The 72,089-nt window shown below is 40.7% G+C and overlaps 2 pseudogenes; both read right to left on the bottom strand.

Moving 5' to 3' along the window:
* Positions 1–37,043: 37,043 nt before the first annotated feature.
* Positions 37,044–38,047, bottom strand: LOC101101914 (small nuclear ribonucleoprotein-associated protein N-like; annotated as a pseudogene).
* A 206-nt stretch (positions 38,048–38,253) lies between these two features.
* Positions 38,254–51,447, bottom strand: LOC101123489 (SNRPN upstream reading frame protein-like; annotated as a pseudogene).
* Between the last annotated feature and the right edge of the window lie 20,642 nt (positions 51,448–72,089).

The raw sequence follows: 72,089 nt of genomic DNA, 5'->3' as shown, positions 1-72,089 counted from the left end.
ATGTGATGACATTGGACCCACCTTGATACCCCCATGGTGATCTCCCTATTTTAAAGTAAGCTGATTAGCAAGTGCACCAGCAAAACAGCAGAACCTACATTCATGTTTGACTGAATAGCCAGAGGACAGGAAATCTTGGGAGACATCTTTAGAATTCTGCCTACCACCACCTTATAAAATAACTCAGAGGGCATGAGCAGGTTCTGGCATGATGAAGGCTGTGCTGTCTGTCTTGTGGATGGTTGGTCAGTGTGGTGAGTCTGATGCCCTTGGGAATCCTGCATTCCAGGAGCATTAATGCCAATCATATCAGTCAGCCCCAGAATTTCCTGGGAAGCACTCCAGGGCCCTGTCTCTCATTCTGTCACACTGGAGCTTCACATGTGACCCACTAAAAAAAAGGCAATAAACTGAGAAAATCACCACCACCACCACCCATAAAAGCAGGAAGGAGTAATTTTCTGAAAACCTAGTGTTGTTAGGCAGCATTCCTGGATCACAAGGGCAACTGTTCTGGGTTTAGGTTTCTGGTTTTCTTCCTGATATACCAGGAATTCACACGCACAGAAATGGAAGGAGCCCAGGTGCTGAGAGAAGAAGAAAACCCGATTTGTACACTCAGGTTTGTTATTATTTAACTGCAATTATGCTTTCAAGAGAGTGTTGCTTTAAGAACCGCCCATTTAATTTCTTAGACTATGAAAACCTTCAGGTAGAGTAATTGCCTGACATAGAACACCTAGGAGGCAAATTGAAATAAAAAGCCCTTTACTGAGTGGCAAAGAGAAAGTATTAAATGCTTGATTAGAAGCTCTGTCACTAATAGTGAATGCAAAGAAAAAAAAAAAAAAAAGCCAGGTGAATGCTCCTCTCTTTACATCTTATCTCCCCAACCTGTCTTTCTCTCCTCTGTCACTGTGGAATGTGTGAATTCCCACTCCTACATTGGACACCACAAACAGGCTTTGAAATTCTGTTTTCCTTACTGAAAACAAGGAAAGACAATTGATTCAATTGGTCTGTTGAGTATTTTTCTCACTGAAATCTTTTCCTTAAAAGATTGCTTTATTATGCTCCAGCTTCATTACTACAAAGACTTTGAGCCTGACATACCTGAGGTCTGCTTCTTTCTACCAATATGACCTTAAGTAAGTCAAGGGAACCTTCTGAGCCTCAGATTTCTCAACTATGATGTGGGAATAAGAACATGCATTTCTTGGATAGTTAAGAGAATTAAAACACGGAAAATTTATCTGGCCCCTAGTCTATGCTCAAACGTTAAATCTCTTTTCCCTGTTCTCTTGTCTCCTTGTTTATGCTCTAATTAATCTCTAGCTTGTGCTCGCAGGAGTATGACAAATAGATCATAAATCCTATAAAAGCAAGACCTATACCAATGGGATTCCATGAAGAGGTTCTTTGATTGGCATTCAGGAGATTTAAGCCCTGGAGTGCAAAATCGACTTTGATTAAGCCAATTGCCCTCTCTGTGTTGCAATTTACACAGGTATAAGAGGTTATTTAACCACATGGATTTCCTAGCTCCAAAATGTCATGTTAACACCTATTTTTTACCTCTTTAAAGACCCTACTGAGCAGGCAGTAGGCATTCAATTAATGCTTGCTGACTACTGCTGAATGAAAGTACACAATATGATACGCTTAGTGGCCATAGATAGTGGGTAGTAATGGGAATGGAGAAGGCGATGGCCCCCACTCCAGTGCTCTCGCCTGGAAAATCCCATGGACGGAGGAGCCTGGTAGGCTGCAGTCCATGCGGTCGCTAAGAGTCAAACACCACTGAGCTACTTCACTTTCACTTTTCACTTTCATGCATTGGAGAAGGAGATGGCAACCCACTCCAGTGTTCTTGCCTGGAGAATCCCAGGGACGGGGGAGCCTGGTGAGCTGCCGTCTATGGGGTCGCACAGAGTCGGACATGACTGAAGCGACTTAGCAGCAGCAGCAGCAGTAATGGGAACAGACCCAAGGCAAATCACTTTTAATTTTACCCAAATATTTTTAAGAGAATTTGAAAACAAACAAACAAAAAAATGTCACTCTAGGAGTCAGAAGGTAGTAAATTGTGGTTAATGCACAATTCTTCTAATTCTTGTGAAATGGGTCTGGATACAGCCCTGTATCTGCAGCTTCTTCTTGCTCCCAATGATGTCCTTGATCACCTCTCACGTCAGAGCTGAACTGCTATTCACCGTGGAGAACTACACACAGGAAGAAACAATGAAGAATTCATAAAGGCTATGAAATATTCTACAAAGTTTGTACAGATTTTGATCTCACTGAACTTCTGGGATGGTAAGGAAGAGACCTGATGCCTTCTCTTGGGAGTTAATTCTTTTTACTTTTTTTTTTTTTAATTGAAGGATAACTGCTTTACAGACTTTTGTTGTGTTCTGTCAAACCTCAACAGGAATCAGCCATAGGTATACACGTATCCCTCCCTTTTGAACGTCCCTCCCATCTCCCGCCCCATCCCACCCCTCTAGATTGATACAGAGCCACTGTTTGATTTCTTGAGCGATACAGCAAATTCCCATAGGCTATCTATTTTACATATGGTAATGTAAGTTTCCATGTTACTCTTTCCATAGATCTCACCCTTTCCTCCCCTCTCCACATGTCCATAAGTCTATTCTCTATGTCTGCAAATAAATTCTTCAGTACCTGTAAATAAATTCTTCACTACCATTTTTCTAGATTCCATATAGATGCGTTAGAACATGATATTTATCTTTCCCCTTCTGACTCACTTCACTCTATATAGTAGGTTCTAGGTTCATCCACCTCATCAGAACTGACTCAGATGTGTTCCTTTTTATGGCTGAGTAATATTCCATTGTGTATATATACCACAACTTCTTTATCCATTCATCTGTTGATGGACATCTAGGTTGCTTCCATGTTCTAGCTATTGTAAATAGTGCTGCAATGAACAATGGGATACATGTGTCTTTTTCTATTTTGTTTCCTCAGGATATATGCCTAAGAGTGGGATTCCTGGGTCATATGGTGGTTTTATTCCTAGTTTTTTAAGGAATCTCCATACCATCTTCCATAGTAGCTGTATCAATTTACATTCCCACCAACAGTGCAAGAGTGTTCCCCTTTCTCCACACCCTCTCCAGCATTTATTGTTTGTAGACTTTTTGATGATGGCCATTCTTACTGGTGTCAGGTGCTATCTCATTGTAGTCTTGATTTGTATTTCTCTAATAACGAGCAACGTTGAGCATCTTTTCATGTGTTTGTTAGCCATCTGTATGTCTTTTTTGGAGAAATGTCTGTATAGGTCTTTACACTTTTTAACTGGGCTGTTTGTTTTTCTGGTATTGAGTTGTATGAGGTGCTTGTATATTTTGGAAATTAACCCTTTGTCAGTTGTTTCATTTGCTATTATTTTCTCCCATTCTTAGGGTTGTCTTTTCAACTTGCTTATACGTTCCTTTGCTGTGCAAAAGCTTTTTAGTTTAATCAGGTCCCACTTGTTTACTTTGGTTTTTATTTCTGTTACTCTAGGAGGTGGGTCATAGAAGATCTTGCTTTGATTTATGTCATCAAGTGTTCTGCCTATGTTTACCTCTAAGAGTTTTATAGTTTTTCATCCTACATCTAGGTCTTTAATCCATTTTGACTTTATCTTTGTGTATGGTGTTAAGAAGTGTTCTAATTTCATTGTTTTACATATCACTGTCCAGTTTCCCAGCACCATTTATTGAAGAGGCTGTCTTTGCCCCATTGTATACTCTTGCCTCCTTTGTCAAAGATAAGGTACCCATAGGTGCTTGAGTTTATTTCTGGGCTTTCTTTCTTGTTCCATTGGTCTATATTTCTGTTTTTGTGCCAGTACCATACTGTCTTGATGACTGTAGCTTTGTAGTATAATCTGAAGTCAGGAAGGTTGATTCCTCTAGCTCCATTCTTTCTCAAGACTACTTTGGCTATTCAGGGTCTTTTGTGTTTCCATATGAATTGTGAAATTTTTTTCTAGTGCTGTGAAAAATGTCTTTGGTAATTTTATAGGGATCACATTGAATCTGTAGATTGCATTTGATAGTATAATCATTTTCACAATATTGATTCTTCCTACCCAGAAACATGGGATAGCTCTCCATCTGTTTATGTCATCTTTGATTTCTTTCATTAGTGTCTTATAATTTTCTATGTACAGTTCTTTTTTCTCCTTAGGTAAGTTTATTCCTAGACATTTAATTCTTTTTGTTGCGATGGTGAATGAGATTGATTCCTTAATTTCGCTTTCTGGTTTTTCATTGTTAGTATCTAGAAATGCAAGTAATCTCTGTGTATTGATTTTGTATCCTGAAACTCTGCTAAATTCACTGATGAGCTCTAGTAATTTTCTGATACTATCTTTAAGGTTTTCTATGTACAGTATATCATCTAAAAACAGTGAGAGCTTTACTTCTTGTTTTCCGATCTGGATTCCTTTCATTTCTTTTTCTTCTCTGATTGCTGTAGCTAGGACTCCCAGAACTATGTTGAATAACAGTAGTGAAAATGGACACACTTGTCTTGTTCCTGATCTTAGGGGGAATGCTTTCAGTTTTTCACCATTGAGAATAATGTTTGCTGTAGGCTTATAAAAGGCAGAGGAACCAGAGATCAAATTGCCAACATCCACCTGATCATCAAAAAAGCAAGAGAGTTACAGGAAAACATCTACTTTTGCTTTATTGACTATGTCAAAGCCTTTGACTGTGTGGCTCACAACAAACTGTGGAAAATTGTTAAAGAGATGGGAATACCACACTACTGGATCTGCCTCCGGAGATATCTGTATCCAGGTCAAGAAGCAACAGTTAGAATTGGACATGGAACAACAGACTGGTTCCAAATCGGGAAAAGAGTACGGCAAGGCTGTATATTGTCACCCTGCTTATTTAACTTATATGCAGAGTACATCATCCAAAATGCCAGGCTGGATGAAGCACAAGCTAGAATCAAGATTGCAGGGAAAAATAACAATAACCTCAGACACACAGATGATACCACTCTTACAGCAGAAAGCAAAGAATAAAGAGCCTCTTAATGAAAGGGAAAGAGGAGAGTGAAAAAGTTGACTTGAAAACTCAGTATTCAGAAAACTAAGATCATGGCATCCAGTCCCATCAATTCATGGCAAATAGATAGGAAAACAACGGAAACAGTGAGAGGCTTTAATTTGGGGGCTCCAAAATCACTGCAGATGCTGACTGCAGCCATGAAATTAAAAGACACTTGCTCTTTGGAAGAAAAGCTATGGCCAACCTAGGCAGCATATTAAATAGCAGAGACATTATTTTACCAACAAAGGTCCGTCTAGTTAAAGCTATCTATGGCTTTTCCAGTAGTCATGTATGGATGTGAGTGTTGGACCATAACGAAAGCTGAGCACTGAAGAATTGATACTTTTGAACTGCGGTGCTGGAGAAGACTTTGAGAGTCCCTTGGACTGCAAGGAGATCTAACGAGTCAATCCTAAAGGAAATCAGTCCTGAATATTCATTGGAAGGACTGATGCTGAAGCTGAAACTCCAATACTTTGGCCAACTAATGCGAAGAACCAACTTATTGGAAAAGACCTTGATGCTGGGAAAGATTGAAAGTGGAAGGAGAAGGGGATGACAGAGGATGAGATAGTTGGATGGCATCACCAACGCAATGGACATGAGTTTGAGTAAGCTCAGGGAGTTGGTGATGGACAGGGAAGCTTGGCATGCTTCAGTCCATGGGGTCACAGAGTCGGACATGACTGAGCAACTGAACTGAACTATCATATATGGCGTTTACTATATCATATACATGCTTCCCTTGTAGTTCAGATGGTAAAGAATCTGCCTGCAATGCAGGAGACCTGGGTTCAATCCCTGGGTTGGGACGATCCCCTGGAGATCATCCTGAAGAATTCCATGGACTGTATAGTCCATTGAGTTGCCAAGAGGCAGACATGACTGAGCAACTCTCACTTTCAATTATCATATATGGCATTAACTATGTTGTGGTAGGTTCCTTCTATGCCCATTTTTTGAAGAGTTTTAATCATAAATGGGTGCTGAATTTTATCAAAGGCTTTTTCTGCATCTATTGAGATTATCATATGGTTTTTATCTTTAAATTTGCTAATACGGTGTATCACATTGATTGATTTGTGTATACTGAAGAATCCTTGCATTTCTAGAATAAACCCAACTGGATCATGGTATATGAGCTTTTTGATGTGTTGCTGAATTCTGTTTGCTAAAATTTTGTTAAGGATTTTTGCATCTATGTTCATCAGTGATATTGGCCTGTGGTTTCCTTTTTTTGTGTTGTCTTTGTCTTGTTTTGGTATCAAGGTGATGGTGGCCTCATAGAATGAGTTTGGAAGTGCTCCTTCCTCTGCAATTTTTTGAAAGAGTTTTAGAAGGATAGGCCTTCACTCTTCTCTAAATGTTTGATAGAATTTGCCTATGAAGCCATCTGATCTGAGCTTTTGTTTTTGTGGAGATTTTTGATCACAGCTTCAGTTTCAGTGCTTGTAATTGGTTTGTTCATAATTTCCACTTCCTAGTTCAGTCTTGGAAGATTGAACTTTTCTAAGAATCTGTCTATTTCTTCCAGGTTATCCATTTTATTGCCATAGAGTTGTTCATAATAGTCTCTTATAATCCTTTGTATTTCTGCATTGTCTGTTATACCCTCTCTTTTTCATTTCTAATTTTGTTGCATTGATTCTTCTCTTTTTTTCTTGATGAGTCTGGCTAAAGCTTTGTCAATTTTGTTTATCTTCTCAAAGAACCAGCTTTTAGTTTTACTAACCTTTACTATTGCGTCTTTCATTTCTTTTTCACTTATTTCTGCTCTGATCTTTATGATTTCTTTCTTTCTTCTAATTTGGGGAGTTTTGTTCTTCTTTTTCCAGCTGTTTTAGTGTGAACTTAGGTTGGCTAGTCAATGCTTTTCTTGTTTCTTGAGGCAGGATTTTATTGCTATAAACTTCCCTCTTAGGACTACTTTTGCTGCATCCCATAGGTTTTGAGTTGTGTTTTCATTGTCATTTGTTTCTAGAAATTTTTTTATTTCCCTTTTGATTTCTTCACTAATCTGTTGGTCATTTAGAAATGTGTTGTTTAATCTCCATGTGTTTGTATTTCTTATAGTTTTTTTCTTGTAATTGATGTCTAGTCTCATAGCATTGTGGTCAGAGAAGATGCTTGATATGATTTCAATTTTCTTAAATTTACTGAGGTTTGATTTGTGACCCAAGATGTGGTCTATCCTGGAGAATGTTCCATGTGCACTTGAGAAGGTGTATTCTTCTGCATTTGGATGGAATGTCCTGAAGGTATCAATGAGATCCATCTTATCTAATGTATCATTTAAGACTTATGTTTCCTTATTAATTTTCTATTTTGATGATCTGTCCATTGGTGTGAGTGCAGCATTAAAGTCTCCAACTATTATTGTATTACTGTCAATTTCTCCTTTTATGTCTGTTAGTGTTTGTCTTACATATTGACGTGCTCCTATGTTGGGTGCATAGATATTTACAATTGTTATGTCTTCCTCTTGGATTGATCTCTTGATCATTATGTAGTATTCTTCCTTATTTCTTGTAATCTTCTTTAAGATCTATTTTGTCTGATATAAGAATTGCTACTCCAGCTTTCTTTTGTTTCCCACTTGCATGGAATATATTTTCCTATCCTCTCACTTTCAGTTTATACGTGTCTTTAGGTGTGAAGTAGCTTTCTTGTAGATAGCATATATATGGGTCTTATTTTTGTATCCATTCAGCCAGACTGTGTCTTTTGGTTGGAGAATTTAATCCATTTACATTTAAAGTAATTATTGATATAAATGTTCCTACTGCCATTTTCTTAATTGTTTGGAGTTGATTTGTAGATCTTTTTTCTTCTCTTGACTATACAAGTCCTTTTAACATTTGTTGTAAAGCTGGTTTGGTGGTACTGAATTCTCTTAACTTTTGCTTGCCTGAAAAACTCTATTTCTCCATCAATTTTGAATGAGATTCTCGCTGGATATAGTAATCTTGGTTGTAGATTCTTCCCTTTCAGTACTTTAAATATATCCTGCCATTCCCTTCTGGCCTGCAGAGTTTCTGCTGAAAGATCAGCTGTTAAGCATATGGGATTTCCCTTGTATGTTACTTGTTGCTTCTCCCTTGCTGCCTTTAATATTCTTTCTTTGTGTTTAGTCTTTATTAGTTTGATTAGTATGTATCTTGGCGTGTTTCTCCTTGGGTTTATCCTGTATGGGACTCTGTGCCTCTTGGACTTGATTGACTATTTCCTTTTCCATGTTGGGGAAATTTTCAACTACAATTTCCAAAAATTTTCTCATACCCTTTCTTTTTCTCTTCTTCTTCTAGGACCCCTATAATTCGAATGTTGGTGCATTTGATATTGTCCCAGAGGTCTCTGAAACTATCCTAGGTTCTTTTCAGTGTTTTAATTTCATTCTGCTCTTCAGACGTTATTTCTACCATTTTATCTTCCAGCTCACTGATTTGTTCTTCTGCTTCAGATATTCTGCTATCGATTCCTTCTAGAGTATTTTTAATTTCAGTAATTGTATTGTTTGTCTCTGTATGTTTATTCTTCTAGGTCTTTATTAACTGATTCTTGCATTTTCTCCATTTTGTTTTCAAGGTTTTTGATCATCTTTACTATTATTATTTTGAATTCTTTTTCAGGTGGTTTGCCTATTTCCTTTTCATTTATTTGGACTTCTGTGATTCTAGTTTGTTCCATCATTTCTGTAGTATTTCTCTGCTTTTTCCTTATTTTTTTCTAAGCTTATGTTTGAGGTCTCCTTTTCCCAGGCTTCAAAGTTGAATTCTTCCTTTTGGTTCCTGCCCTCCTGAGGTTGGTCCAATGGTTTGTGTAAGCTTCAAATAGGGTGAGATTTATGCTGAGTTTTTGTTTGTTTGTTTGCTTGTTCATTTTTCCTCTGATGGGCAAGGCTGAGTGAGGTGATAATCCTGTCTGCTGATGATTGGGTTTGTATTTTTGTTTTGTTTGTTGTTTAGATGAGGCTTCTTGCACAGGGTGCTACTGGTGGTTGGGTGATGCCAGATCTTGTATTCAAGGGTTTCCTCTGGGTGAGTTCTCACTATCTGATACTCCCTAGGATTAGTTCTCTGGTAGTCCAGAGTCTTGGAGTCAGTGCTCCCACTCCAAAGGCCCAGGGTTTGATCTCTGGTCAGGAACGAAGATTTCACAAGTGGTTTGTTATGGTATTAAGTGAGATTCAAATATCCAAAAACAAGAAACCAAAGAGGAACCCCAGACAAACAGCAGTTACAAAATCAGGCAAATAATAATTAAAATAATGGAATATACACATATATGTATATACCCATAAGCAAAGTCAAAACAGTCCAATAAAAATAAAGTACAGTAGATTGACCTGGCAAACAAAGGAAATCAAAAATTATATTTACCAGTTAAGAACAAAACTAACTAAAGCACAAACTGGAAAATAAAACTAAAGGTGCCAAGTGTGGAATAAAGCAATGAAAACAACTAACAAATATGTTGAGAGGAAAGGAAAGAAAGACTAGATATGCAAAGTTAAATAGAGGCAGATGAATAAGATTTATATACATTAAATGTTAACTTCAAGGAGAAAAGAACAGTAGGGAAAACAAACAAAGGAATAAATGTAGAAAAATATTAATAGGCTTAAAAATTAAAGAAAGAGAAAAGAAAAAAAAAGGAAAATTCCACAGAACCGCAAAAGCCCAACGTACAGGCAGAAGTTTATAACAATAAAAAATGTGACTGAGGGGAAAAAAAGCTCAAAAGCTTAATTAGATTTCATAGTGCCAATAAAATTGACAACTACAACAGGTTGGGGGGGGGGGGAATCCAAAAGAATCTACGGAACAAGTCAAAACTTAAGAATAATAAATGTTTTTCTTGAGTACTGCCGTCAGAGTCCTTTCCCTCGCTGGGAGTCACAGTCCACCCCCCTTCCCTAGGTTGCTCTCCGACATTGTGCTGATCTCTAAACCTGCTGTGGGGGCAGCTCAGATTCTAACATGGTTCTACTGTGTGTTCTCGCCTCAGAACTAGTGCATTTTCTTTTGTGGGAGTGCTCAATGTCCTTTTATATATTCCATGGAGACAGTCTGCCTAGTTATTTGTGTGGATTTAATCTGCAGCTTGTACAGCTGGTGGGAAGGTTTTGGGTCTTTTTCCTTAGCCACATTGTCCCTGGGTTTCAATTGTGGTTTTATTTCCACCTGTGCATGTGAGTCATCCACTGGGGTTTGCTCCTGAGGCTGCCCTGGAGGACCTGGGTTTGCCCTGTGAGAGCCAAGTGTGGAGATGGTGCAGCTGCTTGGGTTGCAGCCAATGCTGCTGCTGCTGCTGCTGCTGCTAAGTCGCTTCAGTCGTGTCCGACTCTGTGCGACCCCAGAGACGGCAGCCCATCAGGCTCTCCCGTCCCTGGGATTCTCCAGGCAAGAACACTGGAGTGGGTTGCCATTTCCTTCTCCAATGCATGAAAGTGAAAAGTGAAAGTGAAGTTGCTCAATCATGTCCGACTCTTAGCGACCCCATGGACTGCAGCCCATCAGGCTCTTCCATCCATGGGATTTTCCAGGCAAGAGTACTGGAGTTGGGTGCCATTGCCTTCTCTGGTACTGGCCAATACGTTCCAGTATTCTTGCCTGGAGAACTCCGCTGACAGAGAAGCCTGGTAGGCCACAGTCAACAGGGTTGCAAAGAGTTGGACACAACCAAAGTGACCCTGCGTGCATAAACAGAAGACTTTTTTTTTTTTGCCTGTGGCAGCTCTGTCCCAGTAAGAGTTGAGCGTGAAGGTGGCGCAGCTACTTGGCTTGTGGGGACCCTGGCAGCACTAAGTGTGCAGGGATACGGACTGCCTCTGCTGTAGTTATGGCCCTATCAGAGTCTTTTCTCGAGCCTCTTGTAGCTGGCGATCAGAAGGCCTCTTTGGCCAGTCTTTCTCCATAGCCCCACCCGTTCAGGCACTTACAGGGCTCCCTTGACTGGGGTCCTTCTCTGTTGTTCAGTGTGTCAAGCACATAGAAGGGCCCCCCTGGCTGGGGTCCTACTCTGAAGATTGGCACATCAGTCACTTAAAGGAGCACCCTGGGTGGGGTCCTACTCTGAAGTTCAGTGCATCAGGCGTTTGGTGGGCCAGCCTCTCTATTGTTCAGCTGCCAATGCTGGCAGCGTGCGGGGGTAGAGAGGCTATGGTGATGGCTCCGCCGCCTACACGTGACTCAGCAGTATCACCTTGCCTCCACGGCTGCCTGGCTTTCCTCCACAAGCATCTCCCTCCACAATCTCCTCCCCCACATTTCCTCCATCCATCCTTGGCAGTCAACAGCAGCCCTCACCCTGGGATTGCTCCAAAATCTCTAAACTCCAGCTCCCAGTTGCTGTGCCTTCCAGGGGACCTGTGTCCCTGTGTGGGGTCTGTATGGCTGTAGCAAGGACTGTCTGATTCTCATTCCATTTAGGCTGCCACAGATCAGCTGTTTCACTCTCAGCCTTAAATGTTTCTCCTCTGACTCAGACAATTGCCCCGATGTGGGGATTGGACCCCTGCTTCAGTTTCCCTTCCCACCAAGGGCAGGCCCAGTCCTACTAACACTCCTGTTTTCCCCCCTAGTTTCTTCATCTTACCAAGTTTTGCATGATTCTATATATTCTTTTCCGCGGGTCAAGTACTCCTGTTTGCTCTCAGCTGGTGTTCTGCATGGTCTTCTTTGTCTGAAGGTGTATTCCTGATGTATCTATAGAGTAAGTAACTCCATATCCAACTACTCCTCCACCATCTTGTTCTTGGGAGTTACTTTTGATTCCATTTTAATTTACATAAAATTAAACATATTTTAAGTGTACACTTTGGTGTGTTTTGACAATGTACATACACTTTCATAACTATCATCCCAACCAAGATGTAGAATAGTTTCCACTACCCCAAAGTTCCCAAAGGACCTCTCTAGGCAACCCCTCTTCCTAAGACAACTAAAGCTCCAGTTTCTATCACATTGACTTAGTTTAGTTCTAGAAATTAATTTATAAACTACATAACAAGCAACTTATGTGTCTGGCTTCTGTTGCTCAACATAATGTTTTGGGATATAATATATCCATGCTTTATACATCAGGAGTTCATTCCTTTCCATTGGTGATTAGTATTTTATTATATGAAAATATCACAGTTTATACATCAATTCACCTGTTGGTGGACATTTGTTTCAAGTTTTAGGCTTTTATGAATAAAAAGGATTTTATGCTGAAAGTCCTTACCCGTTTTATAAATACTGTGTACTTCTAATCAGTAAACAACCAGAACCAAAACTGCTGGATCATAGGGTGGATATACATTCCAACACACTTTTCTTTTTACCCTGAGTATGGAAGAAACACAAGCTGGAATCAAGATTGCTGGGAGAAATATCAATAACCTCAGATATGCAGATGACACCACCCTTATGGCAGAAAGTGAAGAGGAGCTAAAAAGCCTCTTGATGTAAGTGAAAGAGGAGGGTGAAAAAGTTGACTTAAATCTCAACATTCAGAAAATGAAGATCATGGCATCCGGTCCCATCACTTCATGGGAAATAGATGGGGAAACAGTATAAACAGTGTCAGACTTTATTTTTTGGGGCTCCAAAATCACCGCAGATGGTGACTGCAACCATGAAATTAAAAGACGCTTACTCCTTGGAAGAAAAGTTATGAACAACCTAGATAGTATATTCAAAAGCAGAGACATTACTTTGCCGACTAAGGTCCGTCTAGTCAAGGCTATGGTTTTTCCTGTGGTCATGTATGGATGTGAGAGTTGGATTGTGAAGGAGGCTGAATGCCGAAGAATTGACGTGTTTGAACTGTGGTGTTGCAGAGGACTCTTGAGGGTCCCTTGGACTGCAAGGAGATCCAACTAGTCCATTCTGAAGGAGATCAACCCTGGGATTTCTTTGGAAGGAATGATGCTAAAGCTGAAGCTCCAGTACTTTGGACACCTTATGAGAAGAGTTGAGTCACTGGAAGGGACTCTGATGCTGGGAGAGATTGGGGGCAGGAGGAGAAGGGGACAACAGAGGATGAGATGGCTGGATGGCATCAAGGACTTGACGGACGTGAGTTTGAGTGAACTCCGGGAGTTGGTGATGGACAGGGAGGCCTGGCGTGCTGTGATTCATGGGGTCACAAAGAGTCGGACACGACTGAGCGACTGAACTGAACTGAACTGATGAAGTTCACAAAACAATTTTTCTTCTTCTGGTCTTCATACCATTATCAGAAAGTTAATATTAATCTCCAAAAATAAGTAATATGTGTTTAGTGCTCACTGTGTGCTAGGACCAGGGATAAGCTTTCTGCATGTTACCTCATTTAAACTTGGACTGCAAGGAAATCAAACCAATTAATCCTAAAGGAAATCAACCCTGGATTTTCATTGGAAGGACTGATGCTGAAGCTCCAATACTCTGACCACTTGATGTGAAGAGCTGACTCATTGCAGAAAACCCTGATGCTGGGAAAGACTGAAGGCAAAAGGAGAGGGGGGTGGCAGAGGATGAGATGGTTAGATAGCATCATTGACTCAATGGACATGAATTTGAGCAAATTCTGGGAGATAATGAAGGACAGGGAAGCCTGGCGTGCTTCAGTCCATGGGGTCGCAAAGAATCAGACACACTTAGTGACTGAACACAATAGGACAGAACCCCATTTAATCTTAGCAAAACCCTTTAATGATCATCATTTACACAGCCTTATAAGGTTAATAGGGGCTTCCCTGGTGGCTCAGCAGTAAAGAATCTGCCTGCAATGAAGGAAACCCAGGTTCAATCACTGGGTCAGGGAGATCTCCTGGAGGAGGGCATGGCAACCCACTCCAGTATTCCTGCGTGGAGAATTCCATGGACAGAGGAGCCTGGTGGGCTACAGTCCAAGGGGTCGCAAAGAGTCAGACATGACTGAAGCGACTGAACACATATACACAGGAGGTTAATAAGGGAAGCTGCTGTTGATCTTATATAAGAGTTGGGAGTCAACAGAAAATAAATCCAGGAGCTGCATGCATTCACTCCCATTTTACTATACTACCCCTTTTCTTTCACCAGGTATTTTCTTCTCAGCAAGAACTGCTGAGGGTTTTTGGAGATCAAGATGGTGGCCACAAGATGCTGGGTTTATGCCCCCTTGTGAACACACCAAAACTACAGCTACCAAGAGAGAGTCTCGCTGGGAACTAGCTGTAAAGAAGAGCGAGCCATACAGATTCTGCTAGGAAACAAGGAGAAGGAATCTGCTTGGGGGAAAGAGAAGTGGAGGGGGATATCACAGGCTAGGAGCTCCTCTCAGGGGAGCAAGGGGTTTGAGGCACTCATTAGGCACCCCAGCCCTGGAGTCAGACATGAGGAAGACAAGACCCCTTAGTTGGTCTGAAAACCACTGGGGTTTACCAAAGGGCTTTAAGAAACCAAGACTGTGCTCCTGATGAGCACACACACTGATTTACAGTCACGGTGTTGTGGTAGCTGATTAAAAGCTGCCTGGGGTCCTGACCAACTTGCTAGGACCACCCCAGGACACATCCCAGCCTGCGCTAGGCTGCTGCTCTAGCCCGTCCTGCTCCAGCACTACGCCCCACCAAGGTGGAGGTTGCCGTTGCCAACAAGAGTGGGCAAACTTGTTGGGAACAAAGCCACCCAAACCCCAGTCCTGCCTCTGACCAGGACAGAGGCGAGCATGGCCAGCTCTCGTGTCCCTGCACACAGCCTGAAGTTAGCTCCAGGGCAGAGACAACCTGGGCTGGAGCCCCTGGCCCTGTACACACTTGGGGACAGGTGTGGCCATCTCAGTGATGTGGCACCAACCCCTCCAGCCTGCCTCAACCTCTAACCAAGGCACACACTCCAGGAAAAGAGTGAAACCAGCACAGTGCAGCCGTAAGCCCTCGGGCTCTGCCGCATAACCAGAAGCAGCCCAACTCCCTCAAGGCTCCAGCTCTAGCTCCTTAGCCCCAGCAGGGTGGTGACAGCCGCTGAACACAGAAGAAGCCCCGGCTCGCACCTGACTCTGGCTCGAGCCCCTCCAGCTCCAACCCTGTCTCCCACCAAGACAGTGGCTGCCAGCACTCCCTGGGGAAGACGCAGCACACGCTCACTTCAGATCTCGCTCTCCCATCAAAGCCACTGGTTACAGGCAGCCTACATAGGGACACGAGTTCACTGTTTGTGGGATGTAAACTGGTACAATCTCTACAGAAAACAGTATGAAGTTCCCTCAAAATATTAGAAACAGAACTACAGATTATCCAGAATTCTACTCCTACCTAGATATCCAAAGAAAGCAAAAACACTCATTTGAAAACATAGACGCACCCCAATTGCCCAGAGCAGTATTATTTACAATAGCCAAGATATGGAAACAATCTAAGAGTCCATCAACAGATGAATGGATAAGGAAGATGTGATGCTATAAGAGGAAACGTCAGGGGAGGGATAAATTAGGATCTTGGGATTAATATACACACACTACTATATATTATATAAAATAGATAACCAACAGGGACACAATGTACTGCACAGGGAACTCTACTTAACAGTCTCTGATAACCTAATTGGGAAAATAATCTAGAAAAAGAATGAATATATGTATATGTATAACTGAATCCTACACTGTACACCTGAAACTAATACAACATTGTAAATCAAACTATACTCCAAAAAAAAAAAAAAAAGGGGTTTTTTTTAAGAAGATGTGATGGGATGTTGGAATATAATGGAATATTACTAAACCATAAAACAATGAAATTTTACCATTTGCCATAACATAGATGGATCTGAAGGGTATTACACTTAATGAAGCTAATCAGAGAAATATGGATACTATATATTTTCACTTCTATGTGGAATCTAAAAAATAAAACAAACAAATGAATATAACAAAAGAGAAACAGACTCATACATACAGAGAACAAATTAGTGGTTACCACTGGGGAGAGGAGAGGGAAAGGGGCAAGACGGGGGAAAGAGGTACAAACTACTAGGTATAAAATAAGAAAAACAGATGGATGTAATGCAGGGGTTCCCCAGCCTCTGGGATCTAATGCCTGATGATTTGAGGTGGCGATCATATCCACCTAATGGATCACTGATGAAATTAGGTGCACAAGAAATATAATCACTTGAATCATCCTGAATCCCCTACCTCCTCCCCCGTCCATGGAAAATTTGTCTTCCATGACACTGGTCCCCGGTGCTAAAAAGGTTGGAGACCATTGAAATGTACAGGACAGGGAATATAACCAATAGTTTATAACAACTTTTAATGGAGTATGGCTTATAAAAATATTGAATCACAGTATTACACTCCTAAAACTAATATAACATTATAAATCAACTATAATTTCAAAACAAAAAAAATCTACTGATTCTTTGAGGCAAAACAACGAGTGCCTTTTCACCAAGTGGGAATGCTTCATCTCTCAGAGCTTCCAAACTGAAAGGTACCAAAGGCCTCCAAGAAGTTGATCCATGAAGAGTCACTCACTCCCGCAGATACTCTGTTTACCAAGTGAGAGAGTGTGGACAGCACAGGGCGACACCCAATTCTAACAAGAATAAAATCTACAATGAAATACTCTGGTTCTAAATCAAGAGCATCATGTCTGTGGAACAGATTAGTACTAATACCCTGTCTTTAGAGTTTATCAGAATCACCTGGAGAACTTACTAAACTAGGTGTGTGTGGGCCTCTCCACCAGAACAGCTAACTCAGCAGGCCTGGGATGGAACCTGAGATTTCGCATTTTTAATAAGTGCCCAAGGAATGATGGTGATGCTGGTCCTCAGACTTTTGTGTAGCACTGGGCCAGACTACCCACATCACTGTAATAAATCTCTGGTGAGAAACTGAGAAAGTGATGAAGTTTATCTAGCCAATTAATAGTAGGCCTGGAGCTGCAAGGTAATCTTTGAAGTATTAACTCTACATCTCTGGTATCCAGAATTAGAATTTCAAGGAACAGTTAAATTGTAAAGTTAAATGATCATTCTAGATCATTCTAGACTTGCCTCTGCATTTTGAGATATATAGGTAGATGATGGTGATAATGATGATAGGTAGGTAGTGATGAAATAAACTTTATATTTTATAGAAAAACAATAAAATTTTAAACATAAAATTTTTTCCTGACTGTTTGGGTCTCCTCCCTCCCCTTAACTGCGTATTGCACATCTGCGTTAACCAGACCTCCTCAGATGTTCACATTTCTTCTTTTATAAAGGATGAGAATGAATCTTGAGAAAGAAGAATGGAACTGGAGGAATCAACTTGCCTGACTTCAGGCTCTACTACAAAGCCACAGTCATCAAGACAGTATGGTACTGGCACAAAGACAGACATATAGATCAATGGAACAAAATAGAAAGCCCAGAGATAAATCCACACCTATGGACACCTTATCTTTGACAAAGGAGGCAAGAATATACAATGGAGTAAAGACAATCTCTTTAACAAGTGGTGCTGGGAAAACTGGTCAACCACTTGTAAAAGAATGAAACTAGATCACTTTCGTAAACTCAAAATGGATTAAAGATCTAAATGTAAGATCAGAAACTATAAAACTCCTAGAGGAGAACATAGGCAAAACACTCTCAGACATAAATCACAGCAGGATCCTCTATGATCCACCTCCCAGAATGCTGGAAATAAAAGCAAAAATAAACCAATGGGATCTAATTAAAATTAAAGCTTCTGCACAACAAAGGAAAATATAAGCAAGGTGAAAAGACAGCCTTCTGAATGGGAGAAAATAATAGCAAATGAAGCAACTGACAAACAACTAATCTCAAAAATATACAAGCAACTTCTGCAGCTCAACTCCAGAAAATAAACGACCCAATCAAAAATGGGCCAAAGAACTAAATAGACATTTCTCCAAAGAAGACATACGGATGGCTAACAAACACATGAAAAGATGCTCAACATCACTCATTATTAGAGAAATGCAAATCAAAACCACAATGAGGTACCACTTCACACCAGTCAGAATGGCTGCGATCCAAAAATCTGCAAGCAATAAATGCTGGAGGGTGTGGAAAGGAACCCTCCTACACTGTTGGTGGGAATGCAAACTAGTACAGCCACTATGGAAAACAGTGTGGAGATTCCTTAAAAATTGCAAATAGAACTACCTTATGACCCAGCAATCCCACTTCTGGGCATGAAACCAGAATTGAAAGAGACACATGTACCCCAATGTTCATCGCAGCACTGTTTATAATAGCCAGGACATGGAAACAACCTAGATGTCCTTCAGCAGATGAATGGATAAGAAAGCTGTGGTACATATACACAATGGAGTATTACTCAGCCGTTAAAAGAATTCATTTGAATCAGTTCTGATGAGATGGATGAAACTGGAGCCGATTATACAGAGTGAAGTAAGCCAGAAAGAAAACACCAATACAGTATACTAACACATATATATGGAATTTAGGAAGATGGCAATGACGACCCTGTATGCAAGACAGGAAAGAGACACAGATGTGTATAACGGACTTTTGGACTCAGAGGAGAGGAGAGGTGGGATGATTTGGGAGAATGACATTCTAACATGTATACTATCATGTGAATTGAATCGCCAGTCTATGTCTGACGCAGGATGCAGCAAGCTTGGGGCTGGTGCATGGGGATGACCAGAAAGATGTTATGGGGAGGGGAGGTGGAGGGGGTTCATGTTTGGGAATGCATGTAAAAAAAAAAGGATGAGAATGACCCATTACTCAATAATTCCTTGGGAGATAATCTTACTTCTTAATCTTATAAGGAACTGGGATGACCCCACTTGCTTTGTACATGCAGATCTAGGGTGTATAAACTGTCAATACGTCATTCAAAATAAAACACTTTGTCTCAAAAACATGCGTAACTGCTTTGACCTCTACAGGTGGAACAGTCCTCAGAGCTTTCTGAAAGACTCTCTCCCAGGTTATAATCCTCAGGTTGACTCAAACTAAATTTTTCATATCTTTCCTAGATTGATTAATTTTTTTCATGGATGTTAGATTAGATAGATACAGAATGATAAAATCTCAGAATGTGTGCCTTTAAATGAAAGCAAGAATCATTTTAAGAAAAAGTCACTACTCTGCGCTTATTTTTATGTTTTTACTACAAAAGAGGGAAACCTCTAAGGGGATTCAGTGTTCTGCGGGACCTCATGTTAACATTTCCCTCTGAAATGTTTTTTTAGTGGCCACATAGACCCAGCTCTACAAGGATCCTTCAACTAATTTTCAGATTGAGTATTTAATTTCTTTACCAAAGCAAAAGTTCGGCAATTGCTTGATTAATTTAACCTCATTCTTCTTTGTCATGAGAACAAATCTAAATGTCTCAGCTGACAAACACCACTTTAGAAACATCCTGATTCTGATAAACGGCTTCCTTAAATGTCTTAAAAGTATTATTAGTAGAGGTGCTAGTTTGATTCTCAACTCCTGCTCTCCTGAGAGCCAGAGGGTGGGAACTGAATTCAGGTTGGGAGGGCATTGCCGTGCCCTCAGGCAGAGTTTCAGATTAGTATGCAGAACATGTATGGGTGACTGTGAATTCTTTAAGTCTTTTTTTTTTTTTTCCTATTTTTCTATTTTCAGGTTCCAAAAGGAGAGCTCAATTATTCACTGTTACAAAAATGGCCATTGATGATCTTGAAAACCCAGGTAAAGTAAAGATACTGATGCTCAGCTGCATAAGTAGAGAGTTTTTGTTAATAGATATAATTATTTTTCACACCTCCCTAAATAACATGAAGAGCAGTTAAAGAAGCAGCATTACTGGTGATTTTTAATCAGGTTCCCATGAGACCTAGGCAGAAAGTAATTATTCAAACAAATGAAGGAAGACAGCATAATCCATAACTGCACTAAATATTAAAGGAATAATGTCTCATTTTAAGATAAAGTACATAAGTGATACACAATTCAAGTAAAGCATCTTTTTTTATGTAGTTTACCACTTAATAAAAAACAAATTATAAGTAATTCTATTTAATGATTACATGTTATGTACAACATAATGTACCATTACTGTTTATAGTATCTTTATCATTACAAAGGATTATTATTGTTAATATTAATAATATTATTAACTATCATCACAGTTCATTTTATACAGCACTTTTTCTGTGCAAAGCATTTCACAGTATTACTGAGGTTAGTCCACACAACCCCAGAGTTAGATATTCTTCATTTCTTGTTGAAGAAACTGAAGCTAAGAGAATTTAAAGATCTAAGTGTCAATCAGGTAGTTAACTGGAAGACCTGCCTAGGAATTAAATTTCTGTCTGCTTGTCTCCATGTGTCTGGTCCTTCCCACACTACCACCAGCTATGAGAGTCAAAGATAACACACTTGATATAATAGGTTTCAGCACGCAATAACAGAGGAGTTTCTCTACACATCCTAGCCCAAAATGCCACTTGAGGGCAAGACAATTTTGCAATTCAATGTCTTCTACCCTCAATTTCTTATTTTCCTTTTTCATTTACTAGAAGTAGTATGTTCCTACTTCTATATCCTAATTCCTGTTTCTCTCAATTTTACTGGAAGAGAAAAGTACACTTTTGCTTTATCTAACATAACTTCTTTACTACTAAGATATCATTTAACCTCTTGTTCTCTCAAGAGTCTAGATAGATATATTTTGTCCACAATAGCCAGAGCTAATACAATCATCCCAGGACTAAGAAGGGGATGTACTTAAGGAAGAAAACTCATGACATCCACCTTATGCAAACATCTTTCCTAACACTCCTAAAGTTAGTCCCTATCCTGTCAGCTCTTCCCTTCCATAAGAAATGTTTCTGATTATTTCATAAATACAGGTCACTCTAGTACAATGGAAAGATGGTGGCCTCTGGAATCAGATAGACCTGGGTTACAGTGCTGGCTTGCCCCATTTCAAAGAAAAATTCTTTTAAACACAATTTTAATATAGCTCTTAAAATACAATAATATTATTTTTTTCTTTAAAGTTTTATTTGTATTGGAGCATAGTTGATTAACAATGTTCTGTTAGTTTCAGGTGTACAACAGGGTGACTGAACTGTACGTATACACATATCTATTTCCTTTTCAAATTCTTTTCCCATTTAGGTTATTACAGAATACTGAGCAGTGTTCCCTGTGCTATACAGTAGGTCCTTGTTGATGATCTATTTTGAATATAGCAGTGTGTACATGTCAATCCCAACAAGTTTGCGTGCTTTTTTTTTTGGTCATGCTGTGAGGCTCGCAGGATCTTATCCCCCACCAGGGACTGAATCCAGGCCACAGCAGTGAAAGCACCAAGTCCTAACTACTAGACCACCAGGGAACTCTCTATCTTTTAATAGTTTTGACCACACTATTAACTTCTCTTAGCTTCAAATTTCATGTCTTTAAACTGCTACAAAGAGAGGTTTTGAGGATTTAAGGGGAAGTTATATGTAAGAACCTGGCACATCAGAAATGGCACTTAAACTTTTGATGATGTGCATGCTATAGGATATACAGAAGTCAAAATATAATACTGTATACATGAAACTTTTATAATGTTATAAATCAAGTAGTTATCATGTGTTTATTTTCCCTCCCCATCTTCCAGAGATACAAGGAAAAACAGCACATGCTTAACATATCTCAACAGTAGGGGAGAGAGACCTCGAGGAAATCAGTATAAAAATCAGGCTAAAAAGGCCAGTATCTCTCATCTGTCTCTGTTTCTTTCCTTTGTTGAGAAAATATTTATTGGTTGTGTACTATGCTCTAGGCACAAAGGATGACAATAATCCAAACATTTAAAGTAAACCAAGCATTTAAAGAAAAGAGTTCCAGAGGATGGGGACAGAGACAGGTACAAAGGTCCAAAGACAGAAATATCTGATAAATTCAAAGACGAGGAAAGAAATTAACACAATTGCAATGTGGTGGACCTAGGAAATGGTATGAAAAGGCACTCAAACCAGGCAAATGCCAAACTATGGGAAATCTAATACAGTCCATTGTCTCACACGGAATTGATCATTTTTCAAATTAGCGGGACTTTACTTTTTACAGAACCACATGATACAAATCTTGCTTTACTTCTGGATGATACTGTCTTGGCTACTTGCTACAGAGGTCTTTTTCTGTTTTCCTATAGCTGCTATACAGATTCTGACTTGAATTTATGTCATAAACAAAAAGTATGACTAAAGCCTTTTAGACTTCTGGATGACCAAGTCTGGTAGGGTTGTAGAATGGTTAAAAGCACAGCTTCTGGAATAACAGCAACCAGGCTGAGATCACCAGCTGGGACGTGTGCCAGCTGTGGGGCACACAGCAAGCCTCTTCCCTTTTCTCACCCTGACACCTCTTCTAAAACTGAAAGCAGATGAGGACACCTTGGTAGCTCAGTGGTTAAGACTCTGTGCTACCAATGCAGGGGGCGTGGGTTTGATTTGGGAGCTAAGACCCCTGAAAGACGCCCAAGCAGCCAAAACAAACAAAACCCTAAAAACGAAAGCAGGTGATTCTAAGAATTAAATTCTGCACCAAGTGTACCTAGCACAGCTCCTGACACAAAACAGCCTAGCACAATATAGTCACTGATATGATTAATATTTATGTGGCAAAATAAACATCTCACTTGACTTTCTCTCAAAACCCAGAAGGTACAGAATAGTTTTTATCTTAAACTTCAGTTTGTAACTGCCAAACTGTTTACCCACGCCTTCTCTAAACTAGGTAAAATCATGACTTAATCAAATTTAAGGAATGATAAGTTTCTCTGTTTTCATAAAGTCTCATCTTACAGGAACATGCATGATTCTAAAGAAAGTTGAGCAGTTATTTTTCAGCTGTGCAACCTCAAGCTAGAATACCTCTTATGTGTTCATTTACTCATCCTATCATTTACATATTCATTATCATGTACAGAACCCTGTGTCATGTAGTGGGCATAATACGGAAGGAGATAAGCCATGCTCCTTATCCTCACAATCTAACAGCTTTCAGTTCAGTTCAGTTCAGTCACTCAGTCATGTCTGACTCTTTGCGACCCCATGGACCACAGCATGCGAGGCCTCCCTGTCCATCACCAACTCCTGGAACTTACCCAAACTCATGTCCATTGAATCCGTGATGCCATCCAACCATCTCATCCTCTTCCTCCCCTTCTACTCCTGCCTTCAATCTTTCCCAGCATCAGGATCTTTTCAAATGAGTCAGCTCTTCACATCAGGTGGCCAAAGTACTGGAGTTTCAGCTTTAGCATCAGTCCTTCCAAAGAACACCCAGGGCTGATCTCCTTTAGCATGGACTGGTTGGATCTCCTTGCAGTCCAAGGGACTCTCAACAGTCTTCAACACCACAGTTCAAAAGCATCAATTCTTCAGTGCTAAGCTTTCTTCACAGTCTAACTCTCACATCCATCCATGACCACAGGAAAAACCATAGCCTTGACTAGACGGACCTTAGTCAGCAAAGTAATGTCTCTGCTTTTCAATATGCTATCTAGGTTGGTCATAACTTTTCTTCCAAGGAGTAAGCGTCTTTCAATTTTATGGCTGCAATCACCATCTGCAGTGATTTTGGAGCCCAAAAAATAAAGTCTGACACTGTTTCCACTGTTTCCCCATCTATTTCCCATGAACTGATGGGACCAGATGCCATGATCTTTGTTTTCTGAATGTTGAGCTTTAAGCCAACTTTTTCACTCTCCTCTTTCACTTTCATCGAGGCTTTTTAGATCCTCTTCACTTTCTGCCATAAGGGTGGTGTCATCTGCATATCTGAGGTCATTAATATTTTTCCTGGCAATCTTGATTCCAGCTTGTGCTTCTTCCAGCCTGGCATTTCTCATGATGTACTCTGCATAGAGGTTCAATAAGCAGGGTGACAATATACAGCCTTGATGTACTCCTTTTCCTATTTGGAACCAGTCTGTTGTTCCATGTCCAGTTCTAACTGTTACTTCCTGACCTGCATATAGGTTTCTCAAGAGGCAGGTCAGGTGGTCTGTATTCCCATCTCTTGCAGAATTTTCCACAGTTTATTGTGATCCACACAGTCAAAGGCTTTGGCATAGTCAATAAAGCAGAAATAGATGTTTTTCTGGAACTCTCTTGCTTTTTCGATGATCCAGCGGATGTTGGCAATTTGATCTCTGGTTCCTCTGCCTTTTCTAAAACTAGCTTGAACATCTGGAAGTTCACGGTTCACGTATTGCTGAAGCCTGGCTTGGAGAATTTTGAGCATTACTTTACCAGCGTGTGAGATGAGTGAATTGTGCGGTAGTTTGAGTATTCTTTAACAGACAGTAAATGAACACTTCAGGCTTCCCAGGTGGCTCAGTGATAAATAATCCACCTACCAATACAGGAGACATGGGTTTGATCCCTGGGTCAGGAAGATCCACTGGAGAAAGAAATGGCAACTCACTCCAGTATTCTTGCCTGAGAAATCCCATGGATAGAGGAGCCTGGCGGGCTACAGTCCATGGGGTCACAAAGAGTCAGACAGGATCTAATGACTGAACAACAACAACAAAAAGGGCATCTTAGACATACTTTCCTGGAAGTTCTCCTTTGTATACCTGTTATGATTTATAGGCTTTAAAGAGATGCCCTCATTCCCTTTGTTATGGACTGAATGAATGTTCATAGGTTGAAGACCTAACTCCCAATAAAATGATATTAAAAGGTAGGGTCTTTGACAGACAATTAGATTTAGATAATGCCATGAGGGTAGGGCCCTCATGCTGGGATTTGTGTCCTCATAAAAATCAGAAATGACACCAGACCTCAGCCTTCTTTGACTGGCAACAGTCTTCCCAGAATGGGGAAGCCCTTTACTGCATGACTTTATCCTAAGTAGACAAAGGCCAACTGATTGATCAGCACACAACTAACTCTGGAGCAACACTTTAAATGACACTTTCCAAACAGAGCAAACACCAGACTGGGTACTTTATATACCTCATTTAATCTACTTTTCACAACCATCTGGTGAGGCAAGTGCTCCAGGAATGCTGGATTGATTGATCAATTGATTTTACTATTTTCACTACTTTAAGACAAACTGCTTTTTAACAACATCAGATTCTTAGCTGCCTTCATTTATCCATGGCTTACACAACAGCATAAGCCACTTTTGTAAGTCTGAAGCCTTACCTGCTTCAGCTTTTAAGAGTCAGAAGAATGGCAGGTATGTCTTGTAATTAGATTTTTACATCAGAATGGATTTGATTTTTGACATCAATGAACAAACCCATTTGTCTATCCCTGCATTGCAGGAATAGAAATCCATCATAATTATTTGCCAGCTGTTGGTTCACCCCAGTCATGGTTTCTTATTCTGAAATGTTTCCTAACCTCCAGAAAGTCCTCACTACATTTGTAGTTTGCAGGTATCTGAATGGCTTGCATTTTTAATGAATTCCTAATGTACTCACTCAAGCAAACAAGGAAAATTATAACCATGGAACATTACATTTCAGACATTAATCATAATTGCTTAATAATACCAAACAAGGAGATTTTATTGCAAACTGAGACTTCTTATTTAACTTCAGAATCAGAATAATTGTCACATTTGCACATATTCTAAATGATACCACATATTGCCAAATGCCTACATTAAACAGTTTAGTCATAAAGAAATATTTTGTCAGCTAATTTAATTTAATTGCATGGCATAATCGTTTCACCTATTTCTCTAAAAACAGGTATTTTAATAAGAAAACTAAAAGGAGGTTATAAAAATCTCACTTTCTCAATTGCTAGGAAAGGTCTCTGCGGAAAGTTGCCAGACAATTACAAATTCGAGGGGTTTCTATAGTTCTTCAATGTATTTGTTATATACCATTAGTCACCAGTGAAGCCCTTCACTAATAGCAGTACCCTTCAACAATAGCCCCAGAGAATTTAACACTGATTGATGGCAGGTCACCTGGAATTGGTTGGCAGAATTTCCAATTTTCTGTTGGGAAATTGCTTATTTCTCCAAGTCTATTCCCATTTTTACAAGTGGACAGCAAGCTGAGATTATACATTATTATGTGTCTAAATATAAAATTGTGATGGATGGTGTCACACATTTAAAAAGAGTTAAGCATTTAATTTAAAATTTAAAAAGTTTAAACAAGTTTAAAATGTATTTTTAATCTTTCTCAGAAATTCATAGGCTGATTCATATTGGGGGGAATACTAAGAGATTGCCTAAGGATTGTCATTTATATGGGGCATTATTTTCATAAAATTATCCTTTTAGACTCTCGAAGCAGTAGAACCATGACTTTCTTGTAAACACTATCTAAAGAGCTCAAGCTTATCAAAAGACTGAAGGAATAAATAGATTCTTTCTGTAACAGTACTAATGCTAAATTTGGCAGAGAAAAGAGGAAAGTAAGCAATCAAAACTCAAAAGCCACATTAAAATCAGAAAACACAGTTTGCTATTTACATTAAACTATCATTTATTTAAAAACACATACTAGGTGTCAATTTCTAAAGTATATATTTAGGATGCAAAAATATCATATGTGTGTGTGCTTAGTCATATTCTACTCTTAATATCATATATCACAGGAATATTACTATATACTTTTCCACTTAGAAACTCTACCAAATTCTTGAATTAAGCATTAAGCCCCTGGCTAAATATATTAAAGGCAACAGGTAACAATCCAATGACAAGTTTGAAATTTTGTCAATATGGGTCACTCTGGAGAGACAAACTAGCAAAACCCTCAAAATCTGCCTGCAATGCAGGAGTTCAGTTCAGTTCAGTTCAGTCGCTCAGTCATGTTCAACTCTTTGCGACCCCATGAATTGCAGCATGCCAGGCCTCCCTGTCCATCACCAACTCCCGGAGTTCACCCAAACTCATGTCCATCGAGTCGGTGATGCCATCCAGCCATCTCATCCTCTGTCGTCCCCTTCTCCTCCTGCCCCCAATCCCTCCCAGCATCAGAGTCTTTTCCAATGAGTCAACTCTTGGCATGAGGTGGCCAAAGTATTGGAGTTTCAGCTTTAGCATCAGTCCTTCCAAAGAACACCCAGGACTGATCTCCTGTAGAATGAAGGAGACCCGGGTTCAATCCCTGGGTCAGGAAGATCCCCTGGAGAAGGAAATGGCAACCCACTCCAGTATTCTTGTCTGGAGAATTCCATGGACAGAGGACCTGGTGGGCTACAGTCCATGGGATCGCAAAGAGTTATACCCAACTGTGTGACTTTCACTTTCACTTTCAACACAATTGGGACAATTTGGTGGCTCAAATGGCAAAGGATCTGTCTGCCATGTGGGAGACCTAGGCTCAATCCCTGGGTCGGGAAGATCCGCTGGAGAAGGGAATGGCAGTATTCCTGGAATATAGTATTCAAGAACAGTCCAGTATTCTTGCCTGGAGAATCCCATGAACAGAGGAGCTTGGTAGGTTATGGTCCATGAGGTCACAAAGAGCCAGACACATCTGATTGACAGACACTTTCACTCAACTTTTCACACACACAAATTCTTGAATGAAGCATTAAGTCACTGGCTGCCTATATAAATATATTAGAGGCAATGGATAACAATCCAATGACAAGTTTAAAATTTTGTCAGTATGGGTCACTCTGGAGAGAGAAACTAGCAAAACCCTCAAAATCTGTAATGCTCAACACAATTGCTTAATCTGAGGATAAAAATGCCTTTATTGAGCTTCCCTGGGAGTTCAGTGGTAAAAATCCCACCTGCCAATGCAGGAGACACAGGTTCAATCCCTAATCTGGCAAGATCCCATATGCCTCCGAGTAGTGCCACAGCTACTAAATCTGAGCGCCCTAGAGCCCTTGCTCAGCAACAAGAGAAACTACCGCAATAAGAAGCCTACCCACTCCCAGTATTCTTGCCTGAAGAATTCCATGGACAGAAGAGCCTGGTGGGCTATTGTCCATGGGGTCACAAAGAATTAGACACAACTGAGCAACTAACACTTAAACATTTCTAAAACTGTCATTTTAAAGGCTGCTTAGAATTTCATGATACGGCTACTTAATGCACTGGTGAATAATCTACTGATGGACATGTCGCTTGTTTTGTTTATGTTATTTATTTGCTAAATGGTTATTTATGCAGTATTTGTTCACAGCTCAATCTCTACCTTGTCCCGGATTGGGAATACAAAGCCTCTGTTCTTGTAGAGCTTACATTTCTGAGACTTAGGGATAAAGACAGACAAGAAAAACAATGAACACAAATAAATATGGTAGTTGGTGATTAAGTCCTACAATAAACTATAATATCATAATAAGGCAGGATAAGAGGACAGTGGCAAGAAGTAATAGATGGTCTTTAAGATAAGAAGACCTTCAAACAGGGAACTGAATGAGAGTATGGCATTGGCCCAGTGGAAATTTAGGTGACAAACCTTCCAGATTCAGTAAAACAAGAGGCAGAGGGAATTCCCTGATAGTCCAGTGGTTAGGTTTGGGCACTTTAATTGTCAGAGCCTGGGTTCCAACCCTGGTTGAGGAACTAAGATCCTGCAAGCTGTGTTGAGGCCAAAAGGAAAACGAGAGAAAGAAGAGGCAGGAAAAGGAATATGTGTGACATGCTGATACAATGTAAAGGAGAAAATCATTTTAAAACAATAAAACTTTTGTGCCTGAATCTTTACACATACATCATGAGAAAATATTCCCAGGAGTATATTTGTAAGGTCAAAAATACGCTCATTTTTTAATCAGAATTTTCTCAGTATCTTATGCAAGGAAATTTTTTATTGAAATAGTTCCTTTAAAAACCCTCTATATTATCATTACTTAGTGAAGTATTGAGGCTCTCTGAGAATTAGTGCACTCTCAAGAATCTGCCGTGTATGCTTCTGTCATCTCTATGTACAAACAGCCCTATCATTTGACATTATTCAACAGTTGTTGGTGATAAATGTCAGCATGCTGTGATTTGCCTGACAGCTATTTTGCATATGTTCCCTTCCAGACTAGACCCTCACTGCATCACCGTGCATGACAGCACTGCACATTCTAGAGACCCTGTAACTGCGTGACTGATGTTGTATAACACTTGCTTTTTTATATTAAATTCTCACCCTAAATGGTGAGAATGGTGACCATGAAGCATTTGCCTTCATCTCCTCAGCATCCAGCATAAATATCTACCACACAGGAGATGCTCTATAGACACTTTGCATGAATGAATCAATAAAAACATCTTCCTCTGCAATGGCCTATATGGGAAAAGAATATACAAAAGGGTGGATATATGTAAATGTATAACTGACTCACTTTGCTGCACAGCTGAAACTAACGCAACACGGTAAATCAACTAGACTCCAACAACAACAACAAAAAGCAAACATCTTCAATGATATTATACGTGAGACAAGAACTAACTAATAGCCAAAGAATAATTAATTAATTTTAAATACTAATATTTCAGAATGTACCAACAATCGTCAGTCCCAGGAGGCTCTCTTTGCAATTTCTAGTGGCTCAGCAGTCACTCAAAGACTGCACACTTGACTCTTAAACAACAGGGGCTTAGGGCACCAACCCTCCTCACACAGTTGAAAATCCCTTATAATTTACCGTTAGCCATCAGTACACATGGTTTGTATCTCAGGTTCCACATTTAAAGATTTAACCAGTCAGAGATCGTTTAGTACTACACTATTTACTACTGAAAAAAAAAAAATGGATAAGTGACCAAGGTTCCTTATACACCTCCAGTCATCCCTAACCTCTGCATCCAGCTGACCACCCTACTGTCCACCAGGGCCTGGTACTCTGTATTAGACTTTAAAGATGACTTCTTCTGTATTCCATGAGTCCCAGACTCATAAAGAAGTTTTGCTTTCCAGTGGCTGGACCCAAACATGTAACAAAAACAACAATGCTGCTGGACAATCCTGCCCTCAGAGGTTCAAAAATTCCCCCCACCACCTTTGGAGAAACTTTAGCCAAAGACCTAAAAGATCTCCATCTGGAAGAGGGAACCCTCCTCCACTGTGCAGACAACATCCTGATCATCAGCCTGCCTAAGGAGGCTTCTGAACCACCTAGCCTCCTGAAAGGATATATGGTGTCCAAGAAAAAGGCTCAAATGGCACAAACTAGGGTGACCCACCCAGGCTTCATTCTCATAGGTCAGAGAAGCCCACCCAGGAAAAGAGAGAAGACATCTTCAGCCTCACCCCCTCCTAAACTAGAAGACAGCTTAAGGGTTCTCCCTCCCCATTGCCAGGTTTTGCCATTCTGGATCCCTAACTCCGGTCTATTAGCTATGCCGCCATATGCAAAGTTCAAAAGAAAGGATGATGATCATTCTGAATGGAATTCACAATGCAAAGGGGCCTTTCAAGAACTGAAAAAGTAATTGCTTCCGGCCCCTGCCCTGGCCCTCCCAGATTTAGCTACACTCTTCGAACTTTACATTCAGGAGAGAAAAACAATCATCCTTGGGGTATTAGTTCAAAAACTGGGGCACTTTACTTGAGTGGTTGTTTACTTCTCTAAACGATTAGATCCAGCCACCAAGGGATGGCCTCCTTGGCTTCAGGAAGTAGCTGCTATTACAGCCTGCTCAAGGAGGCTGAAAAGTTAACGCCTGGTCAGCCAATCACTATATGGACTCCATTATGATTCAGGTTTTAAACAAAGCCCTACTGTATAGCACAGGGAATTATATAACAGCTCATTTGGGAGAGGAGTTTGCAGGAGAATGGATACATGTATATGTATGGCTGAGTTCCTCTGCTGTCCACCTGAAACTATCACAGCATTGTTAACTGGCTATCCTTGAATGAAATAAAGTTTATTTCCAGAGTGGTACAATCCACCTGCCATGCAGGTGATACATGTTCAATCCCTGGTCTAGGAAGACTCCACACACCAGGGGTAACTACAGGCAGTGCACCACAACTACTGAGCTGCAACTTCAGAAGCCCGAGCTCCCTAGACCCCACAGCCTGCAACAAGAGAAGGCACCAGAGTGAGAAGCCTGCACACTGCAACTGAAGAAACGCCCATGCAGCAATGAAGACACAGCACAATAAATAAACAGATTTAAAAAATAATAAAAATTAAGTTTCATCTAAAAAAAGATTCAGATTTTAGTAAGTTCTAAGGGAACAGAGTGGCTATCCCCCAGAAGGTTGATTCAAGTTCAGACTATGTCTTCAGACAATCCAGTGGCTACCATAAAAACCTGTCACACACTAAATCCTGCCACCACGATACCCACAGGGCTCCTGGAGCACAACTGTTCAGAAACCTCAGTTCAGTCGCTCAGTCGTGTTTAACTCTTTGTGACCACATGAATTGCAGCATGCCAGGCCTCCCTGTCCATCACCAACTCCTGGAGTTCACTCAGACTCACGTCCATGGAGTCGGTGATGCCATCCAGCCATCTCATCCTCTGTCGTCCCCTTCTCCTCCTGCCTCCAATCCCTCCCAGCATCAGAGTCTTTTTCAATGAGTCAACTCTTCGCATGAAGTGGCCAAAGTACTGGAGTTTCAGCTTTAGCATCATTCCTTCCAAAGACATCCCAGGGCTGATCTCCTTCAGAATGAACTGGTTGGATCTCCTTGCAGTCCAAGGGACTCTCAAGAGTCTTCTCCAACACCACAGTTCAAAAGTATCAGTTCGGTGCTCAGTTTTCTTCACAGTCCAGTAGACATCATCTATTCTGCTTGCCCCGACCTAGGAAGTGAGCCTCTTTCAAACATGGAAGAGGAATGGTTCACAGATCAGAGCAGTTTTATGAGAAAGGGGAGAAGTCTGCAGGATATGTAACAACTTTCCAGACCCAGGTCACAGAAGCGAAAAGCCTACCCTCCAGGGACTTCCACCCAATAGGCAGAGCTGACAACCCTCAAGGGTGATCCTTAGAGCTCAGGACTGGGAGGATCTGAAACATTTACACAGACTCCCAGGGCGTACTGGCCATCCTCCATGCCCATGGGTCTATTTGGAAGGAAAGAGTTGTGGTTATGAACAGAGTTGCGGAGAATGAACAGTTGAAACATGGCTTAATCATACTGAAACCCTTAGAACTAGTACAGCTTCTGAAAAGGTGGCAGTGACTCATGGTAGGGGTCACCAAAAAGGGCAGCAGTGGGGGGGCGGGGAGGGAGAGGTTTGCTGAGGGAAACAAGGCAGACTCAACTGCCAAAAGGCGGCCTGGGAACCAGTAACTTGGCAACCACCCCTTACGCCTCAAGGGCCAGATCCATCCCATCATCCCCCAATCTACATAAGGAAGAAGTAGACAATGTGGAAACAGGGCTCCATCAGAGGTCTAGGAGGCCACGGGTGGCTAGTTATTGAACATGGGCCAAACCTCTTTCCCTAAACCACAGCCTGTCAAGCCATCAGGGAACTCATTATGGGAGAGAAGCCCCATGTAATTGGTTGGTTGAGGTCATAGTAGCCCCTGGCATGAGGAGTATAATCAATGAGACAGTTGAGACATGCTGTTCTTGCTAGTATGTGGGCCATGTATCTTAAGTCAACCAGTGTCCTTGTCACCGGCCATATGGCTGATCATAGAAGCTAATTGTGTTCTATTAACAGGATGCCACAAAGGCCCACTGCAAAACCAGACCAAACTGGCTAGATCCAAGATAGAGGGAAGTGTAGGCTAAAGCTCGCTGCTTTTCTTGCCTTGGTTGATCTCTATGTTCCCACACCAGCCCCTGAGAGCTAAAGGACACTTGCCCAGATTCAGCTCTGTGTTTGTTTCAATAATACGAAGTGTTTGGCAGAGATGCTCTGCAGCTGTACTTTGAGAGAGAGAGGTGTTTTGAGAGTTACACACTGGTCAATTGCCCCAAATCCATTCTGACTTGACGTGCACAGATGAAACCTGGAGGAGTCCAAAAGTTACCCTTGCCTCATTACCATGCTAAGAACTCCACTCCAAGGGGTCATTTGTACTCTGCTACGGCAATCCATGACTTACCAACTAAATAACAACAGCAACCCACTCCAGTATTCTTGCCTAGGAAATCCTACGGACAGAGGAGCCTGGCGTGCTACAGTCCATGTGGTCGCAAAGAGTCGGACATAACAGCAACTGAGCACAGCACACAAGCGCAATCTGTGGGAGAGCAAGGGGGCACGAGGGACTGCCCATGCACCAGCTGTTGCTGGAAATCTTTGTCCTTTGCCCCAGTTTCTGATGATGCACTTGCCTCTCACCCCGCAGAACTCCCCACTTTCCTCCCTTTGGGGAGCAGGTGTCTAGACATGAGCTCCCCTTCTCCATTCCCTGGCCATCCAAGAACAGCTTGTCTCGCCTGAGCCAAACTCAGTTTTGTTTTTGGCATTGGGAACCTGAGCAGGAAAGAACTCCCTGTCCAATCCAGGGGTGCTTCAGTTCAGAGGGACCTCAAGAGTGGGGGTGCTCACATCTAATTGGGTAACATCCTCTGTCTCCAAAAGATTAGATAAATTGCCGTTGCTCGGGGATTCAAACAGTTAGGGCTAAGGTCCGGTAACATACGTAGCTCAAGATAGCCAGGGAGTTCACTTCTCCACCCGGGGTTGCACCACCGCCCAAAACCAGTAGGCAGTAGTTACAGAAGCTGGACCTGTGCCCTTCCACGCCGCTCTGCAACGAGTGCAAAAGACAGAGGAGGGACTTGCCACTGGTAAAGCCAATTAACAATTCCCGAGAAATAAAAATAGAAGCTGGGTAATAAAGCCTAACCTTTTTTTGTCTGTTTCCTTTGTGCTAGTTTCACTTGCTCACTGGCTGCCGCGTGCAGAGGTCTTGTACCCGAAACTTTTGGACCAGAGTTCCAAGCGCAAGAATGCTGCACCCGACACCTGGGCTCTACTTGCCCTGTGCAGGAGCGCTGCGCACCACACTGCGATTCAAGATGGTGGCCGCAGGCGGAGTGCAGAGACGCCGCTGGGGCGCTGCACCCTACCAGGAGCCTGAGCGGCACACCTGCACCAGACCGGCAATATCTCGTCCTCCTCCTGGCTCAGTCAGTTCAGTTGCTCAGTTGTATCCAACTCTTTGCGATCCCATGTGTTAAAGCAGGCCAGGCTTCCCTGTCCATCACCAACTCCGGAGCTTGCTCAAACTCACTTCTGTCAAGTCAGTAATGCCATCCTACCGTCTGTTCCTTGGCAGTCCCCCTCCCCCTCCTGCCCTCAATCTTTCCCGGCATCAGGGTCTTTTCCAATGAGTCACTTCTTCACATCAGGTGGCCAAAGTATTGGAGCTTCAGCTTCAGCATCAGTCCCTCCAGTGAATATTCAGGGTTGATTTCCTTTAGGATTGACTAATTTGATCTTCTTGCTATCCAAGGGACTTTCAAAAGTCTTCTCCAACACTACAGTTCAAAAGCATCAATTCTTCAGCGCTCAGAGGGCAAGAGCTCACACCTCTCCATTTTTCTGATCAGAGAGTAAAACCTTCCTCTGCTTCTGGACCGAACTCAGTATCATTCTATTGGTTTGAACAACGCTGGGCAGGAGGACCCTGCTGGGTGGGGCTTGTTAGCAATTTTGTAGATCAGGTTCTTGTTTACCTGTTGTCAGGTTCCCCCACTAGAATGTGAGCCCTAGTTACCATGTCTCTCCTGCTCATTTCAGTGCCCCACACTGTACCTGCCCCATAAGGGCACTCAGTAAATATGATAATAAAAATAAAGCTAATGAGGGAATGCATGAGCATTCTTTGATTATAAACATCCCACGACAGATTAGTCTCCAAGTACAACCTACAATATGTAACTCAACATTCCTGGAGCCCAGGAAGAAACATGCCCCAGGAATTGCCTAGCAGTCAAGTGGTTAGAACTCCATGATTTCACTCCTGAGGGCTTGGGTTCAATCTCTAGTGAGGGAACTAAGATCCTGAAAGCAAAGCAGGATGGCCAAAAAAAAAAAAAAGCATGCTCTAAAGAAGTTCTTAATCCCTGAACTAGAGTTGTCACACATCTGAGCACACATTCAATACACTAAGAATGAATGATACAGAATATGTGACGATTGCTTTTAATCTTTTACGCAAAGATAAAGAATAATATACACAACTACTTTCTTCCTTTTGAAATATCACAATTCATCAGTCTTTAATCAGGGCAGGTGTGCACCAAGGCCTGCTGGCAATGTGTTTACAATTTCCTTATCCACCTCTTCTTTGCTGTATTGTCATCCACTTGCTAACTACACAGCCCTCAGTATCGTATTTAGGAGTCTTATTCTGGTAAAAAGTAGAAATTTCCTTTCTCTTTAGCAATTATGGCAAAGTTCCTGGTGCTCTGAGTGACTATTAGCATTGTAACTAGCCACATAGATGTCCCTTTTATTCAAGGTATTCAGTGTTATTTGAAATTATTATTTTGTCTCTCTAATAACAGGCCAGATACATGACAAAAGAAATCTGGTCATAATTGTTCTCCTTATATTCCTCTCCCCACACCACCCCCAGTGCATAGAACAGTACTGAACTCAACCCTGCTGCTGCTGCTGCTGCTAAGAAACTTCAGTTGTGTCCGACCCTGCGCGACCCCATAGATGGCAGCCCACCAGGCTTCCCCGACCCTGGGATTCTCCAGGCAAGAACGCTGGAGTGGGTTGCCATTTCCTTCTCCAATGCATGAAAGTGAAAAGTGAAAGTGAAGTTGCTCAGTCGTGTCCAACTCTTAGCGGCCCCATGGACTGCAGCCCACCAGGCTCCTCCGTCCATGGGATTTTCCAGGCAAGAGTACTGGAGTGGGTTGCCATTGCCTTCTCCACCTTGGCACTTAACAAATTTTTGGATGAAAGAACAAATCACTGAATGAATGAACCAATGAACTGTGTCCCAGTGTTGCCAGTGGATTTCATGAGTAAGATGCCCTTCTACTCTTTTCTGTTTCATCAGCTTCAGCTGTACTGGGTTACTGATGTTAACACAGGCAGAGTATAGAACCTAGCTTCAGTCAGTGATCGTCATTTCTATAATAAATCCAATGATGGGTTTATAATAAAGCAAATTGAATGATGTTAACTTTGTGTCCCATGTTCCCCATTTGTGAACTCAAGGAAGCAGATGCTGTCTTTGCTCTGACACCATCAGCAGCTCCTTATATTACCAAGGACTGCTTCTCTGCCTGACGGTGCTTTTGGAATATGGTAACATGGCAGTGCCCGGGAACTAATGCCCCAAAAAGATGATGGATAAAATCTCCAGCTTCTCTGTCCTTCGGTGGAACAGCTTTGAGATTACACAGGATTTCCAGTGGCATTTGGAGCCCCGGTTGCCCATGGTAGACATCCCTAATTCACAAAAATTCATTTGGTTTTCCTTCCTTCCTTGTTCCATTTCTCCACTCCCTCAGAGAAGACAGAGTGCCTGCCTGCCTGCTAAGTCACTTCAGTTGTGTCCAACTCTTTGCAACCCTATGGCCCGTAGCCCACAGGGCTCCTCTGTCCATGGGATTCTCCAGGCAAGAAAACTAGAGTGGGTTGCCAGGCCCTCCTCTAGGGGATCTTCCTGACCCATGGATTGAACACGCGTCTCTTATGTCTTCTACAAAGGCAGGCGGATTCTTTACCTCTAGTGCCACCTTCTACGGCTTCTAGGGAAGCTCTAGAAGACAGAGTATCTGAGATAATTTTCATGGGATTGAATACAAATCCCTGTCCCCAGGTCTCCTTTCAGGATGATACCAGGGAAGACACTGGGGAATCATGTATCTATTGCATAAAGTTGTTGAAAGGATTCACTGAGTTAATACAAGCAAAGTGATTAGAAAAGCACCTGGTATACTGTCTGTGGTCCATAAATTTATTAGTTGGTATCTAGTATTATTTGTCTCCTCTGACCTGCTAATCTTGGTTCTCTATTTAGGTCCACAATTTTCCTCTTCATAGCTGTCTCAATCCCCAGTCAATCTCTGAAATTTCTAGGTGAAGTTCATCTACCTCCTTTGAACCCACTTTTTTTAATGACTCTATGCATTAGCTTACATTAATGCAGCAGAGGGGACCAAAGCTTTCAAGTACTGCACACATTTCACAAGATACACTTCAGGGAAAAAAAAAATTGACTAAGAAGGATCAATAATATCCTAGGGTCTTGGTGGACACCTTCCTAGAGGAGGTGGACTTCTGATTCCTGGTGGAGGGTCTCAGTCTAACAGGGGCAAGCTTATTGGCATCCCTCGAGTATGGGAAGTGTAATTGGTAGGCCTATGGGTGGTCTCATACCATGTGGCGTGCTAAGTTGCTTCAATCATGTCCGATTCTTTGCAAACCCCAAGGACTGCTGCCCACCAGGTCCTCTGTCCATTGGATTCTCCAGGAAAAAATACTGGAATAGGTTGTCATTTCCTTCTCCAGGGTATCTTCCTGACCCAGGGGTCAAACCGTATCTCTTACGTCCCCTGCTCTGGCAGGCAGATTCTTCACCAGTAGTGCCCCCTGGGAAGCCCATACCAGGTGGAGGAGCCATAATTCCTGGAGGTGGGACTGCTCGACCAACAGGTGTGGGTGTAGCCCCCCTTCCTGGTGGATACTGAGTTGGGGGTCCAGCAATGCTGGCAGTGGCAGCAACTGTTACATACCTCTTCCTTGAGGAGTCATGACTTGTTGGGATGGCCCCCCCGGCCCCATGGACAGGGCCGGTTAATCCAGCAAGAGTCTAGGGAATTGGAACACCAGCTGGAACACCTCTGCCAGCTGCTCCACCAGCCCCCAGAATCACCAGTAAATGGTACTTGAGCAATGCCTGTACCTTTACAGGGTATTCCCTCCACAGTCATGGAAACCAAATTCTCCCGGGCAGCCACACCAGACCCCAAACTTGCTTTACTTCATACTCTGAATGCTCTGAATTCTTTGCCTTGATCTCCCTGAATTCATCACAGTCACAGAGGATCGAGTTCACCTATTTGTCAAAACCCTTAAAAGGGCCAATGAAGATCCAACCATCCTGCCGGACGCATCTCACCTGTAGTCAATGTGCGGCAGCATCTTGCACCTCTTTCCCAGAGTCACGATTGCTGTTCCACCAACTTCCATGTCCACAGGACAGTTTCGGGATCCTTAAGACCTAAGAAAGCCTACGGATTAAGGTATGATGCAGGTTCTCCACCACACACTGCAAGCTGGGGCAGAAGCTTGCAATAGTAGAAGAAGCCTCTTTGTTTTGATCTGTTTCCTCTTGGTATCAGCTACCTGGCTATTCTGATACTGCTTTAATGACCTCTTGGTGTCTCAGCTAAGAAGACCTGTCTCAGTTCTGCCTGGACATCTACCACAGGTACTTGCTCCTGCTCAGTGAGTGCCTCCGGTACAGGTGACACCGCTGGCTGCTCAGTGAGGCTGCCCTCCATTTGACTTGGGGTCCTACCTCACGTACAGAGCTGCTCCATAGTCCCCCTCAGGTGTAGACTGTCCCTGGCCTGCTCTGTCGCGCCGCTAGCCACTCCTCAAAACAGAACAGAACAGAACAGGTCAGGCATCTCCGGGGACCCCTCCCCTCCACCCTGCTCTTTGCCACCGGCGCACCAACTAATCACGCCTGCCCTGTCTGCACATGCGCAGCAAGCCCCCGGCCCCACTTTTGATAGCTGCCTTTCAACTTGCCTTTCTCTAGGTCATCCCCAACAGCTTCAGAGGTAGGAACATGAAACTCGACAGATCAGACTTAAAAGGCTTACATTACTGCTGAAAAATGGCTAGATTTTTCTGTTTGGCCTTTTCTGTTCCACTAGAGAGATAATATTGCTAAAGCAATTGCTAGGTGAGCATTTAAGACAGACTGAGCGACTTCACTTTCACTTTTCACTTTCATGCATTGGAGGAGATGGTAACCCACTCCAGTGTTCTTGCCTGAAGAATCCCAGGGACGGGGGAATCTGGTGGGCTGCCGTCTCTGGGGTCGCACAGAGTTGGACACGACTGAAGCGACTTAGCAGCAGCAGCAGCAGCAGTGGATCTAACGGGCTTTCCAGTGGGTGCAGTGGTAAAGAACCTGCCTGGAGAAACAGAGAAGCAGGTTCGATCCCTGGATTTGGAAGATCCCCTGGAGAGGAGTGGGCAACCTACTTCAGTATTCTTGCCTGGACAATCCCATGAACAGAGGAGCCTGGTGGCCTACAACCCATAGGGTCAGCAAGTCAGCATGACTGAGAGTGCACACTTGCAGGCACGTGCACGCACACACACACACACACACACACACACACACACACACACACACACCTCTAGTTACATGTCATGGTAAATATTTTATCTTTATTTATTGATAAAATAATTTGGTGAAGTTGTCCAATGGAGCCAGGATTAAAATTCAGAATTTTCTTATCTGAAATCTCACTCTCAAGCCACCACCACATTGCAGATCTAACTGACCGAGTATACGTGTTGGAAATCTCATTCTCCTTTCTCCCTAGTATCAGAGCTCTGAGTTTCTTGAGTTAATTTTTAGCTAAGATTTATTCTAGAACAATTCCAGAAAGTTTGACTTTATAGAAGCAGCTGTGTCAGTTCCCTTAATGTGTTATGAGTTATGACTCTGCTATATAAAAACTCTCGAATGTAGTCAAGTAGTCACCTTTTTGATATTTATGTTCTCCTTTTTCCCAATGACTAAAGGCTATGAAACACTATGAATATGCAATAAATACATCTTAGTGGATTGGTTTAAAAATTATAAAGCAGTAAATTCCCTTTTGCATGTGAATATTTCTACAACAACCAGATAGCCTATATTTAAACTATCTGCCCCCAAAACATTTCTACACTGTTGGTGGGAGTTTAAGTTGGTGTACCCACTGTGCAAAACAATATGGAGGGTCCTCAGAAAACTAAAAACAGAACTACTATATGATCCAACAATCCCACTCCTGGACATATAGCCAAACAAAACTATAATTGAAAAAATACATGCTCTCTTATGCTCATAGCAGCACTATTTACAATAGTCTAGATGTGGAAACAACCTAAACGTCCATCAACAGATGAATGGATAAAGAAGATGTGGTGTGTGTATAGCAATGGAATCCTACTCAGCCATAAGAAAGAATGAAACAGTACCATTTCTGGCAACATGAATGTGACTAAAATTATCACACTAAGTGAAGCAAGTCAGAAAGAGAAAGACAAATACCATATGATATTACTTATATGTATATTCTACAAAACAGAAACAGACTCACAGAGAAGATGTGTGATTAGCAAGGGAAAGGGAGGAAGGGAGAGGAAGGGACTGGGAGTTTGGGGTTAGTAGATGCCAACTACTAAATTCAGAGTGGATAAACAAGGCCCTACTGTATAGCACAAGGAACTATAACCAATCTCCTGGGATAAACCATAGTGGAAAAGAACATCCAAAGGAATGCATATAACTGAGTCACTTTGCTGCACAGCAGAAATTAATACAACATTGTAAATCAACTATACTTCAGTAAAAAAAAAAAATTAAAAATAAGAATAAAAGTAAACTAGCTTCCCCAAAGGGGCTTCCCCAGTGGCTCAGGGATAAAGAATCTGCCTGCAAGGGCAGAAGCTGTAGGAGACCCAGGAGATGCAGGTTTGACCCCTGGGTTGGGAAGATCCCCTGGAGGAAGATGTGGCAACCCACTCTAGTGTTCTCACCTGGAGAATCCCATGGACAGCGGAGCCTGGCAGGCTACAGTCCATAGGATTGCAAAGAATCAGACACAACTGAAGCAGCTTTGCATGCACGCAGCTGCCCCAAAATGTATAACCAAAATTATAGATTTTAAAATACTTTTGGGATGAATTAATCTGACATAATTGCAATATATATAATGAGGATGACTTCTCTTTTTCAGTTATATTAAATTATTGTAAAATATAATTAAGATAAAATTTACCCTCTAACCACTGTGAAGTCATACAATTCAGTAGTGTTAAGTATCAATTCAGTTCAGTTCAGTTCAGTCACTCAGTCGTGTCCGACTCTTTGCAACCCCATGAATCACAGCACACCGGGCCTTCCTGTCCATCACCAACTCTGGAGTTTACCCAAACTCATGTCCATTGAGTCGGTGATGCCATCCAGCCATCTCATCCTCTGTCATCCCCTTCTCCTCCTAACATCCCCGTCTCCTCCTAACATCCTCCCAACATCAAGGTCTTTTCCAATGAGTCAACTCTTCACATCAGTTGCCCAAAGTATTGGAGTTTCAGCTTCAACATCAGTCCTTCCAATGAATACTCAGGACTGATCTCCTTTAGGATGGACTGGTTGGATCTCCTTGCAGTCCAAGGGACTCTCAAGAGTCTTCTCCAGCACCACAGTTCAAAAGCAACAATTTTTCACCACTTAGCTTTCTTCATAGTCCAACTCTCACATCCATACATGACCACTGGAAAAACCATAGCCTTGACTAGACAGACATTTGTTGACAAAGTAATGTCTCTGCTTTTTAATATGCTGTCTAGGTTGGTCATAACTTTCCTTCCAAGGAGTAAGCATCTTTTAATTTCATGGCTGCATTCACCATCTGCAGTGATTTTGGAACTCAAAAGAAGAAAGTTTGCCTGTTTCCCCATTTATTTGCCATGAAGTGATGGGACCAGATGCGATGATCTTAGTTTTCTGAATGTTGAGCTTTAAGCCAAATTTTTACTCTCCCCTTTCACTTTCATCAAGAGGCTTTTTAGTTCTTCTTTGCTTTCTGCCATAAGGATGGTGTCATCGGCATATCTGAGGTTATTGATATTTCTCCTGGCAATCTTGATTCCAGCTGTGCTTCTTCCAGCCCAGCGTTTCTCATGAACGTAGCATTTCTCATAGCATTTCTATGTACTCTGCATAGAAGTTAAATAAGCAGGGTGACAATACACAGCTTTGACGTACTCCTTTAAGTATACTCACATCTTTGTACAACCAATCTCAAAAATTCTTTTCATTTTGCAAAACTGAAATGCACACCCATTAACTCATTTCCCCTCTCTTTGAGTCGCTAGCAACTAACTAACCTTCTATTTTCTTTCTCTATGAATTTTTACTACTCTAGGTACTTCATGTAAGTGGAATCATACAGCATTTGCCTTTTTACATCTTGCTTATTTCACTTAGCCGAATGTCCTTAAGGTTCATCCATGTTGTAGCAAGCATTAGAATTTCCCTCCTTTTTACGACTCCATTGTATGTATATACCACAGTTTGTTTATCCATTCATCCAACACTTGGATTGCTTCAATCTTTTGGCAGTTATGAATTATGCTGCTATGAAAATGGTTGTGCAAACACCTCTTTGAGACTCTGTTTTCAATTCTGTCAGATATATACACAGAAGTGACATTGCTGAGTCATATAAGAATTACATTCTTAATTTGGGCGGAACTGTTACACAGTTTCCATGGCAGCTGCATCATTTTATATTTCTACCAACAGTGCACAAGGGTCCCAATTTCTCTACAAGGTGATTCCACTTTTTCTACTATCTCAATGTCACCACATCTTGGTCTCCATCTTTTTTTATGCTTCCTTATCAATTGTAAAAACCCTATTTTACACATTTTTATTTACCTTTGAACAATTTTTTAAAACTAATATCCACTCACTGAGTGCCTACTTTTGATGATGGGAATTTTTTTTGAATGAATAAGCTCTAGCCCCTCAGCTCTAGAACCTCTCTAGTATAAAACATATAAAAATACTCCAAAATTATAATGTGATATTAAATATAATCATATAATATATGTCGCCTGATATACATGTATAAAAGGAATTCCCAGATGGCTCAGTGGTTAAAAAAAAAAAAAAAATCCGCCTACCAATACAGGAGACACAGGTTCAATCCCTGGGTCAGGAAGTTCCCCTGGAGAAGAAAATGGCTACCCACTCCAGTATTCTTGCCTGGAAAACCCCATGGACAGAGGAGACTGGTGGGCTACAGTCTATGGGATTGCAAAAGAGTCAGACATGACTTAGCAACTAAACAACGTATTTAAAAAAAAAAAAAAAACCTGTAAGAATGTTAGCTGATGTTTTGAAGAAAAGACAGTGTTATGATTGGATATAGACTGCTGAGAAGGAGTTTCAAGTCCAAAGAGCGTAAAAGAAAAATTCATTATTAAACCGGCAATTTTATGATACATATTATATACAAAGGCAGATGGGTTTGAGAGATTGGGACTGGGTTGATCCCAAAAAATATTAAATGTCATGCAAAATTCTTGTTTATGTTTATATCATGTAATTAAAATTCCATTCATGAAAATATAAAATGAAAGGAGGATAGACTCCACTCCCCAGAGATTAGCTGCCTCTTATACACCAAGCCCAGCCCAGACCCAGGCATACAAAGTTTAACGCTTAGACCATTGCAATTTAGCCCAGTCCTCTGGGACTATGAAGGGTCAGGAAGTAGACATACCATGGTCAATCTGATTTAGAGTATTTTTAAAAACCTACCAACCGTGCCTCCATTAATCAGAACATGTCATAGAACCACTGCTGGCCTAATTAAGGGCCTCCCTATAAGGGGCATTTTCCATTGGTCATGTATGGATTTGAGAGTTGGACTATAAAGAAAGCTGAGTGCAGAAGAATTGATGCTTTTGAACTGTGATGCTGGAGAAGACTCTTGAGAATCCCTTGGACTTCAGGGAGATCCAACCAATCCATTCTAAAGGAGATCAGCCCTGGATGTTCATTGGAGGGCCTGATGTTGAAGCTGAAACTCCAATACTTTGGCTACCTGATGAGAAGAGCTGACTCATTTGAAAAAACCCTGATGCTGGGAAAGATTGAGGGCAGGAGGAGAAGGGCACAACAGAGGATGAGATGGCTGGATGGCATCACCGACACAATGGACATGGGTTTGGGTGGACTTTGGGAGTTGGTGATGAACAGGGAAGCCTGGCGTGCTGCAGTTCATGGGGTCACAAAGAGTCAGACACAACAGAGTGACTGAACTGAACTGAACTGATAGACATTCCTGAAAGAGAATCTTCACCAAACTTGCATGGTTAAGATCAATCACAGAAAACTGATACAGATTCCAAGGACATCTGAATATACAGTTCCATCAAATTATAAACCCACACAGACATATGTGTCATATATATATGGCAGGTAGAGTTATATGTATACAAATATATGGGGGATATACATCTTTCAAAATTATTACCAAGATTATATGTGTGTGTGTGTATATATCCTAAAGAAAGAATGAATACCATAGAAAAGAGGATGCATGCATATATGCTAAGTCACTTTAGTCATGTCCGACTCTTCAGTCTCATGGACTGTAGCCTGCTAGGCTCCTCTGTCCATAAGATTCTCCAGGCAAAAATACTGGAGTGGGTTGCCATGCCCTTCTCCAAGAATAGAGGATAAGTAGATGTTATTGGGAGGTATGTATATTCATAGAATGGATCAGTGGATCTTTGGGGAAAAGTCATTACTTCTTGCATTTATAAGGCAAGTTCACTGAATGATGTTTTGGGGAAGTTCAATTTTAAAAGATAATACACTTTCCACATAAAAAGCTAACTATTAAGTAGTAAATCATAGATCACAGTTAGTTAGCATTACCAAGATAGCAGAAAAGGGCACTTCTCAGATGCACAAAGTAAGAAATTTACTACCAAAATAATGTTACCATGTGTCTGATTATTTTTACCCATGGAAAGAAAGTATGATACACAAGTCTTTCATTAATGTTTGGATGCATATGGACTCACCTTATTTTCTCTATCCCTGGAGCCAACACTTGTGTAATTATTTGATATATATAATTTTTTTATCAAAAGCATTGGTGCACATCAGTGAGAACTTTCAACCACCTTGAAAATGACTTTTAGAATATTTCATTAGCAGACTGTCTTTCAGAGCCTGAGTTGACATTCATGTTTCTTCATACCAGTCTTTCATCCATAAAACCCTTTGTTCTGCTGAACAGTTTTCAGACAATGTAGGCAATCAAAAAAAAAAAAGGAAAAGGAAAAGAAAGAAAGAAAGCATCCATTCCAGCATTTGATCAGTCTTATTCAAATCTCATCTATTAATAATCTTTCGAAACCTAAGAATTTTATTTCCCTTCTTTCAGGATCATATTTTTTTTAAAGCCTCCCAAGTTTAATGAAATGGGAGTTTGATATGTCACAGGAATGAGGCACAATTCATGGTTATATTTTACCCACTTCTGTCACTTTCAATAAAGTATACAGGAAATAACTGCTATGTCCAGTTAGAAGATTTATTTTTAATTACAGAAGATTGAATTTTCAGCACTCAAACAACTGGGGAAAAAAATACTCAATTACTTAAATAGCATTTTATACACGCCAAAAAGATAATATGTTCAAAATGAATAATTCAGTCAGATATTGAAGCAACGTATTTCCAACCTGTCCTATAAAATGGGTGTGTTTTGGAACCACAAAGACTCAGGACTATGTAAACCATGGATAACCACTGTGTCTAGTCTCCACAATGCAAGAATCACATTGACTGCCCCAACCCTTCCAATATTTATGTGCAAAATATGTATATCATTTCAGCTGAGGTACTTAGGAAGCTTTAAAATGGAGCTATTCCTAAACAAGCAAAATTTTACCATGTCTTGGCATGTGAAAGCACATAATCTGTGAAATATGCACATTTCAAAGCAGAAAATCCTGCTTTTCCTGTGCAACTATGCCTACTAATCCCACTACCATAATTTAAACAACCATTTGGAGCATTTAGTCATAAGGGTTAAACACAAACCATTAAAAACAAAGAAACACTAAGTTCAGCTTGATTTACTATCCTTTATATATTTTGCTTCAGCCTGTTGTATAAAGAGTCCTTTAGGGGCCAAACTGGAATTTGCCAGATTCTTTCTCAGAATAGAGATTTTAATTTCATCTTTTGTTCTATACTTTAAAATTTCCAAGTTTCATTATGTTTTATTATTTTGTTGTTCAGGCTAATTTGCTTTTATCATACTTCATAATATTATGGTTTGAGAATGAAATAAAGAGTAAAATTTGGTTTCAAATTATGTATCTTTGAAGAGAGAAATGGGAATTGTCAAAAAGAAATTAAAGAGTTGTAGAAGAAGCAAGATTCTTTTTTATACTTTTCTTTCCAAAAATGTTACTAAGAACTTCTAAATATGTCAAAATCTTCTTAAACGAGAGAACCATATTTAAAATACTCATAAGAGTACCTAAAAGCAACTTTCAACCCCCTTCAGCCAGTTAGACAGGAAATACTTCTGTCAGTCTTAGAACTCAAACATTGTAATATCAGGATGGAAATGGAACCAGTTAAGACTGGAGAAAAACTACTTTCTAAGAAAGCTTTCCAAAGAAGCTTCATGGAGAGAAAAGAGTTTAGCAATAAACTTAAATTCACATGAGAGATATTCCAGCATTTGTGCAAAGCTGATAAGGCTTCTCAAACAAGAACTGAACTTTCTCGGGATAGAAGGGGTTAAAACTCATTTAAGGAAGACTACTCATGGGAGGAGCGAATGGAGCAATAAACTGAGATGTATAACACATACTGAAGAGGGATGGGGCCATACTGAAGAGCTAAATAGAACACAATAGCTGACTGCGTTCATGCATTTGGATTATGCCTCTGGGATGTTTTTAGGGTTTTGGACATTTGAACATTTTGTATTCAAAATTTTTGCCGAGCACCTGCTATGTTTCAAACACTTCATTAGGCACTGGAGTTATACAGATGATGGTAAGACTTAAAGTTTTGCAACTTGACAATGGTGAGAAAGAGATACACAAACAGTAGAAACCATACTTGGAATTTTTAATTTTGACCTTTTCCCAGACTAGCAATCTGCAGTACAGTTCTCTCTTGATGCTGGGCAGAGGCAGCGAGCGGCAGCTCCCGTTACTCCATGACTGGAGTAAACAATGGATAACAGCTACAACCATCATGTACCTAGACAACCATTCTGTTTTCACTTACAGTACAGAATTCAATAAATTACATGAGTCATTCAATAATTATAAAACAGGATTTGTGTTGGACAGTTTTGTCCAAGTGTAGGCTAATGTAAGTGTTTGGTGGGTTAAGTGTATTAAATTCTTGGCTTCATGGTGGGTTTTTCCGGACATAACCTCACTGTAAGCTGAGGAAGATCTGTAATGACATCTAAAGCAGAATCCCTACTCTCCAGGGGGGAGAGAGCATGTTGGAGAGCTCACATGCATATAAATGAACTTAGCTACAAATCAGAAATGGACTCACAGACTTAGAGAACGAACTTATGGTTGCCAGAGCAGGGGAGGACTTGGGGAAGAGATAGAGAGTTTGGGATCAACATGTACACACTGCTACATTTACAATGGATAATCAACAAGGGCTTACTGTACAGCACGGGGAACTCTGCTCAATGTTCTAAGGCAGCCTGGGTGGGAGGAGAGATGGGAAAATGGATACACATATAGGCATGGCTGAGTCCCTTTGCTGTGCACCTGAAACTATCACAACATTGTTAATCGGCTATACTCCGATATAAAATCACAAACTTTATAAAAAAGAGAGAGTAGCAGTCAGGGTTTCTGCCCTCCAGCCCCTCCCTGCAAAGCCCCGGGATCACATCCCAGAGCTCCTTCAGGCAGCCTCCCAACAAAGCTCTCCCACAGCAGGTTCTAACAGTTGCACCCTCCTCCTGCCCCGTTAAGCAGAGGAACCTGCCAGCATCACCCTCTCACCAGCCCTGTTGGAAGGCACTGTCGCACGGAGCCTCCCCGCCCCTTTCCCACACCTTGGTAAACCATCTCTTTATTAAGCTCTCCTCATATGACGCAGTTTGAGAGTGTGATCTGTTTGCGGCTGGCAGCCTGGGAGACAACAGTTCTTATCTCCCTCTCTCGCTCACCAACATTTGATGCCACTGTCCCCTCTCTTCTTATCTCTGACTCTTGCTGCTTAGTCTCCTTAATGAGTCTGTCTTGGTGTGGTCAAGAAACAGTGACAACATTTATCTTCAACAGCCCTCCCACGTAAACATATACTCCGAGTAAAAGCAATGTGCTCTGATGGAAACATGGCTTCAAGACAAGATCCCTAGGCAGGGCCTTTACTTGTCACACACATACACGTACAGAATCCAAATTAGCTTTGTGAGGTAAAAGTCCTGTTTTATGACAAGTCAAGGACAATTTAAATATAAAAATTCTTCTCTCTACCCTGTGCATTGTGTGGCTGTGTTAGGCAGCGAGCATACTTCCCTCACTGGCAGGAGCACCTGCTCAACCACAGAGAGCAACATTCTCCTGGCATCAGCAAGACAGCTCCTTAAAGGACTCCTTATTCCTTCTTGCTCTTAGAAGGGGTCACATGACCACCAAGATGCTGCTTAGGTTTGGAGTATGTAAAATGTTGATAATACGTCATTTGACGTACAGTTCTCTGTCTCAAAAAAACTTGTATGACTATGCCTTGATTTCTAACTGGCAGAACAATTCTCAGAGCTTTCTGAGATGCTTTTCCTGGGTTATATTCCTCAGATTTGGCTTGAATAAAATTTTCCAGTTCTTTCTTAGATCAACTGATTGATTTTTTCTGACAGTTTTATACCCCTCAGTTCAGTTCAATTCACTCGCTCAGTCATGTCCAACTCTTTGTGACCCCATGGACTGCAGCACACCAAGCTTCCCTGTTCATCTCTTTATGCCTCTAGGCACCTCCAAAAAATAAATTCTGATTTACTCTGGCTTCTCTTCCTCTGTTTATCCCTTAAATTCTGTTTCCTTCCAGAGTTACATTTGACCTTTCCCATGCTTTTCTCTTTTTATTATATAGACTCTTTCTGTGAAGCTTCACATCTGTGACTCTGATTTCCAAGTCAGAGGAAATGCTCAACACTTTCAAATGCTTAGCATAATAATACTAGTCCTCTCCACTGACCTTCAGTCCCAAATATCATTCTGGGTACTGGACAGCTCCCTTTAGGAGTCCTCAAAGGCCTCAAACAACAAATTCAAAATCGAATCATCAAGTACCCTCTAAAACTTACTCCTTCTCTTGTTCCATATCCTATTGAATGGCACTGGTCTCTGCTCAGAATTCCCAGGCACAAAGCTATGAGTTGTCCTTCATACCTCTTACTCCATTATCCTTCACCCATTATTTGAGCCAGATAGGACTATCGGTTCTGTCCTCTTAAATACATCTCGAATCTATCCCCTCTTCTTTCCTCAGTCTCACTGCCTCCTAATTATACTGCTGGAATCAAACCTTACTCTTCTATAATCCACCTTCCATATCACTTCTTTCTGATGTTTCTAAAATAAATCTTATCCTATCACTCTCCCGTTTTATTCTTTAATGACTACATATTACATTCAGGATAATACATTCAAGCTTTCCAGAAAGACTTGCAAGACCCTTGCCTGCATTTTGATAGATAAGCCTGGTATCTATGGATAGATGGAGAGATAGACCTTACTGGTTCTAGCTCTCTGAAGAAGGCTTACTAATACAAGCTGTGACCTACGATAGAAATACAGTTTATATCACCAACAACTGCAGCACAACACATGCACACATACACATCAAGTACACAACTAAACTAAAACTAAATCTCATGCCAATTATTTGTTATTATAGGTGCTGAACTGCTGAACTCTTTTTTCTATTTTATTATTAATGCTTGTGTAACTTTTAAAATTACTTCTATGATTAATTAATAGATTTGACTTTCAATTAGGAAAACAAAATTATGTAATGTTAGTTGAATCCATTTATTCCAAGACCTTCTTCTGAGATTGCAGTCTTTTTTCCTGGCTTTTGTTTTGATTTCATTTGATTGAAATTTTACAGTAATCAAGTAGATCCAAAGACTACTTATATGTTATTCTTCTCAAACCTTGAAATTTTACTTATTATTATAGTATTTGCTATTATTGTTTATTTTCTTTTTCAGCTTTGTAAACTTTATCACAAATTGGTATCTGATATATAATGCAAATTGACTGGAAATGCTCATTTTTTTCAGAGTAGACCTCAATCAGTCAGCACTTCCTAACACAAAAGCTCTGGTGTGATATTCCACCAATTTATTACAATTTCCTCAAAAAGAGATGATTTTTAAAGTTATTATTAGAAGTCTACCTAATCATGAACACAAATAAATAAAACTTAGTCATATGGTTTTATTTCAATATAATAAGTTTACATTTTATTGTATTTGATTCTGTGGCATATCATTATTATTTTTATAAAGTGATTGTTAACTACCATCAGTATTTAATTCAGATTCATTGACTATTATTATGGCTATTTAATTATCAACAAAGCAAATTATTATTTAACTTTAATAAATGAAAATATATGAGTGCAATTAATTTTTCAAATAAAAGACATGCATTTTTTATTTTTATTGATAAACTATTTTTGATGTAATAGTTTTCCACTTAATGGACTATTTGAAGGAAGACTGATATCAATTAATATGTCTATTAAGCACCACCATTTTCAAAAGTGATCCCTAATTATCTTGCTGTAGGCTATTTTGATAAATGTGAATGAAGTATCTGTGTATTTTTCCTACAACTAATATATAGCAAGAATTAAATTGGGCATTCCTTGCTTATATAATTTTTATCTAATTATATAGCCATTAGATATATCTCTCAAATGCTCAATAACTCTCTCTTTACAATCAACTCATGTTTAATTAAAAAGCAGTGATGAACTTGCTAACTCTGCATTAACTACTCATTTGTGATATAAAATTAATAGCGGGTCTAAATTATCTTAAGTGATTTAAGGATTTCCAATATACTCTCCCAACTTCAAAGGTACTTGATTCAAACAAACAGGAAATAAAAACATCATTAATTAGACATTTTCCTGTTAAATAATAATGCTTGCATTTCTATTTATTTTAATCTTAGAATATATTAACAATAAATTTACAAAACAAGAAATACAAATGACCGGTGGTTATATAAAATTTATTCAGTGCTGTTTATATATAGTGAAATGTAATTTAAAATAAAAAGGAGGAGGGAAGCCTATTTTGCTCTGAGTTTCTACCAGAAATAAAGACCAACCTGTGAATGGGGTTGTTACACAGTTTGCCTTTCTGTCTGTCTCTGCCCTGCTTCTCTGCTTCCCATTGGACTTGGTAAACCAGTTGACCTATAAAGCAGTGTGGACCAAAAGCATGACCCAAGAGGAACATTCATGATGCTCTGACCCAATGATATTATTTATCTGGAAGTTAAAATATGAGAAATAGAGTGTATAAAGTTGATAATAAGAGCAGAAAGCAGTAAGAAATATTAGGTAAGACATCAAAACGGAAGAGTGCTGAAGAATAGTAAAAATTCTCTCAGCAAATTTCAAACATACAATAAAGCATTGTTAACTATAGTCACCATGCTGTATGATGACTTATTCCTCTTATTACTTACATACCCTTTGACCAATGTCCACCCATCTCCCCCACACTCACCGCCTGGTAGCCATCATTCTACTCTCTGCTTCTAAGACTTTGACATTTTTAGATTCTACATGTAAGTGAGATCATATGCTATTTTTCTTTCAGTATCTGACTTATTTCACTTAGCATAATGTCCCCCAGGTTCACCCATGTTCTCACAATGGCACAATTTCATCCTTGTTTGTGGTTCAGTAATATTCCAGTGTGTATATGTATGTCTGTGTGCCTGTATGTATAATTTTTTATTCATTCTTCTGTTGAAGTGTGCAGGTTGTTTCCATGTCTTAAATGCTATAAATAACACTGCAATAAACATGGGGATGTAGATATCTCTTCAAGATAATGATTTTACTCCTTTGGATAGATACCCAGAGGTGGGATTGCTGGATCATATGGTAGTTTTATTTTTAGTTTTTTGAGAAACCTCTATACTATTTTACATAATAGCTTTGTCAATTTACTTCTCACCAACAGTATATAAAGGTTTCCTTTTCTCCACATCTCACCAACACTCATTATCTTCTTTTTTTAATGATAGGTATCTTAACAAGTGTGAGGTGATACCTTATTGTGATTTTGATTGCATTTCCCTTATGATTATTGATATTGAACTTCTTTTCATATATCTATTTGCTATTTGCATATCTTCTTTTTAGCATATATCTATCCAAGTCTTTAGCCCATTTTTCAATTCAGTTATTTGTTTTCTGCTATCAAACTGTTTGAATTCCTCTCAGTCTTTTCTACTGAATATGTCATTACTATACATAAAAGCTAAGTTTTTTTAATTTTAAATAAAAAGTTAAAATATATATTTTTTGAATCTCTTACTGAGGGCAGAAGATTATCAGATCTGAGAGCTAGAATTGTACTTCATCTCAAAAATCTTTCCTCTATCACATTCAGTGTCCAACTCCTTGGTGATTGGCTTTTCTATGATCCTATGAAGCCCATTAACACAAATAAACAAAAATAAGAGACTGTTAAAATAAATTATAGTGTGATAGAATTCTATAGACTTAGTAAAAGTGGCATTATAAAAGTATTTTATTAGCTTAGAAATATGAAAATGAAGTAATAAATCACAATATAAAACTGTCATCCAATATGTGTGGTTTCTTTTGTTAAAAATAAAGTGCATATTTTAAATATCTGGTAGACAAATATATAATCTAGATAAGTACTTAGGACCAACATGTTAAAAGTGTCACTTCTTAGTGGTGAAATTGTGATTGATTTCATTTTCTTATCTTTTGCATTTTCTAAATTTCTAAAAGAATTTTCTAAATTTCTCCTCTAGACATGTTTAACTTGTATAATCAAAACAAAGTCAAATTTAAAAATATGAAAGCAATGTCTGTCCCTAAGTGTTTAGGATTACGCTTTTCCCTTACTTTTTTGTGACAAGCAAGTATTACTTTTATCATTGAAAAAATATATAATTTCAAAATAGCATAGGTAAAATATAAAATGAGAGAATGCTTGATTCCACATGAGACTTTAATCAGGATTATGATACACTATTAATATATCCTACATAAGCAACTCTGTTTTTAAAACACTATAGAAACAACTTTTACAAAAAATATAGTACTATATAAGCTTGTTCAGGGGCAAGGATTTCCAGTGACAAATTGATCTTTAAAACCTCTGTAATACACAAAGGTTTTATACACATACACACACACACATACACACACACACATACACACACACACATACACAGTCTTCCCCGGTGGTTCCAACATAAAGAATCTGCTTGCAATGCAGGAGACCCCAGGTTTGATCCCTAGGTCAGGAAGATCCCCTGGAGAAGGGAATGGCTACCCACTCCAGTATTCTTGCCTGGAGAATTCCATGGACAGATGAGCTTGACGGGCTATAGTCCATGGGGTGGCAAAGAGTCGGACACGACTGAGCAACTTCACTGTCACTTTCACTTTCACACACACACATATATATATATACACAGACATACACACAGAGAAGCCTGGCATGCTGCAGCCCACGGGGTTGCAGAGAGTCAGACATGACCTGGCGACTGAGCAACACCACACATACATACACACACGTCATCTTTATCATACAACTCAATAGCAAAAAAATAAACAATCCAATTTAAAAATGGGCAGAACTTAACAGTCATTTTTCCAAGGAAGACATACAAATGGCCAACAGATACATGTAAAAGTATTCAACATAGGAAAATGCAAGTCAAAGCCTCATTGAGGTATCACTTCACACCTGTTAGAGTGACTATTATTTTTTAAAAAATAAGTGGTGTGTTAGTAAAGATATATAGACAAGGGAACCCTTGCACACCATGGATGGAAATGTAAATCAGTACAGCCATTATGGCAAACAGTATGGAAGTTCCTCAAAATATTAAATATAGGACTACCATGAGGTCTAGTGATTCCACTTCTGGGTATCCATCCAAAGGTACTGAAATCATGGTATTGAAAAGACACCTGCACTCCATGTCCATTACAGCACCATGCACAATAACCAAGAAATGGCAGCAACCTAAATGTCCGTCAGTGGATGGATGGATAAAGAGCATGTGGTATATACAGAAAGAGGAAAATCAATCAGGCTGAAGAAAGAGGGAAATCTGCCATTTGTGACCACATGGCTCAACTTGAAGGACATTACACTTAGTGAAATAAGCCAGATTCAGAATAACAATATTATAATATCATTTATATGTGGAATCTAAAACTGTCAAACTCATAGCAGCAGAGAGTGGAATGATGGCTACCAGGGGCTCTGGGTAGAAAACCGTAGAAATGCTGGCCAAAGGGTACAAACTTCCAGTTATAAGATGAATAAGTTCTAGAAAGATATATATTTCAGTTATAATGATGAATAAGTTATACTCATCATACAACATGATGAGCATAACAATATTGTACTGTATACTTGAAACCTGCTAAAAGGGTAGATATTCAGTGTGCTCACCACACACGCAGAAAAGAAGGTGGTAACTATGTGAAGTGATGGATATGTTCATTAGCTTGATTGTGATGGTTCTTTCACACTGTATGTGAAAATCAAATTTTCAAATTTTACACTATATATATATATATAAATTGTCAGTTATATCTTAGTAAACCTGGGGGAATAAAGAGAAAGTCACATGATGGAGATAGAAGAACACAGCAACGGGAAGCCACCGCAACGAGAAGCCTGCGCACCGCGACTAGAGAACAGCCCCCACTGGCCACAACTAAAGAAACCCTCACAGCAGCAAAGGTCCAGCACAGCCACAAATAAATAAGTAAATAAACGCTTAAGGAAAGGAAGCGTTATGGAATGAAGTCAGAAAGAGAAAAACAAATATTGTACATCAATGCATATAGGTGGAATCTGGAAAAACGGTAGGGATGAATCTATTTGCAAAGCATAAATAGAGACACAGATGAGAACAAATCTATGGATACTGAGGGGGAAAGGTGGTGGGGCGGGATGAATTTGGGGACTGGGACTGACTTACACACTGCTGACACTATGGGTAAATTAGGTAACTAACGAGAACCTACTGCACAGCGCAGAGAACTCTACTCAGTGCTCTGTGGTGACCTAAATGGGGAGGGAATCCAAAAGGAGAGGATATAGGAAAGCATATACCGGATTCATTTTGCTGTGTAGCAAAACCTAACACAACATTGTAAAGTAACTGCACTCCAATAAAAATTAATTTTAAAAAAATTTAAATGAGGTAAAGACAAAAATGATAGTATGAGATTATGAGCATGTTCAATGTACAAAGAAGAAAGTGGGGAAAATTGGAGAATATTGTGGTCAGAAAAAACAATCTCTGACAATGAAGACATTTTGGATTATTGCCACTTAACTATGAGCAAGATAAATAAACTCTTTATGTAACGGGATTAGTCTTTGTATACAAATAGAAATGTGTACTGAAAAAACTCTTGCAAACTCTTGAGTAGATCAGTAGATCTTATTTAACCTATGAGTAAAAGATTTCTAAAGAGTAATAGAAAGCAAAGATAAGACTTTACCAGTCTATGGTGATTTACCAACCAATCCCTACAGAGGTTCTATCTTAATTATTTTCTACAACTTACAAAGCTGCCACCAGGAAAATAATTGTGTGATGGATTATGAAATAATTGTTCAGCTCTTCAAAACACAGAAAACCAAGAAAATCCAGAATATAGTCATCCATTCATCCAATTATTCTTGTAGCAAAACATCATTTACCAACATATCCCAGAGATTAGCACCCAGAAGTTGCTCCATGAATCAAACACTTAAGAACTGAGCATTGGGACTTCCCTGGTGATCAGGTGGTTAAGACTTCACCCTCCAATACAGCTGTGCATGTTCAACCCTTGGTTGGGGAGCTAAGAATCCCACGTGCCTTGTAAGATTGTAACAGAAGTAACATTGTAACAAGCTCAATAGAGGCTTTTTAAAAAACGATCCACATCAAATTTTTTTTTAATTTTTAAAAAATTTTAAAAAGAACTGAGCATTGTGCTAATAGTAAGCTCATAAAGATGAACAACGCACCATTCAAAGCACAGAAGAGCTCACAAATTAGAAGAGTTTGAAATGTGAACAAAGAGCTATAACACATGTTAATGCTGGATATGTAGCTATGAATGTAATTCTACTTTTCAAAAAATTATTTTATTATGATTATGTAAATTCAGATTAACCTGGGCAAACACGGACAGAGACTGGCAAGAATCATAAGCATCAATAAACAATATCCTAATCAAGTTAGAGCAAGTTCCAGAAGTAATTTTTATACCTATGTACAATTTAAAGACTGTTTAAAGACTGACAGTCATACCCACCACAGCTTAACTCTGGCTTTTCCTCTGGGGTCACAAAGAGTCGGACACAACTGAGTGATAAACACTTTCCTAATGGGGCTAAACAAGCTATGCTGCGCTCAGTCGCTAAGTCATGTCCAACTCTTTACAACCCCACGGACTATAGCCTAGGAGGCTCCTCTGTCCCTGGAATTTTCCAGGTACAAATACTGGAGTGGGTTGTCATTTTCCCATTCCAGGGGATCTTTCTGACCCAGAAATCAAACCTGTGTCTCCTGAATCTCCTGCACTGCAGGCAGATTCTTTATCACTGAGCCACCTGATACAGACTTCATTTCTGAGCAAGATTGATACGTCTTGAGTCAGCACTGAAAATCCTAGTCAAGCTTTCACATCAACAGTATCTGAGGACAACTGAGAATAATAAGCCTTTTAACAACTTGCACAGAATCATTTTTAAAAAGAAAAACAGAAAAGGAAAAAAGAGAATAAAAATAAACATATGACCTTGGCTCGCCAACTTTTATCAACACACTGCTTGTTTGAACCATGTCCCATGGGTCTGTCTGCACAAGGGGGACTGCTGCTCTCCTCTGTAAACTTGGGATGCCTGCCTCTCTCCCCAATCCCAGCCCCAGCAGGGTGTCGACTTGTGATCAACAGAGAAATAGATCACGGAGAAGTGGGCTATTTTTCCACATCGCCTGTTTCCCCGCAACTGCCTTTTTCCTGCTCTGGAAGAAAAGTCTCCATGACAACCAAGTCGCTAACATTCGCTCCCCACCAGCTGACTTGCTTGCCTCCCAAATGATCAGCTGGATATTGTGTTAAAATTATTTTACAGCGGCTGGCTAATCTGCAGGGATTATTTGTCTGTTTATTTTTTGAGAAATGGGCTCCTTGCTGAAACTTCTTCAGTGGGCCTAACTTATTTTTCTCATACTTTAAAAGCATAATCTCAACTACACAGAACAAGCTTACGCCAACATTAGAGAGTCACCTCCCAGGAAATAAAATATGAATGTGAAGCTTCCTTTCTCATGCAAGTGCTTCGAGGGCAGAACCAAGCTTGATTTTTCTTTCCCTCCTCAGGTGCCTAACACATGGTCTGGCAGGTGGTATACATAAAATGAATGTTGAATATCTTATCACCCGAGATTCTCCAAACAGAGTATTTTATGTTTAGGTTGATGGGTTGAGGCAGAATTAACCTCCTAGCAATGTAATAATCTTTTTGTTTTTAAAAATGTCTGCCTATGAGAAAGGCAGGAAACTTACAGCAGAGTATTAGTACATGGTAATTGTTAAGACTGTGCCTATAAGAAAAACTGGAAGGGGGCTTCCCTAGCAGTCCAGTGGTTAAGAATCTGCTTGCAATCCAAGGGATGTAGGTTCGATTCCTGGTCAGGAACTAAGATCTCTCATGCCATGGGGTAACTAAGATCACCTACCACAAAGAAAGACTGGAAGGAAATATACTAAAATATTTAAAACTGTTATGTTTAATGAAAGTGAAGTGAAGTCGCTCAGTCGTGTCTGACTCTTTGCGACCCCATGGACTGTAGCCTACCAGGCTCCTCCATCCATGGGATTTTCCAGGCAAGAGTACTGGAGTGGGTTGCCATTTCCTTCTCCAAGGGATCTTCCCGACCCAGGGATTGAACCCGGGTCTCCCACATTGTAGGCAGATGCTTTACTGTCTGAGCCAGAGCAGGGAAGCCCTATGTTTAGTAGATAGAAATGTGGAAGTATTTCTTCTGATTTCTCTCAACTTAATTTTTTCTTTTTTGTTAACTAAATGTATTTTCCTTTTCAGTATTATCTTGGTTTTTTGCAGGGGCTGTAACAAGATACTATTAACCAAGTAGTTTATAAACAACAAACATTTGTTTCTCACAATTCTGGAGGCTGGGAAGCCCAAGATCAAGCTTCCAGCATGGTCACATTTTGGTGAGGGCTTTCTGCATGGCTCATAGTCAGCCTGCACCTTCTCATTCGGTCCTCATACGGTGGCAACAGTGAGAGATCTCTCTGGGGTCTCCTTTACAAAAACACTAATTCAATACAGGAGGGCTCCACTCTCATGACCTGAGTTCCTCTCAGGCCCCACCTGGTAATACCATCACATCACCATTAGGAAATTCACCATGTGAGTTTGCGGGAGACACGAACATTCAGATCATAGCAAGTATCTACTATGTTCAAGCCACCGTGTTGTTGCTTAGTGGCTAAGGCATATCTAACTCTTTTGCGACCCCATGGATGGTAGCCTGCCAGGCTCCTCTGTCCATGGGATCTCCCAGGCAAAAATACTGGAGTGGGTTGCTTTTTTTCTCCTCCAGGGGATCTTCCCATCCCAGGGACTGAATCTGCATCTCCTGCCTTGGCAGGCAGGTTCTTTACCACTGAGCCACCAGGGAAAGCCCAAAGGCACCTTGTGTGCATGTGCGTGTGTGTGTGTGTGTGTGTGTGGGTGTAAGTTGCTCAGTTGTGTCCGACTCTTGCAACCCCAGGCAGACTATAGCCTGCCTGGCTCCTCTGTCCATGGAATTCTCCAGGCAAGAATACTGGAGTAGGTTGCCATTCCCTTCTCCAGAGGATCTTCCCAACCCAGGGATTGAACCCAGGTCCCCCATACTGCAGGCAGATTCTTTACCATCTGAGCCACCAGCAATCCTCTAAGGCACGATGTGCTGTGCTGTGCTTAGTCCCTCAGTCATATCCAACTCTTTGTAACCCATGGACTGTAGCTGGCCAGGCTCCTCTGTCCACAGAGATTCTCCAGGCAAGAATACTGAAGTGGGTTCCAGGGCACCATCAGTTCAGTTCAGTTCATTTCAGTCACTCAGTCATGTCCGACTCTTTGCAACCCCATGAACTGCAGCACGCCAGGCCTCCCTGTCCATCACCAGCTCCTGGAGTTCACCCAAACTCATGTCCATCGAGTCGGTGATGCCATCCAGCCATCTCATCCTCGGTCGTCCCCTTCTCCTCCTGCCCCCAATGCCTCCCAGCATCAGAGTCTTTTCCAATGAGTCAACTCTTCACATGACATGGCCGAAGTACTGGAGTTTCAGCTTTAGCATCATTCCTTCCAAAGAAATCCCAGGGCTGATCTCCTTCAGAATGGACTGGTTGGATCTCCTTGCAGTCCAAGGGACTCTCAAGAGTCTTCTCCAACACCACCAGGGCACCATACTATTCCCCAAATAAGGAGGATTAGCCAATTGCTCTGGAGAAGGCAATGGCACCCCACTCCAGTACTCTTGCCTGGGAAATCCCATGGATGGAGGAGCCTGGTAGGCTACAGTCCATGCGGTCGCTAATAGTCAGACATGACTGAGTGACTTCACTTTCACTTTTCACTTTAATGCATTGGAGAAGGAAATGGCAACCCACTCCAGTGTTCTTGCCTGGAGAATCCCAGGGACGGGGGAGCCTGGTGGGCTTCCGTCTATGGGGTCGCACAGAGTTGGACACAACTGATGCGACTTAGCAGCAGCAGCAGCAGCAACCAATTGCTCTCCTATTCAGAACCATAAAGAGAAGAGGTGAACTAGATAGAAAACAACTCTTTAGAAGAATTATTTACCCTGAAATGCATGATAACTGGTGTTATGACTATATGCTGTGGTGTGATGAAATGAGACAGGGACCTCTCCAATCAGAAAGGGAGCTTGTGAAGAAGGATAAAACATCTTTCCCCTTCTCTAAAGACAGATCTGATCTTGGTTAATGTTCTTGCTCTTTCTCCTGAGATAATGGAGGAAGACATATCTGCACTGGCTTCTGGAGGACAAGTAGGAACTAATTAGTCCAGGTAAAAACAAAAGAAAGGCAGAAAAATATTCCATGTAGAACCGTATAGAAAGAAGAGCATGTTCAAAAAGCTGGATGATTATGAAAGCGTGATGACACCACAGAGAATGCAATTTTTGCACCTACTCACGGAACTGGAGGCCGGGGAGAGGCGATATCCACGCAAAAACTATTAAACAGACTTATTATATACAGACATTGAACTTTATACTAAAGAAAAGGAGAGGTACAGAAGATTAATGCACATTTGTATTTTATAATAATCTCTGCATCTGCAACATGGAAAGTAGATTTGGGGAGAGAGGAATAAATGCTAGAAAAGACCAGTGTTCTTTGCAGGAGAGGATGTTAGCCCACACCAAAGCTGATATAGAATGAATGGGGGAAAAAAAGTAAACAGAGACATTTTGGAGGTAGAATTGATAAGAGTTGGAGATTTATTGAACATGAGGTTAACAGAAAGAAAGGATCAAAGGAAACTTCAAATTTCTGACTTGAGCTGATGGACAGAGGAGGCAAAAAGTGACAATCAAAGAAGGATGCTTCAGTGATTTCTACATAAGTTGAATCTGATCTGTTTGTGAAACACTCAAATGGATATAAAAAGCTAGCAACTCAATGTGGGACTAAGGCTGTGTGTGTGTGTGTGTGCATGTGTGCATGTGAGTGTGTATACATGAGTAACAGAGAAACAGAGTAGCCCACGCCCCTTAATGCCCCAGCCATATCTAGATTTGTAACAGTCTTTTGGGTGTCAGGAGCTTTCCAGGTAGCTCAGTGGTAAAGAATCCTCTTGCCAAGGCAGGAGATATGGGTTCAGTCCCTGGGTTGGGAAGATCCCCTGGAGGAGGAAATGGCAACCCGCTGCAGTATTCTTGCCTGGGAAATCCTGTGGACAGAGAAAACTGGCCCACTACAGACCATGGGGTTGCAAAAGAGTTGGACATGCCTTAGCGACTACCAACAACAAATCTGGGTCTCAACGGTACAAAATCACTCAGCAGTTATAAGACGGTGAGGTGCATTAGAGAGAGTGAGACTTTCAAGTCAGGTACACCTTAGCTTTTATCTCAGCTCCACTACTTACTGGATACAAAGATGCGAGGCAAGTTATTATATTTGAGTCCACTCCCCCTCCATCAAAAATGGAACTGCTGATCCCATAGGCTTAAGTGAGATTATATGTAAAAGCATTTGGCACACAGCAGCCCCTCAGTTATTCTTTATTTTCTTAACTCAGTTTCTAGCGGTCTTGGCATTCTCTCCCTCCATCTCCCTCTATTTTTTTCCAGTACCTCCCTGACTCCAGTTTCCACTTTAACTCATACTGTTAATAAAAAGCATTATTTCAATTACCTGATAAAGAAAAAATTCTGCCCCCGTGCCCCCATCTTCCCTCTGTACTGTCTGGCCCTGCATGTGTTTGTAATCCTCTCCTGGCCTTGTCTACATCTAATTTACTTCCTTTCAGTTGAATGTTATCACAAGACAAGAATTGTTCTCACTTCATGTTTACTGCAAATAGATAACCATTATCTCCAATGGGCCTGCTTGGCTCTATCTTAGGTGGTACACATTCTGCAACTTGTTAATTATTTCATTTTATTTCTCTACATCAGGTTGGTTCCTTTCTACACTGATACTCAGATAAAGAGATGAAAACAAGTTTGTACTTTCATACGCCTTTTCAAACAGATTACCACTGGAAACAAGCTGAGGCCCTTAAAATTTGTTTTGATTGTAAAGTTCAATGAGCACATCAAAATTCTCTGACTGGCGAAGACAAAGACTTTCAGATTCCCCTTTACAGGGAGGTGAGTTAATTTCAGTGAGGGATCTCAGTCAAGTGAACCAAGGCTGGGTCAGTTCCGGAACACATGGCTCCTTCATATGAGGGGTTATCTAGGGCAGCAGCCAGATCATGAGGGATCAAAGGGCAAGGCTCAGGCAAATCCAGGAAAGAGAATAGTGGCCAGAGAAGAGAAAGCAGTTGCCTTATTCAAGGAAAGGCGTTAGAACGAGAAAAGAAAGGAAACCAGTACTCTGGAATTTGGTAAACAAAAGATAGATGGAGAGGATTTAGGTCACAAACTGTAAGCAAGGGACCAGTGTATTTAAAGTACCCTCTTCAGGGATGATGGTTAAATATCTGACCCCACTCCTAAGCATGTATCTGGAGAAAACCATAATTTGAAAAGATATGTGCACCCTATGATCACAGCAGCACTATTTACAAAGCCATGACGTGGAAGCAGTGTTCACTGACAGATGAATGGATGAAAATATAATACATATATACAACTGAATATTACTCAGCCATAAAAAGGAATGAAATAATGCCATTTGCAGCAACATGAATGGACCTAGAGATTACCATACTAAGTGAAGTCAGAGAAAAATCATATGATATCATATGATATCACTTATCATGAAATCTAAAAAGATGATACAAATTACTTTATTTACAAAACTGAAACAGACTCACAGACTTCAAAAACAGACTTATGGTTACCAAAGGGGAAAGGTGAGGGGGGTGGGGATAAATTAGGAGGATGGGATTAACATATATACAGTACTATATATAAAATAGATAATCAACAAGGACCTCCTATATAGCATAGGGAACTCTACTCAATAATAGCCTGCACAGGAAGAGAATCTGAAAAATAATGGAGATATATATATATATCTGAACCACTTTGCTGTACACCTGAAACTAATACAACATTGTAAATCAACTATATCCCAATATAAAATTAAATTAAAAATAAATAAATTACCCTCTTCAGGGATGATGGTCAAATACCTGAAAAGAATATAACTCAAACTGAAGCAGATAAAGGCAGGTCCTGATTGTGACTTTTTGATTCTGTTGACCTGAAATAAATAGACTGTCTGATATGTCTCTGAAGATGGGTTTATTCACGATCAGCAGAGAACTGCAATTCAGGGTCTGCAACCATGGCAAGCCTCAGGCAAGTCCCCCCACAGCAAGAAAAGGAAAACATTTCTATAGAGAGGAAAAAGAAGCTGGGAGGCTCATAATAAACAGAGTCCATGGCTGGTCATTGGCTGAGTCCTTGCCAGGAAAGAAGAGGAGGTGTTCTCCTTCCTGCTGGGCTTGGCTCACCCCACTGGGTGAACCCCCCGCCTACTGATCTCCCAACTCTAATCAAGGTTTCTGTTTATTAACTTTTTACAATTTCCATCCAAGAAAAGTATACAAGAGCCTACAGAAGACTGCCCCAATAAAAAGCCTGCACTTTATCTATATCTGTCTCACATTTCACTTTACCCTCTGCTGCTGCTGCTGCTAAGTCGCTTCAGTCAACTCTCCACTTCTGTTTCTACCTCCAGCCCCCACAATATGGACCTAAACCATTCAGTTTCTTCTTTGCTTTGATTACTCTGTGTACATGTGTGTGTGTGCGCGCTCTTGTGGGCACACTAAGTTGCTTCAGTCGTGTCCAACTCTGTGCGACCCCATGGACTATAGCCCGCCAAAGCTCCTCTGTCCATGGAATTCTCCAGGCAAGAATACTGGAGTGGGTTGCCAAGCCCTCCTCCAGGAATCTTCCCAATCCAGCGATCAAACCCACCACTAGTGCCACCTGGGAAGCCCCTTGACCACACTATCCAACTAAAAATTTCATCTGTTCCTCTCCTCAGCTATATACCCCATACATCTCTCTGCCGATAAGAGGTCTGAAAGGAAATATAAAGAAGAAACAGCCTCCTCCTCCTCCTCCTCCTCCTCCTCCTCCTCCTCCTCCTCCTCCTCTTCCTTCTCCTCCTCTTCCTTCACCTCCTCTTCCTCCTTCTCCTCTTCCTCCTTAACCTTGTAAATCAGCTCTACACAACAGAACTGAGAAAAAAGGGAACCTTCTTTTTCTGAGCACCATCTAAGTGCCTAGCACTTAAATACTTGACAGGCCTTATCCTTTTAAATCCCCACTATGCTTCAATTTCACAGTTAGCAAAGCTGAAATTCCTTAAAATAACAAAGCTGGTAGATGGAAGAGCTAGGATTTAGACACTAGTCATTCTAACTCCAAACCCAATTTTTAACAAATCTTAATTTATGAATTGCATTTTAATGGTACAATATGAATCATCTCTCCACAATGTCCTCCATCACCCAGCTATTTTTTCCTTTGCTGAGTGTCTTTCTGATCCACCACAGCACAAAGTGAACCAGGGAATCGTTCTAGAAAGCAAATATTGGATTGACCAAAAGTTTTGTCCAGGCTTTCTCACTACGCCTTATAGAAAAACCTAAACAAAGTTTTTGGCCAACCCAGTACGTCCCAACCTCTTCATTCAGAACTCTGGGTCTCTGGTAGGCTTTGCTTTGCTCGTGCATTCATTGAAATATAATATATTTTGTGATATGAATTCAGGAGTGGCATTTAGAGACCTAAAACCTGACACTTGGCTTTAAAATCCTATCATGAGATAAATATCCTTCTTGTATGCCAAGAGGAAAAAAATCAAGATGAAAAAGCAATGCATTTAATAATCATCCCAATGAACAGGAATGAAAGGAGCTGTGTGGCTGGGCTGATGCCAAGTCACCTCTGCCCTGTCTGATGCCAATCCACCACTTCTGTCTTCAGCTGTTTATTCAGTCCAAGGGCCTCACTCCCTGTTTGATATGCATCCCATGGGTTGCCAGGGCCAGACATCCTGAAATAAACCATCAAATGGACTCCAGGCAAACTTCTTGTTCCTGTTATGAATTTTGAGAAGTACAGAGAACCATCTGCAGACCAGAGTGTAGTCCTTTTAGGCATACTGAGGCAAGGTCAGCTTCCCTCTTCTGGAGGATGTATCTCCCCTAGTCCAGGAGCAAAGAGCAGAGGTGACACCTTCCGTGTTTATAATCTTGTTTGCAGCCTGGTTCAGGAAAAAGATCGTAGACTTTGTAGTTAGAAAGTCGTGGGTTTAAGTCTGAGCTCTGCCACCTACTCTGCAAACATTATAACACGCCACCTAAATGTGTGTACATCACACATAATATAATGACATGTGTCCACCATTAGGGGCTTCCCAGGTGGCGCTAGTGATGAAGAATCCACCTGCCAATGAGGGGGACGTAAGAGCTGCACGTTTGATCCCTGAGTTGGGAAGATACTCTGGAGGAGAACATGGCAACCCACTCCAGCATTCTTGCTTGGAGAATCCCATGGACAGAGGAGCCTGGCGGGCTACAGTCCATAGGGTTGCAAAGAGTCAGACACAAGGGAAGCGACTTGGCATGCACGCACACAGACTCATCCACTATTAGAGTATCATATAGACAGTTTCATGGCCCTAAAAATCCTCTGTGCCCTGTCTGTTCATCCTGTCAACAAGCGATCTTTTTACTGTCCTCATTGTTATGCCCTTTCCATAACGTCATATAGTTTGTAGCCTTTTCAGATTGGCTTCTTTCACTTAGTAATATGCACTTAAGTTTCCTCCATACCTTTCATGGCTTGACAGTCTTTTGTTTTTAGCATCAAATCTACTGTTTACAGTGGTGAACATTTTTTAAACAGAAAAATCCAACTGAGATTTACTGCATCAGAGTTTTTCCACATATTTTAACCTGGTCCTCAGGGTGATTCTGATGCACATCTGGGTCTGATAATTGTAAATATGTCTCCCGGATTTAAAAAGCATATACATTATAGCCAGACAAAACTATAATTTGAAAATATACATGCACCTCTATGTTCATAGCAGCAGCATTTCCAATAACCATAAATGGAAACAACTTAATGTCCATCGACAGATGAGTAGACAAAGAAGATGTGATAGATCGGTAGACAGACAATGGAGTATTACTGAGTCCTAAAAAAGAATGAAATCATGCCATTTGCAGCTACATGGAAGGACCTAAAGATTATCATACTAAGCAAAGCAAGTCAGAAAGATAAAGACAAATACCATATGATATCATTTATATGTGGAATTTAAAATATAACACAAATGAACTTACCTATGAAACAGAAACAGACTCATCAACATAGAGAAAAGACGCAGTTGTCAAGGGTAAGGGGGCTAAGGGAGGGCTGGACTGGGAGTTTGAGACTAGTGGATGGAAACTATTACATACAGAATGGATAAAAAACAAGGTCCCACTATATAGCACAGCAGAACTATATTCAACATCCTGTAATAAACCATAATAAACAAGAAAAAAGAAAAGGCACATGTATTAATGCTCCCTAGATTTAAGATTCTTTTCCTTTGAGGGAAAAATGTTTATTTCCTCTAAGATGGACAAGTCTATGCTCCATCCCAGTCGGTCAATGAGCCCTAGGACAAGAGAGAATACAGAAGAATCTGGACAGGGTGGCTTCTCCCCTAATAACATACATTTTGCCTTCAGCTCTTGATCAGTTGGGAGGGAGGGAAGAAGAAGAGAAAAGGGCAATTTATCAAGACAAAGTGGTAAAAAACAGGAAAAGTGCTAAAATTCTGACATCCTAATTTTTGCCACATGATAGGCACTCTAAAGAAATTGTCTCTTCACAGATATATAGAACAGTCTTTTGGACTCTGTGGGAGAGGGAGAGGGTGGGATGATTTGGAAGAATGGCATTGAAACATGTATATCATATATGAAACGAATCACCAGTCCAGGTTCGATGCACGATACTGGATGCTTAGGGCTGGTGCACTGAGACGACCCAGAGGGATGGTACAGGGAGGGAGGAGGGAGGGGGGCTCAGGATGGGGAACACGTGTATACCCATGGCGGATTCATGTTGATGTATGGCAAAACCAATACGATATTGTAAAGTAATTAGCCTCCAATTAAAATAAACAAATTTATAAAATAAAAAAATTTTAAAAAAGAAATTGTCTCTTTAACTTTATTTCTATAGGAGGTAATATTTACCCATTTAAAAGGAAACTAAAAGCAGAAACTTTAACATTTGCAGATGAGAGAATGGGGATTCAATCTAATGTCTGCCTGTCTTCTTGTATATTTATTATTTTACCCATTCCAGATCTAGATTGTATGATTTTTGAGTAAAAGGATCACACGGGCCCATGTCAAGCCTGCTGCTTAACAGACACAAGATACACAATCAATATCTATGAAATACATCTTAAATGAATAATTGTTCACAGGAGTACGCCGCCTCCTTTTGCCAGATTCACTCCAATAGAAAATGAAGAGAGATTAGTTAATATTTCTAATGGTCCAGTGGTTAAGATGTCATGCACCTAATGCAGGGGGCTTGGATTCAACCCCTAATCAGGAAACTAAATCCCACATGCCACAACTAAAGATTTTGCATGCCACAATTAAAAAATAAAAATCTCACATGCCACAACAAAGATCAAAGATACCACATTCTACAACTAAGACTTGGCAAAGTCAAATAAATGAGTAAAAATATTTTTTATGACCCAGGAATCCCACTACTGGGCAAATACTCTGAGGAAACCAGAAATGAAGAGGACACATGTGCCCCTGTGTTCACTGCAGCACTATTGCCAATAGCTAGGACATGGAAGCAACCTAAATGTCCATCAACAGATGAATGGATAAGGAAGTTGTGTACATATACACAACGGAATATTCAGTTCAGTTCAGTTCCATTCAGTTGCTCAGTCATGTCCGACTCTTTGCAACCCCATGAATCGCAGCACGCCAGGCCTCCCTGTCCATCACCAACTCCCAGAGTTCACTCAGAGTCGCGTCCATCGAGTCAGTGATGCCATCCAGCCATCTCATCCTCGGTCGTCCCCTTCTCCTCCTGCCCCCAATCCCTCCCAGCATCAAAGTCTTCTCCAATGAGTCAACTCTTCATGTGAGGTGGCCAAAGTACTGGAGTTTCAGCTTTAACATCATTCCTTCCAAAGAAATCCCAGGGCTGATCTCCTTTAGAATGGACTGGTTGGATCTCCCTGCAGTCTAAGGGACTCTCAAGAGTCTTCTCCAACACCACAGTTCAAAAGCATCAATTCGTTGGCGCTCAGCCTTCTTCACAGTCCAACTCTCACATCCATACATCACTACTGGAAAAACCATAGCCTTGACTAGATGGACCTTTGTTGGCAAAGTAATGTCTCTCCTTTTGAATATGCTATCTAGGTTGGTCATAACTTTTCTTCAAAGGAGTAAGCGTCTTTTAATCTCATGGCTGCAATCACCATCTGCAGTGATTTTGGAGCCCAAAAAAATAAAGTCTGACACTGTTTCCACTGTTTCCCCATCTATTTCCCATGAACTGATGGGACCGGATGCCATGATCTTCATTTTCTGAATGTTGAGCTTTAAGCCAACTTTTTCATTCTCCTTTTTCACTTTCATCAAGAGGCTTTTTAGTTTCTCTTCACTTTCTGCCATAAGGGTGGTGTCATCTGCATATCTGAGGTTATTGATATTTCTCCTGGCAATCTTGATTCCAGCTTGTGCTTCTTCCAGTCCAGCGTTTCTCATGATGTACTCTGCATAGAAGTTAAAGAAGCAGGGTGACAATATACAGCCTTGATGTACTCCTTTTCCTATCTGGAACCAGTCTGATGTTCCATGTCCAGTTCTAACTGTTGCTTCCTGGCCTGCATACAGATTTCTCAAGAGTCAGGTCAGGTTGTCTGATATTCCCATCTCTTGCAGAATTTTCCACAGTTTATTGTGATCCACACAGTCAAAGGCTCTCAGCCATAAAAAGGAACGCACTTGAGTCAGTTCTAATGAGGTGGATGAACCTAGAGTCTATTATACAGAGTGAAGTAAGTCAGAAAGAGAAAGACAAATATCATATATTAACGCATATATATGGAATCTAGAAAGATGGTACTGATGATCCTACGTACAGGACAACAAAGGAGAAACAGACATAAAGAATAGACTTTTGGACTCAGTGGAAGGAGAGGGTGGGATGATTTGAGAGAATAGCACTGAAACATATACCTCACCATATGTAAGATAGATAGCCTTTGGGAGTTTGAAGTGTATCACAGGGCAACCAAAGCCTGTGCTTTGTGACAACCTGGAGGAACGGGTAGGGAAAGAGGTGGGAGGTGGGTAAAGGATGGAGGTATATTAAAATGTATGCCTATGGTTGATTTGTGTTGATATATGGTGGACACCATCACAGTATTGTGGAGTAATTATCCTCCAATTAAAATAATAAATTTTTTAAAAATAAGTTGTAAAAATATGTATTTTTAAAACAAAATCTAAAAAAAATATTCCTGATATTTTATGCAATTCACTTTCTGATATTTTTTGATAGCATAGGCCTCAGACAGAGATACATCTTAACGCTGTTGATGATTCAGAAAAGCCTGTTAAACCTCAGACTCATAATCACAGGAGGCAATGGTGGTTCATTTTCTAAGCTCGACCTGACACACCTTTTGATCAAGGAGAGCCAGGGTAATAGTACCTATGATTTATCACCCTTCCAGAAGAGCCACAGATCCCATTCTACTACGCCTCAAACACATTTATAGCTTCTTTAGACTAAGCATCAATTCCCTCAATGTTAAAAAGCAGTCGACAATAAATAAAGACAAGAGTTTGCTTCTAAATATATGGAGGGTGTTTCCTTATAAATCCCCTTCGAGGCCTCATAATGACTTATAGCTCATATTGTAGTCATAGAATGAGCTGCATTTGCCCCTGGGCCTTCTCAGGCTAGCAACACATTAGACATTTGGGATGTGCATTAATGCTCTCAAACCATTCACTGCTTTATATTTCCATAGAGCTAGTAGCTCAGTGCTAATGAGGTCAAAGTCCCAGGTTTGATTTCTCATGGGTACAAATGATTATCCCTCTCTTGTTTAGACATATAAGTATCACTGAATCTTGCCAGCTCTGACTATGTTTTCTTCATGGACAAATTCTTATAGAAAAAAGAGGGTCATTTCAACCTCTGGGTCTCAACATTCCACTCTATGAGAATAATAATAGACCCTTGCAGGTTCAATCCTTGGGTTGGGAAGATCCCGTAGAGAAAGAAATGCCAACCTACTCCAGTAATCTTGCCTGGAAAATTCCATGGACAGAGGAGTCTGGCAGGCTACAGTCCACGGGGTTGTAAGAGTAGGACACAACTGAGCATGCAGGAGAGACACATCTTATAAAGTCCAAAGAAGAATCTAAGAAGATACTGTATATGTGTGCTTAACAAAGATTATAGAAATAAAGGATAGGGGAAGGAAGCAAAGGAAGAGGAAGGGAGAGAGAGAGAGGGAGGGAGGGGAAAAGAAAAGCCTCAGTAAGGTGGTGTTAACAGAGTACCACTGTGGCCTTTCATCGTTTATTCCTATCTAATGTAATAATAGCAACCCAGTATTTTTCTCAAGGAGCTAACTTTTTTCCACTTTGTGTTTATGTATGTGACACATGTTCCAGATCTAGAGGTGAAACCATACATATCACAGGTCTCACCAATCCACTTAGTTCCATAGGATTGAAATAGGCTTACATCAATTCAAAGTCAGTTTCAAAACAACTGGATAAGGAGTTTTCTCCATAGACTCAGAAAGTGAAAAAGTGAGCCAGCACTATCTTGGAACCATCTTGAACTGAGAGCTTGCCTGAAAATGAGAACAAAACATAACTGCAGAATCTAAAGACGTAGAGAACTCATTCCCAATGATGTTGTTTGAGCACCTGGATCTAGCTATACCTGAAGCTAATATTTTAAATTGTCAGCCTACAAACTTCCCTTTTTATTCAAAGCACCTTAGAGTTGGGTTTCTATCACTGAGACTAAAAGAATCCTAATTAACGTGGTTACAGAAAATAGGAAAGAGGTTAAAATACCTTAGCTCTGCCACTGCATATCTTTCAGCCTATGCACAGGAAAAGAACAAAAGTTACACAGAACACATTTAAATCTTGACTAAGTTTAAACAAATTATTTAGTCTTTCAGAGCTTTGTCTTTGTATATGTAAAAGGGATAGATAGCTAACGGCCATGTAGAATTACATAGAGAATTAAATAAAATGAAATACATTAAGAGTGCAGCACACTGTAAGCACTCCATACACTACCTTCTACATCGCTAATTACCTTCTAGAAATCCAGAGATGGGAGGGGATTAGACAAGTTCTAGTTGATGCTATCAGCTCACATACTGAGTTTCAAGTTCAGTTTTCCATTCACTTGAGTTCCATTGCAGTGTGACTGACCAGATTACTGTCTCCAACTCACTGCGGTTATTGTTTCACTCTCAATTAAACCCACAATCCTTTCATCGGTGTCTTTTATTTAATGGGGTAGGGTGGGATTCTGCCGCAGAGAAAATATCTCAGGAAGTTGGAAGTGTGGTAAGATGGAAAAAAGAAATCCTGTGTCTAGTCTCATTCTTTGGAGAGCTTTAAAAGGCATGATGAATGAAGGCAAGAGGGACGAGAAGGTTTTGCACAGGGGTTTGGGAATAACCAAATAGTTCAATGTAAGAAACGGAATGGAAGGAAGATGTATTTGTACACCAGACTGCTATAAAGAAGAATAACCCCAGAAGCACCTTTGCAGGGTAGGAGATGGAGAAAGTATGGAGTACGACATTGTTGAAAAAAGAAAAGATGGGGTAGGCAGCACATGGTACAGGGGCTGGTGGAGTTACAGTGCAGGGCGGTCAGTGCGGACTACAAGCAGGTAGGCGTGGTCCAGGCAGGGTCCTCCACACCATGAGCAGCAGAGCTACCAAAATAGTAAGAGCGGCAGAAGCTGCGGGATGGGTGCACGCTCCCAGTGTCCACCTCACCACGTGCAGAGACCGCCTAGGCGGGGACCGCAGTATTCCAAGCCTCCTGCACACAGAGCAGGGACAGAGGGAGCTGACAACTGAGGTGCAGAAAATGGTAGGCCCGTGAGACAGAATATATATATCAGGTTAGAGACCAAAATTCTGCAGGAACCCTCCTTGTCAGACAGCCTAGAGAGAAGGGCAGTAAAGAAGATAAGGAAAACCCAGGACACCAGACCAAGGTCAATGGCCACCTCAACATGGATACTGCTGCAACTTCAACTACTGACGCAGACACCC

Source organism: Ovis aries, chromosome 14, assembly GCF_016772045.2.
Source record: "Ovis aries strain OAR_USU_Benz2616 breed Rambouillet chromosome 14, ARS-UI_Ramb_v3.0, whole genome shotgun sequence".
NCBI classification, from domain to species: Eukaryota; Metazoa; Chordata; class Mammalia; order Artiodactyla; family Bovidae; genus Ovis; species Ovis aries.
The sequence above is the reverse complement of the archived record's forward strand: the minus strand, read 5'-3'. Positions and strand labels throughout refer to the sequence as shown.